This window comes from Palaemon carinicauda, chromosome 16 (genome assembly GCF_036898095.1).
Source record: "Palaemon carinicauda isolate YSFRI2023 chromosome 16, ASM3689809v2, whole genome shotgun sequence".
NCBI lineage: Eukaryota > Metazoa > Arthropoda > Malacostraca > Decapoda > Palaemonidae > Palaemon > Palaemon carinicauda.
This window is the reverse complement of record NC_090740.1, coordinates 65,602,885-65,674,973: the sequence shown is the minus strand read 5'-3', so window position 1 is coordinate 65,674,973 and position 72,089 is coordinate 65,602,885. Positions and strand designations below refer to the sequence as shown.

At 36.8% G+C, this 72,089-nt stretch overlaps 4 protein-coding genes across 4 annotated transcripts; 1 reads left to right on the top strand and 3 right to left on the bottom strand.

The window, feature by feature from the left end:
* The first annotated feature begins 12,189 nt into the window (after window positions 1-12,189).
* LOC137655344 (uncharacterized) lies at window positions 12,190-12,738 on the top strand. Its single transcript, XM_068389237.1, has one exon. It carries the CDS (start codon window positions 12,190-12,192, stop codon window positions 12,736-12,738), a length of 549 nt encoding a protein of 182 aa, XP_068245338.1.
* Window positions 12,739-40,623: 27,885 nt separating this feature from the next.
* On the bottom strand, window positions 40,624-45,981 carry LOC137655343 (uncharacterized). The gene has a single exon (XM_068389235.1). It carries the CDS (start codon window positions 45,979-45,981, stop codon window positions 40,624-40,626), a length of 5,358 nt encoding a protein of 1,785 aa, XP_068245336.1.
* Window positions 45,982-47,712: 1,731 nt separating this feature from the next.
* LOC137655342 (uncharacterized) lies at window positions 47,713-53,070 on the bottom strand. The gene has a single exon (XM_068389234.1). It carries the CDS (start codon window positions 53,068-53,070, stop codon window positions 47,713-47,715), a length of 5,358 nt encoding a protein of 1,785 aa, XP_068245335.1.
* Window positions 53,071-62,899: 9,829 nt separating this feature from the next.
* LOC137655341 (uncharacterized) lies at window positions 62,900-68,257 on the bottom strand. Its single transcript, XM_068389233.1, has one exon. It carries the CDS (start codon window positions 68,255-68,257, stop codon window positions 62,900-62,902), a length of 5,358 nt encoding a protein of 1,785 aa, XP_068245334.1.
* Between the last annotated feature and the right edge of the window lie 3,832 nt (window positions 68,258-72,089).

Here is a 72,089-nt window from a genome sequence, read left to right as displayed (position 1 = left end):
CCAAAGAAATGGATGACAACATGGTAAGAGCCGTCGAATTCAGCAATCGTATTGATGACGTCATATCTGTTTATAGGCGCATCTTCATCGACAAAAAAAGACAACGTTCACAACTCCCAATAACGATGTTTCTTACGCGCAAAAAACCAGAAGAAGATCCTCCTGCAGCCACTACACCGCCTCCTGCATCCCTTACGCCACCTCCTATAACCACTACGCCACCTCCTATAGCCACTACGCCTCCTCCTGCATCCATTACGACACCTCCTGCAGCCACTACGCCGCCTCCTGCAGCTTCTCCTGCATCGTCTGCGGCGTCATCCGAGGAGCAGTAAAACTCTTCATGCCCCTGTGCAGTCATTCATCGTTATCACCTCATCGTACTGCACAGGTCTTTTCATCAACTACGCTTAGAAGAACTTATTGTAAGAGGTAAGTTAAATGTTTTATTGTTTGATTGTTTGATTGTTTAACATGAATCTCTCTCTCTCTCTCTCTCTCTCTCTCTCTCTCTCTCTCTCTCTCTCTACACCCATTTTCTATATGGTATGGTACAATTTTATTTATGTATTACTGTAATCTTAAACCCCCAGAAATAGAAATTATGAATGTTAATTTGTTGCGCAAAACAACAGACTAATTATGTTAGCTAGTTGTAGTGTTTGCTTGTTTTTGAAAGCTGATAACGATAATTGGTTGTTCGCAAGTAAATTGTTCGGTAGAACAGTGTTCTAGACCCTCAATTGTTATTGTAAACAGACAACATATTTTACAGTTTTTTTTTTTTTGTTATAACATGAATTTCACTCTCTCTCTCTCTCTCTCTCTCTCTCTCTCTCTCTCTCTCTCTCTCTCTCTCTCTCTCTCTCTCTCTCTCTCTACACCCATTTTCTATATGTTATGGTACAATTTTATTCATGTATTACTGTAATCTTAAACCCCCAGAAATAGAAATTATAAATGTTAATTTGTTGTGCAAAACGACGGACTAATTATGTTAGCTAGTTGTAGTGTTTGCTTGTTTTTGAAAGCTGATAACGATAATTGGTTGTTTGCAAGTAAATTGTTCGGTAGAACAGTGTTCTAGACCCTCAATTGTTATTGTAAACAGACAACATATTTTACAGTTTTTTTTTTTTTGTTATAACATGAATTTCACTCTCTCTCTCTACCCGTATTCTATATGGTGTACTGTATACAGGGGGGGGGGGTATATATACGTTTTTTTAAGCATTTTTGAAGAGGCGCTGCTACTTCGCGGATTTTCAGTTTTCGCGGGTGGTCTCGGTCCCCATTAACCGCGATAACCGAGGGACCACTGTATATATATATATATATATATATATATATATATATATATATATATATATATATATATATATATATATATATATATATATATCTATCTATATATATATATATATATATATATATATATATATATATATATATATATATATATATATATATATATATAATAAATATATATATATATATATATATATATATATATATATATATATATATATATATATATATATATATATATATATATATATATACACAGTTGTTTATCCTCCTGGGAATAATGTCAAGCAATCTATTACAAATATTTTCCTCATGCACAGACTCCCAAGATGATAAGCATTCGCTAATGATTGTTTGTCTACTATTGCGAACGGGAAACGATTATGAAAATGAACGCTTGGTTATAAAAATGAGTTAACTCTGTTTCCTTCTTCGGTTGTGTAGCTGTATACTGTACATATAGGCAGTAAGACTATACTTAATTGCACATATTATTCATCTTGCTCCCTGAAATAGTACACTCTAAACCTCGTATCTGTAGCCGCATAGTGCTGTGTAGGTCAGACCAAAACAGTAGCATTCTCGTCGACTGCAGCATTCTGACTTGCACCTACAATTAGTCTGCTACCGGCAACTCTCTGCAATGGGTGGAAGCCTTGTCCAAATTATCTTTTCATAGTCTAGCACAAGTTTAATTGAATTTTTCCTTTCCTTGCCACCCTGAGTCTCACCCACATCCTCGCTTTGATCTAGTTTCAGCTTTCATACTAAATGGCCAGTGGAAATAAAAAACAATGTCTGCTCTCTTGTATTTGGTAGAGTGTGCTTGTAATGTAAGAAGTACATCGAGCATTGCTTACTCTTCAAAAGTTTTTGAACTTCATGAGGGCCAATCACCCACTAATGCTACACCAGGGTTGTAACTTGGCTCTCAAGAATAGTAATGAGGTGGGATTTTTGACATGTGTGGAGCTTTCTGCTATCATTGGAGGGAAGAAGTCTGTGATTGGTTCTCATGACGGAAGAACTCCTTCAAGTCATACTCTCTGCCCTGGCATGATATGAACAGCTTGGAGAACAGACGATTGTTTGCTTTGAAGAGTCAACAGATACTGATACCTGTAGTAAAAAGTCAACCATGTTCCTTTTGATTTGTTCATAGATGGTGGATTCTTCTTTTCTTCCCCGTCTCTTAATAAACTCCTGGAAATTGACATTTCCTTTCTCAAAGTGTGCACTAACCAGCTCTGAAAAAACTTCAGTGAGCAATGTTCTTTGCATCAAGTGAAAGGAGGTCTCAACTCTCAGCCTGGAGAAGATTGCTCACATCTTGCATGCCTTGTGAGAGCTTTTATATTCTCTCAAGGAACACTGTGCTCGTTCTGTTTTGTCATGCTGGATGGTGTGTTTAGAACCCCCTTGATCCCACTTCTTGCCCCATACTGTGTACCCAAGTGGCTGACTTCAGGACCAGCTACCATCCACCATCTCAGTACTGATAGGTCTTCAGTCATGCCCATTGCACTCCCGCCTGCCTTGATGACAGTGATGGACCCAGAACAAAAAGCATCTCATTTATTGCATGGAAGAGGGAAATATTAGTCACATAGTGTAGCCATTATGTTTTTGTGGTTGTTATGCACGTGGTGATTTGAGCTCTTCACTCTTCTTCTTCTGGCAAGAACAACAATTGCTTCAGTCAGTGTGGAATTTACAGCCCTGGGTCTGTTACTTGCCATCTTGGTGAATGGCATTCAAGGTATCATACTATGGTAATTATCTTTATTCCGTGAATCGAAGCCGAGGATTTATCCTTTTACCACCTTGATCTCAATCATTTAGAATAAGGTATGAGATACGACTAGGTTCGAGAATAAATATAAATGACTTACATCTAGCTTGATCGTTCATACAGTATCGTCGAAGTCCTTTGCAGTCTGTTCAGCAACCAAGACACTACATGCAAAGGGCTATAGACCTGTTAATCTTAGCTCGGCTCTCCTGCGCTGGTACAACCGGTAATATATGGTTGCTTATTGATCCAGGGCTTATTAGACAGCATCTGGGACGCTAAAATAATGATTTAGGCACACTAAATAATCATTCGGCTGATACTGAGCCCCATACTGAGGTTCACAACAGTGGTGCCATCCAGCGTGTCCTGATTGAGTGTTGACATTGCTCTACTACAATGAGGAAGTCAATGGGTAAGTACATATTTCTAAGTTCGGACTTTACGCAGTAAGAAAAAAAAAATGTATGATTTGGCATCAAGAGCATTCGGATAAGGGAAGTCTTTGCGATCCTATTGCGAAATGCAATATTTCTGTAAATTCAATAGCATCCTTTTTCTTAAAAGAGCAATCCCCGACGAGTCTGTGTGCTAATTTTGGTGTCTAGTTCCGGAAATGGAAGATTCTCCGGAAATTTTTCTGATATCTTCTCCACTATCCGTAGAAGCATCAAATAATGATTACCAAAGTATTTGAAAAAAAAGAGGATGAATAAAAATTATCATTGATTAAACATATCTGAAATCTATTGGTGAAAATTGATACCAAATACTTTGAAAAGATAAGTAATTGACAACAACTGCAATAATAATAATAATAATAATAATAATAATAATAATAATAATAATAATAGCTATAAATTCAACTGAATGATAAAGCAAGCAAAAAAGTAAAAATTATAATAAGCAAAACTTGAAGTACTTTTAAACTGTGCTTGAATATCGCTCAAAAGAAGAAAAAAATGAAAAGATATTTGTGCTTTGGCCGACTATGGCCAATCCTCAGCCTAAACAATACATTCCTCCCAAGAGCTTGACTCTGACATGTTTAGTTTATTAAATTATTCTCCAAAAATACATCATTTCACCATGCCCGCAAAGTCCTTCGCCATTACTATCAATATTACTTACAATGGGATTTCATTTCTGTGTACTGCTTGGCACACCCGGGTTCAAGTCCCATTGATTTCGATCGTGGCGTTAGATAATTGAATTTCAGGATATCAAAAATTATTTCTAGGGTAGGTGTAAGTAGTGTGGAATGACAATAAAGATCCTAGCATTTGGCATAATGGTCTAAATGACACAGACAACTGCGAACAATGTGAGCCTGTGCAAATCAAATTAGGCTTCCAATGGAATAGTTTAATGAACAATCCTTTTTCAGAGAGTCAAGCTTTATAACAGAAGACTAGGAGTGTCCATTTAATCCAATTTTGAAAAAGGGAAAAATCATACATCTTAGCATTTTTTTAAATGAGTCTTTGGAAAAAAAAAATTAAGATCCAGAGGGAGGTTTTTTATGGTATGCTACAAAATTCTCCATCCACTGTCATGAAATACTACTTGTTGCTAATTATTTCTTGACTGATCCACCATCCCATTTAATTCACTCTGACTACAAGTAGAAAGGCGAGAGAAAAACAACAGGGCAGAAGAGAAGGAAAGAATAGAACCTCTGTAATATATATCTACGTGGAAAAAAAAAAAAAACAGATCAATAACATACTCGTAAAAGTTAACAATTACTACAGCAGAGTTAGGTAGTTCAATATTCGACTGGCCTGTCGTCCAGAAAGGGGTGAAATGGAAATCTCTCTCAAACACCCGGACATCCATCAATTTATATGAGTGACTGTTCCTGTCAAAGGTAAAAAGTAAATTACCTCGGAGGTTATCACAGCCACGGCGAACAGTTCCAATAAAAGCTAATCAGCGGAAATCCGGCATCTTCATAGGAATTTAACTCTGAACAAAACTAAACGTTCAAACTCCAAGACAACGACAATTTTGGAACACGTCAACGTCTACCTTTGTGATAAGTGATCTATATTATTCTGTATCTTAGGACATGTCTAGGGAAAGGGGTAATGTAGGGCAATGTCACAAAGTTTTATTAGTGAATCTACTCTTTAATGTAAGTTGTTTTGGTTTTTGAATAATTGTTTTGTTCATTAAATATAGAATAAGGTTGAAATTAAAATAAATTCCAACATAATTCCAAAATTGTCGATGTATTCCATATAATATGTCGGGAGTTTCGAACTGATCATTCGAAAGTCCTGCCATTTAACTCCACAAACGTTAAGTTAAATTGAGGTAAGATTGGAAGATCTCCCGGGCGTTGCTGCTAATGACTATGGTCCAATAGGTGACGGTATTGGGGCATAAGATTTAACCACCTGTTGGGGAAGGAGCGGGTGTCAGAGAAACTAAGTAGGCTATTTGTTATTTACGAATCACAAAAATCATCTCGTATTATTGCACCACGATAAAAATATCGATGTATATGTTTAGAGCCAAGGACTCTCTAGTTTGGTGGATTACAGCAAATTATGGCCTTCAGCCGAAGCATTAAGCTCACCCTTCGATCTGAAATAAGACTAACAGTTTCTCCGTCTTGTGGTCGATAAAGAAGCATTATCGGACCCCTTATGAATAAATAACGTAAGAATTCCCTCCCCTCTCCCAAGGACACTTTAAGCCTGCCTGACACTTGCGCGCATTTTTGCCACGCACTGGCACGCATTGATGCGCGCCAGTGCGTGCCACTGGTGTTTTTCCCGCACTGTTCACGACCAGTTCACTCCAGTTCGCGCATCGTTCACGCGACGTTCACGCGATGGCACGAATTGGCACGCGTAGTTCACGAGAAGTTCACGACACGTTCACGCGAGTTCCCTCATCATTCCGCATCGTTTCCGCATCGTTCACGCCAGTTCACGAATTGGCCACTCCATATAAAAACGGGGCTTTTCCAACCCGAGGACATTCTTGGATTGCCTTCGGAAGAGACAACAATGCTTTCTGTCAGAGACACCATTGCATTGAGGAGAAGAAACGTATCTTTTTCGTTTGTATTTTTTGTTGCCCTTTATTTTTGTTTCAATAAGAAAGCATTTGATTTACATATAAATAGCAGACATAAAATATGTACAAGTATTAAGAAAGCATTTTATTTTAACATTAAAAGCAGCAAACATGAAAAGTTTTTAGGCTGTTGATTTTAAGGTAATAGAGAAAAAAGTGTGTTGAAATAAGAAATCATTTTATTTTTACATTAAAACAGCAAACAGAAAAAAATTGTTTTGCCCTTCATTTTAAGGTAATAAAGAAGAATAAGTATGTTGATGAAATAAAACATCATTTTATTTTTATATTCAAACAGCAAACTTAAAAATTTCTTGGGTTTATTTTTCAGTTCATTTTTATTTAAAACAAAAGTTTTGGGTCTTGATTGGTAATAGAGGAAAATAAGTGTGTGCATGAAATAAGACATCATTTTATTTTTACATTCAAACAGCAAATATAAACAATTATTAGGTTTATATTTTTCTTTCCTTTTCATTATTTTTTTTCGTTTCCTTTTTGTTTCTCTTCATTATAAAGTTATAGAAATTGTTTGAAATAAGACATCATTTTATTTTTACATTCAAACAGCAAATATAAAAATTTATTAGTTTTTATTTTTCTTTCCTTTTCATTAATTTTTTCGTTTCCTTTTTGTTTCTCTTCATTATAAAGTTATAAAAATAGTTTGAAATAAGATATAATTTGTTTTCACATTAAAACAGCTAATATGAAAATTTATTAGGTTTATTTTTCTTTCCTTTTCATTATTTTTTTTTCGTTTCCTTTTTGTTTCTCTTCATTATAAAGTTATAGAAATAGTTTGAAATAAGATATAATTTTGTTTCACATTAAAACAGCAAATATAAAAATTTATTAGGTTTATTTTTCTTTCCTTTTCATTAATTTTTTCGTTTCCTTTTTGTTTCTCTTCATTATAAAGTTATAGAAATAGTTTGAAATAAGATATCATTTTTTTTCACATTAAAACAGCAAATATAAAAATTTATTAGGTTTATTTTTCTTTCCTTTTCATTAATATTTTCGTTTCCTTTTTGTTTCTCTTCATTATAAAGTTCACGCCACTTCCTGCATCGTTCACTCCAGTTCACGCCAGTTCCCGCACTGTTCACTCCAGTTCACTCCAGTTGGCGCATCGTTCACGACTATTTCACGGCCATTTAGTGCGTGCCAATGCGTGTCACAAACTTTAAACATTTCGAAGTTTTATGCCCGCATGGCACGCATTGGTACGCTCTGGCACGCGAGTTCCCGCACTGTTCACGATATTTTCACGGCTCGTTCGCGCATCAATGCGTACCAGTGCGTGCCACGAATGCGTGCAAGTGTCAGGGGGGCTTTAGTTAGCGCGGGAGGTCGTAGTTTTCTTCGGAGCTGTCCAGAGGTACGGTCGTCCTCTCTGCCTATATCCCCCAAACAAGTAAGTTATTCTTATTGTTACTCTCTCTGTCTCCGATCCAAACCGCGTGAAACCAGGTCGGTTCCCTCTAGTCTTTTTCCGAGTGCGAAGTGTAATTTATATCTGTCTGTAACTTTGTGATCCCAGTGATTGGGGATTAAATTTATTTACTAAGATACGTCAGAGAACCTTGGTAGGTGTTCTACCAAGGTATTATATTGAAATTTAGTGTATTTAGTCCCTTTTTAGTCCGACGGGCACATTTTACAGACCCCTAAGGGAGATAGTTTCATTTATCAATTAGTTCAAATGTTTTAGTGTGTTATTTCCTTGTTAAATAGTTATTTTTGTAATAAATTTGTAAAGTGTATTCATATTTTATTGAATCCTGGACAGTTTTGGGAGGCTAACCTCTTCAAGGTCTTGTTATCGGCCCACACCATCGGGCCTAGAATCATAATTGTAATAAGTCGGAGAAAAAATCACGACATAATATTTCGGAGGTGAATTCGATGTGTTCATCTTTCGGTGAAATAAGTGATTTTATAGAAATGGCTAAATGGCTAACTGTCTCTCGGTATTTCGAATGGTAACCAATATGGAACTAAAGTGCGACTTAATTAGTAACATATATTATGTATTATAATCTATTTCATGTTCATATATAATGTACTCGGTAACCCGTAAACATCGATAACTTTAGGTGGGCTGTTATCTTTTAAATATTTGCAGGCTATTGGTAAGAAATCCATTAATTATAATTATATAAGTAATCGTGTCTGATAAAGAGGAAGAGTTTGTTGACGCTATGAATATTATATCATCCTTGAGGAGGATGCGGGGAATACACAAACGGAAAATAACTATTTACTTAAAGAAGCTAACAGAGTTTCATGGTGATAATAGATTAACCTCTTCCTTTTGTAAGACTCAAATAACTGTAATCGAAAAAGAGATCGCATGAAATAATGAACAGAACTGAACAATATTACAATGAGGAGTTAGATAGTCAGGCAGAATATAGCATTCAGGTTAGTATAGAGCTCGACCAATATGAACAATACATAAGTGAGTCAAGTGGGGCTTCTGACAACCTATCTGCCGATAAAGTTTTAGAAATGATGTCTAGAATGAATATGTCTGATGGGAAACCCCCTCCTTTAGAATGTGGAATCTTTAGTGGTGAGGAGAAAGATAAATTTGCTTTCAATTCATTTCTTAATCAATTTAATGTCATTGGGTCCAGAAAAAAATCTGTCCGATCCTGCCAAACAAATATATTTACATGGGTACCTTAGGGGCTATGCCTTGAAGGTAGTTAAGCATTTGTCTATTTCTGACCGTAACTACCACTTGGCAATTGAAATGTTAAAAGAAGAATTCCTTGACGTAAATTATATTATTGACGAGACTTTTAAGAACATTTTAAGTGCTTCTCCAAGCGCTGAATATGATCAAGAATTCTCTTCTGTGAAAGTTTACCTCAACGAAATCAAGTCCTATCTGCATGAATTGAAAGCACATAATATTGATGTATTGGAAGTGGGGTCCTCTGGGCATAAATTTGTGAGTCATATATTATTTAATAAACTTCCCATACCAGTAAAGAGAGAGTTGGTTCACAAATTAGATACCAATTATCCTAATATGTCTGACATTCTTTCTAACTATAATGAAATTATCAAAACTTTATCTAAAACTGTTTCCAATAGGAAAATGACCTTCACTAAAACCTCTAGTAAACCTAGTCCTAGCAGTTCATTTAAACCTAAAGAAAATAAGGTAGGTGTAAGTACGATTCAAAATTTAAAATTTGCAAATAAAGTAACTGAATTAATTTGTAAATTATGTGCAGCTGAAGGCCATACTTTGGGAAAATGTGTCAACTTTGATCATTATAATGATAAAGTGGCCAGACTAAGGGAACTTTCACTATGCACTAGATGCGCTGGCGCATGAAGACAATGAATGTTACGGGAAACAAAATAAGTTAAGGTTTGAATGTCTGTTGTGTAGAATCTGGGAACACATAACTCCTTTGTGCCCTTTTTGAATAAAGCCGAACTAACTAAAACTAACGTAAGCTTATGTTTTGCTCAAAGAAGTTTTGATGCGTCTCACATTTTACCTACTATGACTTTGTATTTAAGAAATGGCAAAAAGGCTACGAAAGTCAGATGTCTGTTTGACATTGGCAGTCAGCGGTCACATGTTTCCGAATCTGCCGCTAAAGATCTTTGTCAGGATGTAGAGGCGTTGTATGCTTTGGAATGTGATGTAAGCACATACAGTATATAGGGCAAGAAACTAAGGGCTTCAAGCAAATGTCCACTGGAATAAATATAAACCTTTATTAGTTGACAAATCGTTTAATATAAACTTTGAAGTGCCCGGCATGAATCAAATAATAAATAAGTTTAAAGAAAATTATATTGCTTTATTGGATGAGACTTTTTGTGACCACAAAACCATGAAAGTATGAAGGTTGACATGTTAATAGGAATAGATATCATTCAGTTTTTACCTTCGGTAACTTGGACTAAAATGTTGGGTGGGACTTGTTTAGTCGTAAATAATAGAATAGCTCCTGTTGGTAATGTGTTCAACTTTTTGGATAAGGCAGAAAGTAGAGCTGTTATGGACTCCATAGTTAATAAGAAAACACTGAATGTTAAAACAAAAAGCGTGGTAAATTTAGTAATGGATCCTCTAAAATCTTATTTCAATCCATTAGAACATATATCAGAAGACAGTGAGGTAGACAATGGACTTTAACACCTTTTTAGTCTTAAATCCTTGGGAATAAAAAAGTGTGAAAAAGAATTGGTCTCCTTTGATAAAGAACACATTGACAGATTTAGAGAAGAGATCTCTTTTGATAGTGGATTATATCACGTAGAATTGCCCCGGTATACTGATAAAATTGACAGCGTCCCATCTATTCATTTTGTTTCACTTAAGGTATTAGACCGAACAATAGAGTATCTTGGTAAAAGGGTCTCATTGACAAGTACCAGGAAGTTTTTGATAAACAACTCGAGGATGGTATAATCGAGGAAATTAAAGTAAGTCCTTCTGACTATCATAAGTACGTATGGATTCTACATAGACCAATTATAAAATTGGAAGAGCAAGTTACCACAAAAATCAGGCCAGTATTTAACTGTTCTTTAAAAACTTACAGGGAATTGCCTTCACATAATGAAGCAGCTTATCCTGGGATAGATTTAATGGGTTCAATACTGAAATTACTTTTTTTACTTTAGAACTAATAAATATGTAATGTTGAGCGACGTTAAACGAGCTTTTTTGATGATTAAATTAACAAATGAAGTGGATAAAAATAGATTTTGTTTCTTTTGAAAACGGGGAAATAAATTAGTATCTTATCGCTACAAAACAATAGTTTTTGGTTATACTTCTTCACCTTTTATATTAAATTTTGTTATGAAACATCATGCAGAAAGTTATCCTGATAAGTGTAAAGAAATATTAACTAATAACTTCTATGTAGACAATCTTCTTATAACTGGTAATAACATTGATGAAATTAAAAATTTGTATAAGCAAGCTAATGATAGGATGGGACAAGGGGCTTTATTTTAAGGTCTTGAAACTCCAATTGTGTAGAGTTGAGAGAAGAAATGGCATCTGATGATAGACTTGTTGAACATTCTTGCAAAGAGGATAAAGTATTGGGTTATAGATTCAATGTAAATAATTATTCTTTTAGTCTTGCGCCTTGTAAAAGAGACCCAGAAGCAGACACAAAAAGAAAAGTATTGTCACAAACTTCTAAAATATTTGATCCTTTGAATATAGTCTTTCCTGTAACAATGAGAGGCAAAATTTTAGTGAGAAAAATATGGAAATTAGATGTTGGTTGGGATCAAAATATACCTAAAGAAATTTGTTGGGAAATGAAAATTATTAGTAGAGATTTTGAAATGTTATCTGAACTTGAATTTCCCAGAGAGTCCCTTAATGAACTAGATTCGTTTGGTCTTAATACTTTTTTTGTGATAGCTCTGTGGAGGCCCATGGGTTTGTGGCCTATGCGGTTAATCAAAATTATAAAAGTTCTTATTTGTTCTCCAAATCTAAATTGGCTCCACTGAATAAGCGAAATGAGCATAGTGTCCCCACTTTGGAAGTAACGGGAGTAATTCTAGCTTTTAAATGTTTACTTTCCTTACTAGAAGCCTACAGTAAAATAAATTTTCAATTCATTAATATTTGTGTTGATGCTCAAGTGGTTTTAAATTGGCTATTGGCCAGAGAAACTAAAATAAAATCTAAATTTGTTAGACACAGAGTACTTGAGGCAGAAGGTCTTAAAGTTGAAATATCTAAGCTGTTTAAACTACCTGTCTTATATCACTATGTAAATGCTGACATGATCACCAGAGGTTTATCCTATACTAAATATTTAAGTAAATCAACTTATTGGCTAGAAGATCCAGAATGGTTGAGTAATGATTTTGACAAGTGGCCTCTTTACCCTTTATTGAGCATATCGCCTTACTATAAGCATCAATTAAGTACAGTATGCACTATGCAAATAAATAAAGTAAACGCTGGTATTCTCAATATAAACAAAATGTCAAATTATGAACAATTGTTAAGAATTACCAGTTACTTGTTCAAATTTTGTAGTAGATTAAAGGCTGGTAATCCTAAAAAGAAAGCCTTAAAGTATTGGGTGAAAATTGCACAGAAAGAATACTTTTCAGTAGAATTAGATTTTTTACAAAGCAGTGCCAATATTACTAATAATATACCTCCTCTAGTGTCCAGTTTAAATTTATTTTTAGATTTAATGGGTATAATTAGGTCTAGGAGAAGAATATCTAAGTGTTTGTACTTTGACTTTGATGTGCATAACCCAATATTGCTTCCTAAAGAGCATAGGTTCACCTCATTGTTAATAAAGCATTGTCATTTGAAGATACAGCATTTAGGAACAGGCACTACAGTGAACTACCTTAGGGAACAGGGATTTTGGATTCCCAGGGGTAGGTCAGCAGTAAAGACTGAGCTGAGTAGTTGTAATATATGTAGGAAATATACTGCCTTTAAGCTGAAAATTGAACATTCTACAATGGTAGTTAGGAAAACTCTTCAACACAATTCACCAAATTTATTATAAACATTTCAGAGAAGTAAAAATGCTATAAATTGGCTATTCCGATTGCTTGAAGGAAGTTATATCTAGGGGTAATTTCCAAACTACTTTCAGTTTTTCCAACCTCACTGTGGCGGAATGTTACAAAAACAACCCCCACACCCTTGAATCACTCTAGCTGACAAATGTCTCCACAAAACAAACTTTCCCCTTACGTTATCTAAAACCAGACTCTTAGACATAAGGACAAAACAAAACAAAACATAACCTTAAATCTATATTTCTTAAAACTTAAAATAAATCATAAACCATCCACATTCAAAATAAATACTTTAAACCAATCAAAACTTAACACTTTAAACTAATCAAAATTTAACACTTTAAACTAATCAAAACTTAACACTAAATATATAATAACCAAATCACCATTCATATAAAACCCTAACAAAACTTAAAACTAAACCCCACACCAACACCAAATACTAATTATATATATATATATATATATATATATATATATATATATATATATATATATATATATATATATATTTTATGGACACCAACAGTCGTCCACACTCTGCCAACTGTCTTTTGCAGCCCACTACCACAGCTTTGTGGTCAACAATCCACTCGGTGGCCATTTGCCATAACTGCCTCAGTGATTGGGGTGGTCGTTCTAATCATAATCATCATCATCATAAACATCATTATTATCAGCAATCTCAATTCACCGGCCTAGGTCATCAACAGTTCAGCAATCCAATAAAACAGTCCAAAAAAAAAAATCGTATACAGGCCAGGTCATCAACAGTTCAGCAATCCAATAAAAGTCCAAAAAAATCGTATACAAGCCAGGTCATCAACAGTTTAGCAATCCAATAAAACAGTCCAAAAAAATCGTATACAGGCCAGGTCATCAACAGTTCAGCAATCCAATAAAACAGTCCAAAAAAAAAATCGTATACAGGCCAGGTCATCAACAGTTCAACAATCCAATAAAACAGTCCAAAAAAATCGTATACAGGCCAGGTCATCAACAATAATCCACTTTCAAACTTGAGTCTCTCCAAAGGAGGAATCATGGCCTGCCAAAATAAAAAATAAAAACACTTACGAACACTCCTAACTAACTGAACTATCGCACTATAATCAAAGATAAATAATAAATTGTTCCTATCATTCACAATCACGATAAGCAAAGATAAACAAAACTGTACTTACTTTTGAAAACCAAGAATCACTTCCTCGCTGGTAAAAAAAAATAATAAATCCAGCGTTCACACAACTGACTCAGGACGCAGTCAATCAAAAAAAGCATTCGCTCCGAAACATTCACCACTGTCGTAATCTAACTAAAAAATGTAAACAAACAACCTCAAATATACCGACAGTCTTTTCCACTACAAACAATCATTCGCTAACTACCACTTGCTCTTCGGCGCGCACCGCGGACACACACACACACACACACACACACACACTCTCGAGCGATTTAGCAAAACTAAAGCAAATGATATTTTTTTTTTCTCTCTCTCTCTCTCTCTCTCTCTCTCTCTCTCTCTCTCTCTCTCTCTCTCTCTCTCTCTCTCTCTGGATTTGGCAAAAGAAAAAATTAAAATAAAACATAAATAAATCCTCCACATTCCTCCCCCCTTACTTTGCCAAATCCTTCTCATGCAACACTTACATTATTTTTTTCATAACCCAGTCGCAGTCGGGAACGGGACCTCTACTCCGAGTAACTGGGCCTCCATATACTCTCTCATTCACTTCTTCCTTATCACAATCATTCGCTACATTAACACTATTCCTATCTAAATCCCTATCATCTAATATATCATGTACAATCATATCTACCTCGTTCTCATCTGGCCCTATAATTACACTCATTCTGTAAACAGTTCATCCATTTCATCAAAAACATTCTCAACTTTAGTAAAAGATTCATTCATGCTACTAATCATTCTCCTATCTCTCACTCTCGCATTCGTCATCCTTTCTTTTACATCACCTAAGGAAAAGCCACACACACTATAGGTATCATTCATACTCAGCCATGATTCATCTGTATTAACACATTTATCTTCCATACACACTTGCACATTTACACCCTTGTCATACTTATTTCTATTCTCACTTTTACTTATAAAATTTCCCCTTCTTTCATCTTTACTTAAAGCTCTTGTATTCTTCCTTTTCTTATATTCTACTAACACCAACTGTTTACCTTCCAGACCTAAGTCCTCATACATACTAGGTTCGCCCTTGTTCCTTTTCAACCATTTACTCATCCCATTCTCTTGGATATACTCAGGTACCTCTTTCCATTTATGCAACTGGTTGTGGTGGGCCCTAATTTTTTCCACAATACCACCCACACACAACTTACCCAAAACGTAACTTAATCCACTCGAACCAACTTCTAACACCTCATAGGGACCTTCAAATTTATCACGCACCTTATTTACATTCATTCTACCCTTTTCAATTACTTCTTTCATCCCTCTCTCACCAACTTTAAAGCTTTCAAACCTCTTATTTGCTTTCCTCCACACATCTCTATCATCCTCCGACACACCCAACCTCGGTCTTATTATCTTTTCAAAATTTAACACAAACTTACATGGAGACATACCCGTACTCTTATGCACTGTTGCATTGTAAGCCCATAACGCTCTACCAACATACAAATCCCAATCATTATCACATGTACTCATCATTCGCAAAATTTCAGTTAATGTTCTTGCAGTCCTTTCAGCCAACCCATTCGCACTTGGCATATAAGGAGTCGAATACACATGTTCAATACCCCATTCTCTTAACATCTGCTCAAACTCCCATCCAACAAACTCAGGGCCATTATCGCTTAACATTCTCACAGGCTTACACACACACATCGGCAACATCACTTGACCAACCATTCTTGCAACAGTCTCACTCCGTTTATCCTTGATGGGTATTGCATAGGTAAATTTACTCATGTGATCAACCATAACAATCATTCCCACATGTCTTCTCGCAGTCACAGACAACGAAACACAATCAATCACAAACATCTCAAATGGTTCTTTCATACGTAATCTCAAAACAGGCGGATTAGCATGCACTCTCTGATACTTCCCTTTCTGGCAATCTTCACACGTAGTCGCTACATCCTTACATATCTGACTCAACCCAGGTGTAAACAATCTCTCACGCATGCATTCCCATAATTTATTCTTACCCATATGCCCATATCTGTCATGCACTAACATACACATACTTACTGCTGCATGCATTGGAAACACAGGAACATATATATCTTCATCCATTCCTTTATGTAGAAAATAAACAATATTCTTACACACAATAAGTCTCTTACTAACTTTCTTATACACCTCTAAATCAGACGGCCATTCTTCTACCTCAATGCTATTCAACATACATTCACGTAACATTTTAATTTCCTCACATTCATCGTGCATTTCTTCCACCTCCTCTTTAGTCAGTAGATCATCCTCACTCCTCGTAATATCAACCATGCCAACAAAATTCGCCATAAATACACTATTATCTTCTATCACAACTACTTCACAAACATTCTTCAGAAGCAAACCACTACCAATATCAACTGATAAATCATGCAATCTTAAAAAGTCAATTCCTATCAAAAAACAACTAGGCATCTCATTCTCTCCCATTACAATAAAATTATGTTCCACCTCCATACTTCCCAGTTTTACTTTCAAACGCACTTCTTCCCAAACTAGCAAACTTCCTTTACCTATCCCATGAATTCTCACACTCGTACATTGCCGTTTCACTTCCCAATTGTACCGCTCTATTTCCTTGATAACAGACATATTCACTGATGACACTTGCGCACCTGTATCAATTAAACTACAGTATTCATTCTCATTTATACCCACATACGTCATCATTCTTCCTTTTACACCATGCATACAAATGTTTACTCTCCTATCAATAGGGTCATCCTTATCACACCCATGGTCATCTTCGCTATTTTCTATGCTCATACCACTCTGATTCAAATCACTCGGACAATCCTCCTTCTTACTCAACAACTTGCAACATCTTTCATTACATTGTAACCTCAATATATACTCCCTTTCAGTCTCTTTATTTGCTCGGTACTTCATCGGACGATTCCACCCAAAATACGAATAAACAGTGACACCATATAACATACTTACTACCAACAATACTTTGGATAACAATTCACCCTCAAGCATACTATCCTCCTCCTTATATGCCATTTCTTTCGATACTTCATTCCTAACACTCATTCTAAGCTCATCTATACTAGCAGGTATATCCCTATTCAAACCCTTCAATTTAACCTCATTTAACCCACACAAAATACATTTATACACCATGTCATCCCCTTCAAAACTTTGTACCACCATTAAATCTTCCGGCAACCTTTCAAAATTACTATCATTCTCGCTACTCTCTTCTATCTTACCATGCATTCTTGACATCGCATCTGCTATCACGTTCTTACTCCCAGGTACATATTCTAGCTTAAAGTCAAATTCATTTAAATCCTCTATTGTCCTCGCAACTCTAGCATTCACAGACTCTTTCCTAATCATGTACACTAGGGGCTGATGGTCAGTACGCACAATAAATTTCACACCATACAAAAATACCTTCAACGCTTTCACGCAAAACCTTATCGCAGCCAACTCCCTTTCAATCGTGGAATACTTTCGCTCAGCCTTATTAAATGCTTTACTTACATACGCTATCACTCTCAACTGTTCATCTCCGTTTATTCTTTGCATTTGAACCAAGCAACCACCCATACTAATCCCACTAGCATCCGTATATAACTCTAGCATACTCGCATGTTCACTATAATCGGGAAAAGCCAAAGTGACGTCTCTCGCAGCCTCTTCTTTCAAGTTTTCAAATGCTTCAATCATACGCTCATCCCATTTCAGTCTCGTACTATTTCTCTTACCTGTCCACTCATTCAAAGGCTTCCCTATTCCCGAACAATCTCTGACAAACTTCCGACCAAATTCAATTAACCCAAGAAAACCTCTCAACTCACGCACCGTATGAGGACGTGGAAACTCTCTCACCTTACTCACAAACTTTTCACTCTTCCTTATACCCGATTCACTCACCACATGCCCAAGAAATTCCACCTCCCCAGCCAACCATGTACACTTTTCAAGCTTAACTTTCACACCAACTTCTATCAACCGTTCTAATACTGCTTCAAGTAACTGCATGTGTTCCTCAACAGTCTCACTAGCAATCAAAATATCATCAATAAAAACAGTCACCTTCTGTCTATCAAACCTAGCCAAAACTACATTCATCGCCCTCTGGAAGGCAGCAGGTGCATTAGCAAGGCCAAAACTTAATCTCTTAAACTGATAATGACAATTACTGCTCGAAAATGCTGTAATGGGCCTGCTCCCCTCTGCCAGAGGCATCTGGTAATAGCCCCTAACTAAATCTAACTTTGTAAAAACTTTCATACCATGCATCTTATACACACAGTCAGACACTACATTCATTGGGAAACGTTCTTTAACAGTTACTTCATTCACCTTCCTATAATCAATACACATACGTAAACTTCCATCCGGCTTTCTTACAGCTACAATAGGGCTATTCCAGGCACTCTCACTCCTTTCTATTACACCCATTTGCTCTAACTCCTGGCACTGCTCTTCTATTTCTCTGGCAATAGGCGGAGAAAAATGTCGGGGACGCTGATATATGGGGTATCATTACTAAGAACTATCTTAAATTCAGGCAGCTTTGATCCCCCACAATCCTCGTCACCGCGACTCAAAACTCTCCGTCTATCCCATAACATCCTATACAATTGTTCCCTTTCTCCCTCACTTATATTCTCATCTACATTGATTCTTTCTTTCAAACTTTCATAGTCCCAATCGTCATCCTGCTTTATCTTACCCGTCATAACACGTCTCAATTTAACATACCTTTCATCCTCTACATTGACCAACGTATACATACATCCCATGTAATCACCCTCACGTATACCCCGTATTCTCTTCTTCCTTACAGTCGGCAACAAGCTCACATACACCTTCGGCTCCTGCAAATTCAAAATACCATCATACACATGCACACTTGCTTTCACCAAATTACTTGCTTCCGAACCTTCCACTACATATTCACAATTGTCACTATTGGCAATTCCCAGACTATTCGGCCATGCAACTTTTACACTGACAACCTCACTCGCATCTTTTGACAATTTAACACCTTCTTTTGCTATTAACAGCACACCTTTCCATACCTTCGTACATACACTACCATCTTCATTCAAATAAAATTCCCCACAAAATTTACCCTTAACTTTCATCTCTATCATATTTACACTAGGATGTACAATCATACCGCATTTTTTCAAGAAGTTATAACCTAACAACACATCGTATTTGTCATTTACTCCCTCAACCACATAAAAATCATTATCTTCCATCATCAGCCCCCCCAATCATAACATTTTCACGTACCTTTCCTTGCACAGACATACTTAAATTACCGATACCTTTCACTTCACCTTTACACCCCCTAAATTCACACACATCCCTTACCTTATCGTATGCATTCCTAAACATTAAATTGACACCACAACCAGTATCAATCAGACCAAATAGCTCTATTCCATTAAAATTTACTTTTGCTCTCATGCAGTCATAAGCTCTTTCGCCCATCACTTCTTCATGTAGTAAACCTTCACGAACATGCATCACATTCACTCCGCACACACTCGAGGACTCACCCAGCTGAACCCTCTTACACTCTAGTTTCCCGAACATCCTGGCTGATTTACTCCCTTCTTCCTACATACCCTAGCTACATGCCCATCTGCACCACATTCAGTACACTTACCCCGTGGCTCCTTGCACATTCTAGCATAATGACCATCCTTACCACAATTACCGCAAATCACATTTGTACGATTACTCCGACATCCACTCGCTATGTGCCCTGTCATACCACACCGATAACATTTTACCCCTTTCTCTTTCTTGCACTCGCTAATTCTATGCCCTACCTCACCACATCCAAAACAAGCACCTAGAGCCCATCTACATTCATTCTTCTTATGACCTTCCTTTCCACATATATAACACTTCTCTTCACGGATACAACTACCTGACCTACCTTGCGGCGCACTAGCACTCCTATCCCTCCAAACCTGATTCCCTTGCCTAAACCCTTCATTTGTCCTTACAGGTATTCCCATATTACTCGCCCTAACACTCCTATATACTGCACTATCAGCTACCCTCATCGGTCCTCTCATAACAGCATCTCTAAAACTAACAAATTCTGGCAAACTTTCCTCCATTCCAGTTCTTACACTCACAGATTTACTTTCTTTCATACACCTATCCAACTCGTAATCCTCAACTATCTCTAAAATATCATCCCATGTCAATCTTCCTTTCGTCTACGTCATTTTCTCCTTCCGTTTCAAATTAACAAACTCCGCAACATTCTCGGGTACAGTAGCCAAAAACTTCTTCATTAACTCCTTGTTCTCATTTATACCTTCATCCCCATACTTCTTCCTAGCTAAAGTTTCCAACCTACATACATACATCGATATCGCTTCTCCTGCATTCATCCGTGCTTCATCAAAATCATTCTTACGCTTATACTTTACACTCCCTTTCATACGTTTTACCTGCTCAATTATTCTCTTTTTCACACTTTCATAATCAACGTCCCCTACACTCATTATCACTCCATACATCGTCAACAAATACCCAGTCAAATATTCTCCTAACTCCCTAGCCCAAACTCTTTTACCATCACCATACTTATCCTGACAATACCTCTCATACTCCTTGAAAAAAATCATATACATCCCTACTGCTATGCTCATTGAACCTTTCACACCGAGGTACCTCTCATAAACACAGTCTTACACACATCACGCTCATTCTCACTGCTATCATCACTGTCTACTCCCTTGTTACCTTCTTCCTTATTTGAATATAATGAATCCACTTCCACACTTAAATTCCTATCCTTAACCATTCCCTTCTTACCCTTTTTCTTACTTACCCCTTCCACCCATTCACGATCGTTCTTGCTATCAGCCTGACACTTTTTCTTCTCTTTCTTTACATCACTTTTACCTTTCTTATTCTTCCTATTACATTTTTGTTCATCCTTACTATGCCTAATTCCCTTATCTTCAATCTCACTATCACTATTACTATTACTATCACTACCACTTCCTTTCCCATTATCACTAACCTTAGCCTTCTCATCCACTATCAACCCATTACCCGAAACTGAGGACACTCCTCCGACTGCACCTTCACCCATTATAGTTTTCATCATCCCCATTACTTGCCCCATCATATTTTCCATTCGTTTCTCCGCCCGTTCTTCATTCTCTCGCATCCTCATCTCAACACCCTCTTCCACTCTCTCTACAGTTCCCTGAATTTCCCTCAGTTTCCTATGCATCTCCTCATTCTCACACCTTAACCACTTATTCTCTTGCAACAATTTCTCCTCACGCTCCTTACTCAGCCGCAATTCCTCCTTCAAAACCCTCAACTGCTCCTCCATTTTTCATCAACCTTATATCTAATATCTTATCCTATCAGTCCTTCGTCTAAGAGTCCAGCTTCAATCCCACCTCGGCTGTCCCTGTTCGGGCGCCAAAATAATGTGGCAGGATGTTACAAAAACAACCCCCACACCCTTGAATCACTCTAGCAGACAAATGTCTCCACAAAACAAACTTTCCCCTTACGTTATCTAAAACCAGACTCTTAGACATAAGGACAAAACAAAACAAAACATAACCTTAAATCTATATTTCTTAAAACTTAAAATAAATCATAAACCATCCACATTCAAAATAAATACTTTAAACCAATCAAAACTTAACACTTTAAACTAATCAAAATTTAACACTTTAAACTAATCAAAATTTAACACTTTAAACTAATCAAAACTTAACACTAAATATATAATAACCAAATCACCATTCATATAAAACCCTAACAAAACTTAAAACTAAACCCCACACCAACACCAAATACTATTCTTATATATATATATATATATATATATATATATATATATATATATATATATATATATATATATATATATATATATATATATATATATATATATATATATTTTATGGACACCAACAGTCGTCCACACTCTGCCAACTGTCTTTTGCAGCCCACTACCACAGCTTTGTGGTCAACAATCCACTCGGTGGCCATTTGCCATAACTGCCTCAGTGATTGGGGTGGTCGTTCTAATCATAATCATCATCATCATAAACATCATTATTATCAGCAATCTCAATTCACCGGCCTAGGTCATCAACAGTTCAGCAATCCAATAAAACAGTCCAAAAAAAAATTGTATACAGGCCAGGTCATCAACAGTTCAGCAATCCAATAAAAGTCCAAAAAAATCGTATACAGGCCAGGTCATCAACAGTTTAGCAATCCAATAAAACAGTCCAAAAAAATCGTATACAGGCCAGGTCATCAACAGTTCAGCAATCCAATAAAACAGTCCAAAAAAAAAAAATGTATACAGGCCAGGTCATCAACAGTTCAGCAATCCAATAAAACAGTCCAAAAAATCGTATACAGGCCAGGTCATCAACAGTTCAGCAATCCAATAAAACAGTCCAAAAAAATCGTATACAGGCCAGGTCATCAACAGTTCAGCAATCCAATAAAACAGTCCAAAAAAATCGTATACAGGCCAGGTCATCAACAATAATCCACTTTCAAACTTGAGTCTCTCCAAAGGAGGAATCATGGTCTGCCAAAATAAAAAAGAAAAACACTTACGAACACTCCTAACTAACTGAACTATCGCACTATAATCAAAGATAAATAATAAATTGTTCCTATCATTCACAATCACGATAAGCAAAGATAAACAAAACTGTACTTACTTTTGAAAACCAAGAATCACTTCCTCGCTGGTAAAAAAAAATAATAAATCCAGCGTTCACACAACTGACTCAGGACGCAGTCAATCAAAAAAAGCATTCGCTCCGAAACATTCACCACTGTCGTAATCTAACTAAAAAATGTAAACAAACAACCTCAAATATACCGACAGTCTTTTCCACTACAAACAATCATTCGCTAACTACCACTTGCTCTTCGGCGCGCACCGCGGACACACACACACACACACACACACAAACACACTCTCGAGCGATTTAGCAAAACTAAAGCAAATGAAATTCTCTCTCTCTCTCTCTCTCTCTCTCTCTCTCTCTCTCTCTCTCTCTCTCTCTCTCTCTCTCTCTCTCTCTCTGGATTTGGCAAAAGAAAAAATTAAAATAAAACAAAAATAAATCCTCCACATCACCAGTATAAACAACAAAAAGGAATATATCAAGATATAATATAAGAAAGGAAATTATATAAAATCAATTTGAACAAAGTATATATATGAATAAATCGTAAATTGCATATATAATCTATATAAAACTAATAAGCAATTACCGATAATGTTGGAAGTGCTCGCCAATGTAAGAAACCGTGAATTTATCCTCCGACTAAGCCACTTCAATTAATCATATGGATAAATGATATCCTGGAAAATGAAATACATTCCGACATCAAACAATATCCTGAAGCTATGAATATAAGCAATATAATTTTGTATAATGTATTCACTATAACATTCATCCTTCGAATTAAATCGAATATAAAGTCTTACCAATAATATAAATACGAAAGATGAACGCAGGCTGATAACCCAAGACGACTTAGCTTCACCAATTATACCTCTGCAAAAGTACTGTACAAATATAACAAATTAATATAGGAGCTAATATCAAAATTCGTTTAATAGTACACAATATATATATCTATCAGAGAGGAAGGAATTTATTTTTATATTGGTGCTTTGAAGGCTTAAGGCAACGGATAATGATTACCATTAAACATTTAGAAACCCCTAACAATGCTTGGTTCTCACCTTTATCCATGCAAGCTATGAGACGAGTCGAATGCCCTCGAAGTTTAAAGTTTCATGCCGAAGGAAGCTCAGAGTCCAAATCAAGGGAAGTTAGTTCATGTTGAATAACTTCGTAAATGTGGAAACACTTGAATCTCGTAACCCAAACATGGTTCGATAAAATAGCAGCACAGCAACAATTCAATAAGGTAAAAATCTTGTAGCACAAATCTAGCAGCTAAAATATTCGAGTCCAAAGACTGCCAGTGAAGCTATTGACGGTATGGTTTGCTAGGCCAGACTGACTTGGGTATATCCATGAACCTCCCAAGTAAAAAGAAAATGACGTGATTAGAAGGCCTGTTAGCTAATTACTTAGCTTGTGATAAGCAAGCAGGACTTAGATGGTACCAAGCATACAAACTTATTTAACTAATTATTCTAATAGTTTAAGAAAAAAGTCCTCCTTATTAAAATAAATACATATATACATATACTAATAAACAAATGTAAGAAATCTTAAGTTCCGTTTAGTCCACGGAAGAGGATGAGGATTTTTCAAAGGTAAAAAATCTTCATCGCTGTAAATGAACATATGAAATTAGAGCAAAATTTTTCTTGTTCTTTCCTCACTAATCGTAGCAGCTTTTCTTTTAGGCCGCGAGGAAATTTTCTTTCTAACAGCACCAGGAACATTCTTAGTATCAGTATTACAAACTATATCATCAGTAGTATTACTCTCAAGGAAAGGAATTATTTGACTTGCATGTAACTTACTAATCTTTTTAGTTTTCCCTTTCAGTACAGTTACTTGTGTCATCTCTCCCAAATCATTACTTACAACTTCGCGAACTAATCCTAGGGGATAATTACTCCTTTTAGTATGTTCCTCCTTCACAAGAACTACATCTCCTGGCTTTATCAATGCATGAGAAACTGGACGATACCTGTCCTTTCGGTCAATAGCTTGATTTAATAAATTACCTAAAAATTCATTATGATAAATATTATTAAGATTTTTTTTATCCTTGCACAACCCCTGGTAACTCCTCTCTATGTCTCTGGAATCAAAATTTGGATCCTGTGGAATGCTCTGCAATTCAGGAATCAAATTTAAGGAAGACAGCTCATACCCTCTGATCAAATGTTCAGGGGTAATTGGTTCAGGAAGAGAATCTTTACTATCATTTCTAACAACTTCCTTAAAAGCTATGGGACATCTATTAGCAAGATGGATCACATTACATACTAAAAATTCAAAATCCTAATAGGATAAAGTGTTATTCTTTATTGCTCCAAAAATTAACCTTTTTACCATTTTAACGCACACCTCAACCATAGATCCCAACTGACTAGCACCTTTGCAATATTGTTGAAAGGAAAGAGGGGCAACATTATTTTCTTCAAAATAAAGCAAAGTTTCTGGATCCCTGATAAATGAGGTAATAATATTAGCTCCGGCTACAAGCTGCGATCCCTGATCACTAATGCACAACTGAGGGATCCCATACTCCAAGCAATGCATCTGAAAAGCTCTTAAAAATTCACTTACATTTAAACTTTTAACTATCTTCATATTAATTGCTCTAGACCAAGTACAAGTCAAACATAATAACCATACTTTATGTGTCCCACCACTAATTTTAACTGAAAATGGACCAAGATAATCTATAAATATATTGGCAAAAGGTACATTAGGTGGATTACAACGGAAATCTCTATAGGAATTCTGATTAAGTTTTATGTTACGATTATTGAACCGACGATAAAGAATACACTGCTTCAAAGCTTTCTTAACAGTAGAAAAATGTTTGGGTATGAAATAATTTCTTCTTAATTCGGTCAATGCGGCATAACTACCAGAATGATGTAATTTATCATGAGCATTCATTATAATAAGTCTTGTGAGATAACTATCATTAGGCAGTAGAATGGGAAATTTGTTATCTTTGTTTAAATACCACTTCTTAAATTTACTTCTTACTCTAAGCAAACCTTGCTCATCAAAAAATATGTTAAACTTGACACAATAGAAGGAATGTCTTTAATAGGCACATTAACTTGACTGAAATATTCAAAAACTTCAGGAAAATATTTCTTCTGCTCAAAAGATATCAATAAATTAATGGCTTGAGCAAAGTAGGGAGTACTAGAATCATCATTATCACACTTCAACCCTGCTCTAACTTTCCATTTCTGGACACATCAAAACTCTCCGATATACTAGCACTAGTCTCCTAAAAGTGGAAAACTTGTTAATATCAATGAGAGGCTCCGCACTGGACAAAAGCACAGAAAGACCATGGGAACAATTGCTCTCTTCACCAATTTCAAATGCTGGTATTGTGACTGATAGCTCTGGAATATTGGCTTCATCCAAACTTGGTCCTGAAAAATAATTTGAATTCATAAGCTGATTATACGACACACATTTTGTCACCAAATCTGCAGGATTTGCCTTACCAGAAACAAATTTAAAAGTAACAGGAAACATTTCACACTTTCTCTGAATATTTTGAATCCTGTTGCGAACAATGTTGTGTGTTTATTCATTTTATCTAGTTTAGATGAATAGGCATTAAGCCAATGTAAAGCACAAATGGAATCTGTATATAAAGTCATATTCACAATCTATAGAGGCTTCATGCAATGTGACCCAGACAAGTCATTGAAAATTTCCATAGCACATTCTACTCCTAAACTTATTGCATTTAACTCAAGGGCTGGCATCGACTTGCCATATAGCTGTTTATCAACTAGTCTATTCTTAGCATGAACGAAGCTAAGCTTATTAGTTTCCTTATGAAGCAAATAAAGGACACATCCATATATATCACGACTGGCATCTGTAAACACTACAATACTATATTCACCATTACGAGGACCAACAGATCTAGAAATACGTAAAGGTGCTGCTCTGTTACACTTCCTTGAAATATTTTGCCATTCCTTCTGCAACTCCCGAGATAGTATTTGATCCCATCCAAGTTTCTTTCGACACTAATTTATGCATAAATAATCTACACCTGTTAAATAATGGCATATTAAATCCAAATATATCGAACTGGGAAGCAATAGTTTGCAATATGGACCTTTTAGTCTTAGCTTCAGCATTTAGATTAATGGGCTTTATAAATATCTCATCAGAGTACCTATCCTATGTTAGACCGAACAGTTTATTTATTTCAGGAGTGACTATTTTATTCTCTACATCAATTTCATCCTGTAAATCCCTATCATTTGTGACAATCTGTTGAACCTTGAAATTGTATGGCTCAAAAATCTGTTTATAAGCCCAATATAAACTCTCTGAATCATTGAAAGTGACAGCTCCATTATCCATATATATAAGTGAATATATTGAATGCTTCAATTCAGACAACATTGACTGGTCAGATGCTTGTGCAACTAATATGTAATACAGATATATCATAAGTAAAAATGGGCTGCATCTTAATCCAAACGGAAGCCTAACATTCTTAAATGCAACCAAGGAAAAATCTCCCTTACTAACATTCTTGTACCAGTAAAACAGTAATCTAGCTTGGTCAGCTTCACCTAAAGCAAGCATATTAAACGCCTTCTGCAAATCAAAAACTAACAAATTCTTATCAAACCGTAAATTAAGGAAAGATGATGACAATTTCTGATTCAAAATAGGTCCTGAAAACATACACTGGTTATGTGATAAAGATGTGCTTTTAGAAGATTCCTTGAGATTAGACAAAAACACTACCCTACATTTAGTTAAATCTCTGTCTGGTTTAAAAATAGGCATATGAGGCAAGAAAGAGAAGTAGGGATGTTCAGCCTTGTAAACCTCTAATTCATATATTGGCTCAATGATACCCAACTTAATCTGCTCTTTAAAAGTTTGATCAACTAATTGTAAATGACCTTTATTCTTCCTGAGCTTCTTAAGGTTTGACCTAAGTATGAGCTTAGATAAAACCTCATTTTTTGAAAGTAAATGAGACACTTTGGTATTCCATGACAAAGGAACTTCTATCCTTCCGTCAGATTTTCTACTAATCTGTTTTAAAGTAAATTCAGTTAACTTTTCGTCAAGGTCTGTATTAGTTTCACAATAATTGGTTTGATCATAATTCAAGAAATACTTGCACTCAGATTCGAGAATTTGATCAGTGGCACGCTGCAATTGTCCGTCCAAAATATCACCCTTATCATTAAGGACTGAAAAAAATGTATTAGTAGTAAACCCTGATAGGCAATTCTCTTCCAAAATATCAACACTATTGCTAAGAAAAAATGAATTGCTATAAACATGGAAATTAGAACCTTTAGCTTCCTTACTTACTGATAAACAAGCTCCCAATCCCCCATCTGTACCTCTGAAATTGGTAAGCAAAGCTTCAATATTACCAGTGAGCTTTATTCCTACCTTAGATTCAATGTACACAGAGGGACTCACATTACCAATCACTATCTCTTTTCCCGTTAAGCAACTGAAAGAATCTGTGCCCAGCAAAAGATGCACATTATCAATTTTCCTCAAATTACTATTCAACAACTTACCAGCAAGAACTAACCCTTTACTGTGCACAACTTTAACAAGTTCACCAAGAAAGGGTAACTCCAAATTAATGCTTATCTCCGGAACCACAATTGCCAAAATATGCTCCACTGAATCTCCAATCCTAAGAGGCATCTTAATAACTTTAGTACAGTACCTTTTACTCTCATTAAATCCCTTGACAGTGAGCTCAATGTTTGAGTGAACAATTTTGAAATTGTGTAAAATTGCTAATCTAGCAGACACAAATGTACTCTGAGAATCGCTGTCCTTTAAACCCCTATAGACACTATCATTGCCCTCAAGAGCAAAAGTAAATGTGGGCAATATGGAATTCGTTAAGTACTGTTGTGTTACTGCAACTCCACTGCTAGCCTCCTGTTTGGCATTAGAATTATGTTTATTAGTCCAAGATGATCCATCCCTTGCAGATTCTGACACACAAAGGTAACTCATGTGATAACCATTACAATTTATGCAACGCTTTTTAAACCTAAACCTACAATCGCTAGACATATGGTTTAACATTCCACATTTTACACAACCTCCGAAAGATTCAATTATGTGAACTTTTTCTGCAGGAGTAGAGAATTTCTGACATTTATTAACATAATGATTAGTTTCCTTACTATCACTTCTACTACAAAGGAGACAGTTTGGTACAGAAGATTTACTTTCCATTACTTTAGTTTTAACGGCCAAACTATCAGTACTGTCTTTAACAGGAGTATTTCTGAACTTATTTCTAAACTTAATCTCTTGAGGAGTTTTACCTTTAGTACTTTCATACCTCTCACTAGCATTAAAAAATGATCAAGACTATCATCCAAAGAGGGGTGAGTTTTCGTGGTGATTTGAACTAAGTGGCTCTTGAAATTATCATTAATACCACGCCAAGCAAAAAACCTTGTAAACTCATTAGCATAATTTTTTTACGTCCTAACAGCCTCACAAATAGTTCTCAGATTTGAGATAAATATGAAAGGATCATCCTAATCTCCAAGCTTAAGATTCAACAATTTCTGGATGGTAGAATTTATTCTAGCTTCTTTAGAAGCAAAAGCTGAAACCAACAACTCCTTGGCATCTTTATAAGATTGCTTGTCAGCTTCCAAGCTATACAACAAATACTTAGCCCTACCATCTATTTGCTGTTTTAGTAAAAACAACAAATCCCTATCTGGATAACTAAATGCACTGGTTGTGTTTTCAAACTCAGTTATGAACCTTAAAAATCTTCCCCTTCTCTACTACTAAATTTTGGAAGAGGAGCTGTGGGCTGCTTAAGCAAGCTTCTAGCAGTATCAGTTACATTAGAACGAGGATTTGCAGAAACATCAAGCAAGGGCAATAACCTTTCAATTTTATCCAAATAATCTTGACATGAATTTAATTCCGTTTCCAAATCAGCATCAACTACAGTTTCTCTATTAAAGAATTTCTCAGCTAGAATCTTACTATCGAGATCAGACAACTTTTCCTTATAGTGTAAGAGAATAGCTCTCTCAGACAAACGCTCAGAAGGATTAAAGGAATCATAATTATTAACATTATTAAAACATTCAGTGACCTTTTTCCTAATAGTCTTCCGCTGACCTACAAATACCTGTAACTTATTCATATTTAATAAAATATAACGAGCTAGAAAAGAAAATTAATTATTGGACTCTAAGCAACCCCTAAACACAAGAATTTTACTCCGGCAAATTCAGCAGTCTCCATCAAAGCCCCACGTTGGGCGCCATAAGCTGAAAATTGAACATTCTACAATGGTAGTTACTTGGCTCGTAGTAAGCAAGCAATGGTAGTTACTTAGCTCGTAGTAAGCAAGCAGGACTTAGATGGCACCAAGCATATAAATGTAATTTAAATAGTTATTTTAATAGTTTAAGAGAAAATTCCTCCTTACTTCAATAAATACATATATACTGTACATATACTAATAAACAAATGTAAGAAATCTTAAGTTCCGTTTAGCCTTGGCTTACAGATACCCGAAGTTTACAGATATGCCTAAACACGACATGCATTTAGTCAAGCCTTTTCAGCATGTAGGTATTGATTTCACCGGACACCTTTGGGTTAGGGATGAGCTGAGTGGTAAGACCACAAAAATGTTCACATTATTTTTTACTTGTTTTAGCATGCGCGGTGTGCACTTTGAATTGTTACCAGACATGTCCACTAAATTTTTTTTCTCGCTTTCCAAAGGTTCAGTAATATGTACACAATACCACAATACATGTACAGTGACAACGCTAAGTCTTTTCTCAAGGGCGGAAGTATCCTTGAAAGTTCTTTGGAGTCGCAGGAATTACAATCTGAACATATAAATGTAATATCAAACATTAAAATACCTTTATATTCAGCATGGGTTGGTTCTGCTTGGGAGAGATTGATTAGAGTATTAAAGAATTGTCTTTATAAAGTAATAGGAAGGTCTAAATTAACTTACTTTGAATTATTAACTACCCTTTCTAATATTCAATTAGCGATAAATTCCAGGCCTTTAACAAACAGATCAAGCTCAGAAAATTTGAGAGTTTATAACTCCAAATTCCTTTATCAAATTGCATGGTAATTCATCCCTCATTTTGAGAAAAGATGATAGTGATGTTTGGTTGGACGATTCTAGTCAACCTACTTTAGAGAGAACTGTAGAAATACAGGAAGAAATTATTTAACATTTTAAGAAATTGTGGTATAAAAATTATCTCTTAAGCCTGAGAGAACATAGTAGAAATTTGTACCAAAGTGGGAAAATAGAATTAAAGTTGGTGACATTGTCTTAATTAAAGCAATGAATAAGCCCAGGCCATATTGGATGATGGGTAAGGTATTAGAATTAATATTAGGATTTGACAATAATATTAGGTCAGTGAAACTAAAGCAAAGTAACGGGGCTATAGAATATCATTCTATTTGTAATCTTTATCCTATGAAACTGTCAGTGACACATGCTATAAGAGATAGGCCAACCAGAGACAATTCAATGGAAATTGAGGTAGAAACAAGCAGTATAAATAAACCTGGACCTATTCACGTTGAACAAGGCGAAAGGTCTGTAAGACCCAAGAGAAAGGCTACCGAAAGATTTGAAAGAATGCCAAGGGAAAATTTAGATAATTTGTAAATACTGCTTTTCAGTATATTATCTATTGTAATTACGATTAATTAAGTTTTTATTTTGACTAAACTGCCACACACTAAAATTTTTCAGTGTGAGGATATACTTTATTAAATGCTTTGTTCTTTAACTTTAAACAAAGATTAAGGGCATTGCAAATAATTACTTCTTAGGTAATAAGTAAATAAAACTAGATATGTAAATAAAAAGTAAAATTAGGAGATAGCCTATAGTAAACTAAGCTAAGTTAAAATTGGTGTAAATATATGAATAAAATGCTACACTTAAAATAAAGTGAAGACTGAAGTTAAAATGCTACACTTAAAATAAAGTGAAGACTAAAGTTGAAATGCTACACTTTTAGTAACGTAATGATGGTACCAAAGTAACTTAGCCATACTTTTTATTTAGCGTTGTTGGAAATAATTGTTTAACACAGTAGCCAGATTTAAGGTGATCTTAATAAATAATATATGGTTAATGAAGATATTCATTGCAATTCTATAATCGCAATCCTTTGTGAGGAGTGTGTTAGAAACCAAAAGATTGTCAACAATTGTTTCCTCATAAGGAATAAAGTTAACATTAAATTAGTTAATTCAATCAGAATGATTGATATTTGTGTCCGACTGTGGGGAATAGCCGTTCGGTAGTTAGCTTGACTCGAAGCTTTCTATTTTTCTTACTAAATTAAAATTAAATAACTTAATGCTACTTAGTATAGTAAATATTAGCGTTAATGATAAGTAAAATGAATAATAGAATTAAACTTATGAATTAAATTAGTAATTGCTTAATATGCCTTAAGTTCGCGCGTGCGTAATATGTACCTGTCAAAGGTAAGGGCTCGGCCAGAGCAAGCGCGGCTAGCGGCGAGGTTAGCTGCAAGAGGTTCCCGCGGCAAATTGGAACCTTAGGTATCTTATGTAGGTGGCCAGATAGGAGGCGCGAGGCTTACTATCTGGCCACCTACATAAGATACCTAAGTTTTCAATTTTCCGCCATAACCTCTTGCCGCTAACCTCGCCGCTAGCCGCGCTTGCTCTGGCCGGGCCCTAAGAAGTAAATTACCTTGGAGGTTACCACAGCCACGGCGAATAGTTCCAGTTAGAGTTACTCAGGGAAAAGGCCGGCATCTTCATTGGAAATTATCTCTGAACAAAACTAAACGTTCAAACTCTAAGATAACAACAATTTTGGAACACGCCAACATTTGTGATAAGTGTCTTCATTATTATGTATCTTTGGACATGTCGAGGGAAAAGGGTAATGTAGGGCAATATCACAAAGTTTTATTAGTGGATCTACTCTTTAATGTAAGTTGTTTTGGTTGTTGAATAATTGTTTTGTTCATTATATATAAGTAAGGTTGAAATTATTTTTCGAAAATTATTGAAACTGCTGTACACGAACAAACCTGGAACATTTTGAACAATCTAATGCCATACCCGATGATCAATCTGCATACAGAGAAAATTACTCCACAGAAACAACAGTGTTAGCGATTAAATATGACATAACAGAAATGATAACAAATGGCAAGTGTTGCATTCTTGTGATGCTTGATCTAAGTGCAGCATTTGATACTGTAGAACATACATATCTGATTGAAGACCTTAAAGCTGTGGGCATCGTAGAACGAGCATATGACTGGTTTGTGAGTTATCTTGAAAACCACAAAGTTAAAGTTGTAATATCAAAAGTTGAATCTGAGACAAGAAAACTAACCAAATAGGTGCCTCAAGGCAGTATACTAGGTCCTCTCATGTTTGAAATTTACACGATTGAACTGGCAAATATACTTGAAACTCAGAGTTAAATTTAAAATATACGCTGATGATACACAATTCTATTTCCCAATGGCATCAGTTGATGAAACTAAATGAAAGATACATGAAATAATGAATGACATTAAGGCTTGGATGTTAACAAAAAAAGCTCAAGCTCAATGAAGATAAAAATAAATGTATTATCTTTGGAAATGAAAAAAATATAAAAAGAATCGAATGCTTCCAAAGAATTGAAATAGGTCAATCAATCATTGACCTAAAGAAATCTATCAGAAATCTTGGAGTTATAATGGATGATAGACTGGCAATGAATGAACATATAAATAATATGGTAAGAAATTGTAACTATCATATTAGAAACAAAGCATTTATTAGTAAATACTTAAATGAAAAATCTATGGCCATACTCATTAATCACCACATATTTTCAAGAATTGATTACTGTAACTCACTGTTCTATGGCTTTCCAAATTATCAGCTGAAGAAAATTCAGAGTACAAAACAGAGCTGCTAGATTAATATAAGGACTACACAATAGGGATAGAATTACCCCTGCACTAATCAAATTACACTGGCTGCCGGTAAAGGCGAGAATCGAATACAAGCTACTCTTACTAACGTTTAAGATACTGAACCAAAATATCTAAAAGAATGCCGGAAAAAACTAGAACTAGAAACAAATGTTACCATAACACACGAGTGACAAACATAGAACCAAGAACAAATAGTAGTCCTCACTTCACTCCGCATTCTCTACAGGTATAAACATAATAAAACATTAAATTGCATTATAGCGCACCGTGCCGGTTGACCCTAGAAAGCATTATAGCGCACCGTGCCGGTTGACCCTAGAAAGCATTATAGCGCACCGTGCCGGTTGACCCTAGAAAGCATTATAGCGCACCGTGCCGGTTGACCCTAGAAAGCATTATAGCGCACCGTGCCGGTTGACGCCAGGTTTATTTTTCTAATGAATCATACTTTAAAAAAAAAAAATTATATATAACATCACATTCTAATAACTTCTACAAACTTCTGTACTCATATAGCAGTGCATATTTAAAACAAAATGAACAAACTTTCAAATTAACATATAAGCCTCCTCTGCCGCCCAGGAAAATCCATAGATAAAAAACAAAATCTCAAGTTTTGAAAAAACTATGGAAACCTGTGTATCCACGGCAATAATTCAGAGTAACTCAAATTTGAGTGGTGGAACCTCACTCTTGTACTACTAATAAATAATAATGATAATAATATTAATAATAAATTCGACTTGCTCGGGCTAGCGTGCGCTAGAAAGTGACCACTTACTAAATACCTCTTCAAACATTGAATACGTTTCACCCAACACTAAATTCTCATTGGCCACTGCCTACATAACAACTGAACTTAAGTAACAAGACACTTAAGATCTGCTTACATGTCGTTAGGACAATTATTTTTCGCTATACTTCGTAACGCGAAAAAATTCTAGTCCTCACTTCACTCCGCATTCTCTACAGGTATAAACATAATAAAACATTAAATTGCATTATAGCGCACCGTGCCGGTTGACCCTAGATAATACCAAAGAAAGGGAGAGAAGGAAAAAATGGAGAGAAAGAAATAAATGTTCCGATTGGAATGATTTACACATTTAACCTCTTTTTGAAGCCTTTGACAAACATGTTTACTTGAAACAGACAACCAACACTCATGTCTATGAAGACACCTATCATTGACGTTATCGTTTGCGATGTATGAACTTGTAGCCACAGTTTTAACAAAAAAATTCTGTTTGGTTACATTACAGGAGCTTTTAAAAAACTTCTTAAAGAGAAATCGATCAAAGGACAAAATAATTCCAGCTTCCTCTGTATCAAGCAAAATACATCAAATATGGAAAAGCATTTGTGACAATTTCCGATATCAAAAACTTCACAGTATTGGTGATTTTTCATTTTTTTTTCTGTTCAACTAAGAAATCTTCAAATTACAATAAACTTAATTCCCCAAATCTCAGATAAGAAAACTTTAATGATCTATCAAAATGATAAAGAAGTTTTTCAATATAGGAAAATATAATCCGCACAGATTCTGCAACACCATATTATCAAAAAGATCCTTTGTATGCACCGATCTACCAGCTTAATGTTTCACAGGTGCTTGCAAAGATTTAACAGGTGAATTTTCCGTTGGATCTATGTAACCCCTCATTTCATGCATGCACGTTATGGCATAAATAGCCTAATCACTGGAGATTACTAAAGCGCCGGAATCTAATAAAAGCGTCATAAATAAAGCAACATACAATGGCATTTCGCTTTGCTCGTGACCATTATTGTAAGCTTCTCTTTGTTGAAAGACAAGTTGGTAGGCCTTGTCGGTGCTGTCATTCATCGATGATAGAATATGCTCATGACAACTGAGGTCCCCCAATTTCCTGTCCAAATTAGATGCCACCATTAAAGACGACTGCTGGCATTTCATTGTATTCACGATCCTGGAAAGCAGATTCCAAAAATAAAACATTGTACATATATACTTATAATTTCAAAAACCTTTACCTTCTACATCAAAGTTAAATTTCAGCGAAAAATTTCCCTCTTTGCCGTGTGTAATAACCTTTTGTTACGTAAACACTCAAAGTTTAACAATAAAGCTTCCCTCGTTAATATCAACAGTCAAGATGGAGAAGACTTTCACTCTGGAATATTCTACTTAAGATTTTTTTTACCTCCATTTTATTAATAACTTTTGGTATAAAGCACCAAACCTCAAGTTAAAGCATCAATTCCCTCTGTACCGGGACACCAATATTGGAGATTAAAAACCTCAACATGTTTTCAAAAGTAGCAAAACAGTCTAAAGAATGAATAACTCTCACAAGTCCATAACTCTGAAAAATGTAAGCAAGAATTGACCATTCATCCATGTTAGTTGACAACACTTCAAAATATCCACTCTTTTGTACTCTTTCTGGGCTTATATACATTGATGACCTGAACAGTGTATTCAGTACAAGTTTAAATTCTTTGGTTTTCTATGATTTCCAAATCTGGCTTTTTGCTACCTACTTGCATTAAAATCGAATTTTTTTTTTTTTTATCTGGAACAACGTTCAAACATTGCCAAAGTACTTTACATAATTCTGTCGACTGCCTCCTGCTCCTTCATGTTTAATTTTAAAGATTCATTTGCTGTCCAGTTTCCAACCACACTTTTCTTGATAAAAATAAAATCGCTGTATTCATCGCTAAAAACTTCAGAATTACTCCAAACCTACTACTGAGGTGTCATAACATATAAATTTCCCAACACCAGAGGCGTCACAATATAACTATTAAATCTGAGGAGTCACAATATAGCGGTAAATTTCCTATGTCTGAAGCGTCACAATATAGCGGTAAATTTCCTATGAGGCGTTGCAATATATTGATAAGATTGCCTACATCCGAGGCTTCGCAATGTGATAAATTGCCTACATCTGATGCGTCACAATATAGTAATTAACTGCCTACATCTTAGGCGTCACAATAGTGATAAACTGACTACATCTGAGGCGTCACAATATAGTGCTAAACTGCCTACATCTGAGGCGTCACAATATAGTGCTAAACTGCCTACATCTGAGGCGTCACAATATAGTGCTAAGCTGCTACAGTACATCTGAGGCGTCACAATATAGTGCTAAGCTGCTACAGTACATCTGAGGCGTCACAATATAGTGATAAACTGCCTACATCTTAGGCGTCACAATATAGTGATAAACTGCCTACACCTTAGGCGTCACAATATAGTGATAAACTGCCTACACCTTAGGCGTCACAATATAGTGATAAACTGCCTACATCTTAGGCGTCACAATGAAGTAATAAGTTAAATATTTAAGTCTGATGCAAGTATATAGTTAAAGTAACGACCAAAATAAAAAGAATGAATTTCTGCGTCAAAACGTGATCTCAATCAGAGCATCTGATATTTCTTCATCAAGTTCTCAACTAGCTTTGCTCAATATGTAAAAATACAGAAATACTTTATCGTTTACATTTTAACAATACCTCTCACGACAAATTTCGTGGAAATTATGTAACAGACAATTCTGTCTAGATATTCGTTAAAATAACGTTTTTGTTAATTCAGAAGGTTTGGCATCTAAACAAGATCTTTAACGGCATAGTTTATCCTAATACTGTAGTTACAAAATTTGCCTTCAGTATTCGTCCTCTGTAAACCTTTCCAAATACAATTTAGAGTCTGAAAACCAATTATACTTTCTTGTAAATAAATGCAAATCTTGAAGCTTTAAAAGTAAATAGCTAGCATCCAATGCCCCTTCAAAACAACCATCCGCAGCTATGCCATCATCTAAAAATATTTCAATCTTCACTTCCTTAGATCTCCAATATCTAACAGACTTAAGAACTTTAGTAAAGATGTACCGCCGCTTTCAAAAATATCTAAAGATAATCCATTATAAAAACTTTTTACATTTTTCCCCAATGAGAAAGATATTGGCAACGTTTTAATAGATTTCTATGCGATAAGCAGACTGTAGACTGATTAAATCCTTAAAAAGTTTGTAATAAAAAAAACAGCCTTTGCTTACCATTTCCATTATTGGTCACCATCAAAGGAATTATTTCTTAGTTTTCTGATACCAGTGTTACCCATTCTCTTTTAATAAACTCTGATTCGTCCCTTTCTGACCTATTGTTACCCAATCCAACAACCACAGTAACGGTTTTGAAATGGAATTTTATGATCGACCTTTTAGACGTCAATGACTATCCCAATCTAATTCTGTTCAATGTATTGTGAATAACAACAACCAACAGGCGATTAAAAACAATAAAATAAAATAAACACAATGTTCCAATTTCCTTGTACCAACTTCTAAGTATACAAAATAAAAACATCTATATTTTCACTTATCTTTTCGACGTCTTTCTTGGTACGTTCCCGGCTCCAATGTCAACTCTCGGCCTTTATTGAGCTCTAGACCTCTTCCATCAAAGTTGATATGAATCCACACTTTCCCTCGATATTTAACTAGCTTGACACTTTCGACGATGCTGCTCTTTGCGTACTAACTCGTTTCTGCAGCAGTTTTAGATGTTCCTTGTCCTCCAAGTTGATAAACAGTCGCATCTAATGCTAACATTTTCGTATCAGTTTCCTGAAAATAACGCGATGCTCATTCAAATGGTTTTCCATCATACTTTAACGAGGTGCAGATACTTGTTGAATATTCTGCTGGAAATCGGATAATAGATTATCCATCACTTCTTGAAACAGTTTCAGCATTCTGATTGCTAACGTGAAAACACTATTCACATCTGAAGCTGTATTTGACCCTGCCTGGCGTCCTGGCTAATAAATTCGACTTGCTCGGGCTAGCGTGCGCTAGAAAGTGACCACTTACAAAATACATCTTCAAACATTGAATACGTTTCACCCAACACTAAATTCTCATTGGCCACTGCCTACATAACAACTGAACTTAAGTAACAAGACACTTAAGATCTGCTTACATGTCGTTAGGACAATTATTTTTCGCTATACTTCGTAACGCGAAAAAATTCTAAATTTGGTGAAAGGGCTTTCAGCCACTGTGCGCCTAGACATTATAATAAACTGCCAACTGAAATGAAGGACCTAAAGGGAGCAATTGAATTTAAGAAGAAACTAATGACATTACTTTTCACAAGATCATATGATTTGGAAGATGCTACAATCAAAGAATTGTATAAGTTATAATGAAAATGTTTCGTTAGATGATTGATATGGACCCGCCCGAGAAGTAGTTCACTCGACTTCAGTGGAGGGTTGGATTTAAACCCAAAATAAGTAAACAAGTAAAATAAATTCCAACAATATATGTATATATATATATATATATATATATATATATATATATATATATATATATATATATATATATATATATATATATATATATATATATATATATATGTGGAGGAAAGTTGGATAATTCAACTACACAATAAAATAAAAAGAATTAATGTTACTCGGATAAGATGGAGTATAACATTTCCATTAGGCAACTAGTAAATGGGGGTGAGGCAAATCAACAAGTGTCTCTTTCACATACCTCACAATGCTGAGAAGATCAATCGAATAATTTTCACATGTCATAATGGGAGTAAATATATCCGCAATTATCCTTCAGGAAAAAACCCAGTTAAGTAATCGCTCCTGAAACAACAAAACATACCACAAAGCATCATGCAAATCAAACTTATATAAATTTGGCATATATTACATATTGACAAAATAGAAAGAAATCCCACCCATTACAGTCCTCAAAGGGAAAATCAAAGCAATACATAACAGTGTAATGAAATGGAGAATTAATTGTAGGTTACTTTGAAAATGAAAGGTTGATTAGCTTGATACTATAAATATATACTTAATTCACATATTAGTCTTATATAAGAACTGCAATGGGTCAGCAAATGAAAATATTGATGGTAACCTACCGTGGCCCCCCTTAGGGCCGATAATAGTCGCACGGGTATTAGTCTAACAACCACACTCCTAGGCCTAACCTATTAGACTACTAACATGAACTATGCATTACTAAGACATAGAATGTGGGTTAGTTTAACCTAACACAAGATCAAACGATCATACATGATATTGAATGCTCGGCAACAATACCGCACCATATAGCGTAAAACACACTGTGAAATAAATAAATGGCCTCTAGAGCATGTAAGCCATCACAACTAGAGGTATGGAACTATCCTCAGATGAGGACACTATGCTTGCTATCAACTGGAATAGATGACTATATCAACAGGCCCCTCACATATACTCATCTATCCCCTAACGATAATATAATAAACTCGGAGTGTATTCACTGCTAAAAACCCGGCGACAACAGGTGCCAAATAAGTCGAGATGTTCTCTCGGGCACGTTTGTAATAAGACGAAAAAATTGTCGGGATTTCTCCCATACCTTAACCCTTAAGCTAATGTTCGTATTTTCTGCCATACCTTAACCCTTAAGCCAATGTTCGTATGTTCTATACAATTATGAAATAAATACTTGGACGTAAGGTAGTTAACAGGGGGGACATTTCTAGATGGAAAAGATAATTAATAACAATAGAATGATACAATAACTGGATTATTAATATCTAAAATAACCAGTTATTCTCTATACAATTAATGTTGAAGTCGAATCAGAACTCCGATGTCCGAACACAACTTCCAACAAAGAACATGTTTTCAAGGAAACCTTGATAATTTTAATGAAATAAGAACATCCTTATATTGTTACAATAATAACAAACTCCAATAATGAAATAAATCTATATTTCAAATATTAAATATACTGGAAATCAAGAACAAGAAATAAAATAATGGAGACCTTTCATGTGACGTCATCAGACGACTACTAACAGCAGAACTGATTCTGTTGAGTCGAACATTCGACACACACTCCCAACAAGCAAAATAAATTCAAAACTTTAAATTTGATCATTATCAATAAGATATTGACGGAGCTTGGCAGCTTTTAAAGCTGCTTTCCTTAAAGGACGCACTTCACTCACACTATCTCCATGAATCTGTTTGGTTTCACCACTAACGTTAGGTTGTGATTCTTCACCCTGCACTATTGTGGAGTTTATAAGTGGCGAGTGGATTTCCAAAGGAACCAATTTGTCTATGGTACGCTTACTTATAGATCCATTGTACAGAACATCCACTACTCTTATGATGTTTTCTTTATCTGGATACAATTTAACAATACGACCTAAAGGCCACTCATGTTGCGGACCTGGCCGTTCAACAATAACTACGTCCCCTACAAGTGGAGCTTTATCCTGACATGCTTGTGAGCCACCGTAATGTTTCTCACGTAATGCAGTTAAGTATTCATTTCTCCACATATTTTCAAAGTGGTTAAGAATAACAGACACTTGGCTGTAACGTTTATTGAATTCGTTATGATCCAAAAAGTTTGGATCTTCTTGACTATCTAGCTCTACTGATGGCATAGGATTTATGATCCTACCACACCATAAATGAATTGGGGCAAGAGGTTCGATGGGAGTTTCTGCATCTATGTAAGTTAAGGGACGATTATTCAATTTACACTGAATTTCCTTCAACACAGTTTCTAATTCATCTGCATTAACTCTTTTCTTGAACAGCACCTTTTTTAGACAGGACTTGGTTAGTCCAATGAGGCGTTCATAGAATCCCCCCTGCCAAGGAGCACGGGGTGCAATGAACCTCCATTGTATATGATTAACAGCCATATATTCCTTTACTTCTCTTTGCATCAACAATTGATCAAAAAATTTGGCACTGGCCAAGAAATTACTACCATTGTCAGAAATCACAGTGACAGTGGCAGAATAGATAGCACAAAATCGTCTAAAAATATTAATGAACGTTAATGCACTCATGTTACATGCTAACTCTAAATGAACTAGTCTTGATGCAGTACATGTAAAAAGTACTATATAATATTTATGAGGTTTACCATCTTCAGTTTTGGTTATGGTAATGGGACCTGAAAAATCAATGCCAGTATGAAAAAATGGCCGCGTAAATTGAACTCTTACAGCTGGAAGTGGAGGAGGACCAGGGTAATCAAATCTCCTACCTTCAACTCTTTTACAATTTACACAATGTCTTAAGAACTTCTTAATGGTTGATATCACCTTTGGTATCCAATATTGCCTGCGAAGATAGGACAAAGTTTCTTTAACTCCACCATGCAGACATTTTTCATGAGCAAAATCAATTAAGAGATTAGCTAAATGACTCTTGGAAGGTATTAAGATAGGAAATTTGGTACTCTGGTCTAAATTAGAATGGTGTAGTCTACCACGACTATGAACAAGACCAGTAGACTCATCATAGTAAAGACCTATGTCTTTAATAAATTGCAGTTTATCCTGCTCAAGACCGTTCAATTCCTTCCTAAGGAAGGCACAAATTCTGGGATAATGTGTATCTTGAACATATCTGATCCAATACACAAGAGGATCGACTAATCTAATACCAGATTTAACACACATAATGAAATTATAAACAATTCTAGTAACATTCAACAACTTCCTAAGCGATGAGTAGTTATTATAATCAAAAATAGGTTCTGGAATAGGCACTTCAGGAACAATCTCTGAAACAATTTCACAAATCATTACTAAAAATCTCTGTTCAGGCCATTTTTCAGGACAGGATAACCATGAAGGTCCATGGGTCCATAGACGAGACTTACGAAACTGAGTAATACTAATACCCCTGGTTAGGAGATCTGCAGGGTTCTCTTTGGTGGATACATATAAAAACTTGAAAGAGGATCCTATTTCCTTTATTTGAGCTACTCTATTTTGAACGTAGGTAATTTTACATTTATTATTTTTAAGCCATTGGAGAGCAACTTCTGAGTCTGACCAAATTATGACTTCTTCAATAAAGAAATGATGAAAAAGGTCTCTGATACAGCATGCAAATTGAGTACCTAGCTGTAATGCCGTTATTTCTAACTGAGGTATAGTACGAGTTTTCAGTGGGGTTACTCTGGCCTTGCTAGCTACAAAATTAGATTGATTGTTATTACTGAGATAACAAACTGCACCATAGGCAGTAGTACTGGCATCTACAAAAACATGAAGTCTATAAGAGTCTCCCATCCAACAGATACATCTAGGAAATTTGAAGGTTGGGAGCTCTGATAATTCACAAGCCAAAGTATTCCATCTGTCAAGAAATGAGGGTGGTAATTTTACATCCCAACCAATATTTTCTTTCCATGCTTCTTGAATTAATATCTTCCCTTTAATCAAAATAGGCACACACATACCCAAAGGGTCAAAACAAGAAGATACAACAGACAGTAATTGTCTCTTCGTAACATACTGTAATGTTTCAAATTTACACAGATTTACAAATAATGAATCACTTGAAAGTTCCCAACTCAAACCTAATATTTTGTCCACAAGTGGAAATTCCAATGACTCCTCTGTATTCTGGCTTATATGATCCTTAAGTAATTTTGAATTACTGTTCCATTGTCTCAGATTCATTCCAGCCTTACTCATTTCAGCATTGGCCACATCATATAATTCCACCAACTGCTGTTCATTATCAGCATTGTGCTGAAAATTATCCACATAAAAACTAGATAATAGAACACCTGAATAGGGTGAATGTGATCTTTGAAAATGATACTGTAAGGTCATCTGCAATAAAAAAGGGCTGCAAGTAGCACCAAAGAGAACCGATTTAAACCTATATGTTTTTACTCTACTATTTTCGTCAAATGGATCTTCTAACCACAAAAATCTAGTAAAATCTCTGTGATGCTGTTGCAATCCAATCTGCAGAAAGGCCTTCTCAATATCAGCTATGCAGGCAAATTTATTCATTCTAAACCTGACTAACAAATCAAATAATTTCTCCGTTAATGACGGACCGGTCATGAGACAATCATTCAATGATGCAGAGGATTTACTTGGCTTTGCACTACAATTATACACCACTCTAAGGGGTGTAGTGGAGGAGTTCTTTCTGACTGCATGATGTGGAAGATAGTGGGTGTTGGGACTTATTACAGGATTTTCAACCTCCTCAATAAAACACAACTTTAATTGTTCCTTGATTATGTTATCATAACATTTCAAATGATCTGGTTGATGCTGGAACCTTTTTAGTTGATTATACATTTGACCTAATGCTACATTATAATTAGTTGGGAGAAATGGATGATTATGCTTGAATGGCAATTCCACCCAGTATCTTCCATTTCTATGCAAAACAGTAGTTTCATATTTTGAAATAGTTTCTACATCACTTGGCGAAACTTGTGAAGGAATGATTCCAACTACATCAAGATCCCACAATTTATGCACAGGAAGAGTATCATCAACCACGGCAGAGCTTATTGTGCGAGGATCAACCAACAATGGAGCATTTTCTCCTAACTCGACACTCACTCTAGCAACAAGGGCACTATTACAATGAATATGATCCGTACCTCTATGTGGAATGAGGCCATAAACTAAATAGCCACCTGGAGATTCAAGTAAATCTACATTATTCACTTGTCTCAAACCTGATAAATAATTTCCCAGGAAATCTGCACCTATAAGCATTTTTATATTGTCAATCCTATCTGATTTTATATCTCTATCTGCAAGATGATAACCTATCTTATCAAGATCTTTCATCGTGTCACAAAGGCCAGGAGTTATTATTGGTTCAGGCATATCCTTCACAACAATCAACGTTACTCTCTTTTTCCTATTTCCCAAAGAAACTACAGGGTTAACAATCTCATAATCCCTGGAATCACCCATACCATCAAAACTATTCAAAATCATATTTACAGTAGAAACTGTTCTGAGGCTTAACTTATGGACCAAATCTTTATGAATGAAGGAACGTTGACTTCCACTATCAAAGAGGCACCTGACTGAGATTAATTGACCATCTTCTGATCTAACAGTTACCATTGCAGTAGGAAGAGCTACACTATAGTTTTGATGAGAAGACTGTTTATTAATTATAGACATCACTTGATTCGTTGTTACAGGGTCACCATTCAATTTATCACTGTTAATATCCTTACTAGTTACTGTGGACTTACCAATATTTGGAGTACCAACTGAACCTGGAGAACTAATACAAAGGAACGAATGATGTTTTCCTCTTTTACAATGAGGACACATATTAAGAATGGTGGCACACTCAGTTGACTGATGTACCTTAGTACATTTAATACATCGATTCAATACCTTCAACCTTTCCCTCCTAGCATTTAGAGAGCTATAAATCGTACAGTCAAAGGGTCTATGTTTTCCCTTACAATATATGCAAGAATAATTACTAAGTGTAGTGTAAGTACCTACAGTACTTGAACCTTTAAATGGAGATGAAGGTTTTGCTGGTGACTGGAAACGAATTTTATTGACTTCTGGTGTTCCCTTATTAGCATTCCCTTTACTTTCATGTTCCATAAAATTCAATAAGTGTTGAAGACCTTCCTTTATCTGACTTACACTAAAGTACATGGTTTTATAAAGACCAAACATAAAATCTTCTACCTCTTTTGGTAGTTTTAACACAATAAGTTCCCTCAATATCATCTCATTTGACGACACATCAATCTCAGAATCATGACCTATTCGCATGAGCAAGTTCTCCAAATCAACCTTAAAATCAAATATTTCACTTCTAACATATTTAGGCTTCCCTAAATTAATCAAAGACCTAAGTAAAGTTCGCCTTATCTTCTTTGGATCCCCATACATTTCAGTTAGCGCCTTAATGGCATCACCATAATCAGAAGCTTCACCCTTAAAACCTGCAAGTAGCTTTTGAGCATTGCCCTTAATACATTGGGTTAGATATACATATTTAGTAACATCATCTATGTCTTTCTTTAAATGAATAGATGTACTAAATTGATTCCAAAATCTAGTCCAGTCTAGAGGGTCTCCTGAAAACTCTTTCAATTTTATTTCAGGCAACTTTACCCTAATCATAGAATTAGTACTACCATGCGGATTACTTTGAGAGATTGGGGAAAATTGTTTCATATACAATGACAGCTTAAGTTGAATTTCATGATATTTATCTTGGAGGTCAATATGTCTAGCCTCCCTCTCATCATGACCACTTTCATCAATATATTTATCAACAAATATGTCCCATCGAGATTCGTAACTGTTCCACCTTTTCTCTAAAGAAGCACTTTGAAGTTCTAAATAGCGAACTCCTGCATCACTGGTTAGGGCATCGGTCATATAATTTAGACCTCGCGTGATATGACCACGCAAACTGGTCAGTGACCTGTATTCAGCCTCCATTGTTATATCTATAGCAACCTTTGCACAATAAACATATAATAAATATCTAACCAGAATTAGGTTAGGTTAATCACAAATTCAAAGAAAATATATATATAATATTGAAGTATGTGAAAGTGACATGATGATTGCCAATAATAGAAGGGGTTGCAAAACGTTAAGGAACCAACTATAGTATCCGGTTCGAAGGACCATTTTTAATCTTACTGTGGAGGAAAGTTGGATAATTCAACTACACAATAAAATAAAAAGAATTAATGTTACTCGGATAAGATGGAGTATAACATTTCCATTAGGCAACTAGTAAATGGGGGTGAGGCAAATCAACAAGTGTCTCTTTCACATACCTCACAATGCTGAGAAGATCAATCGAATAATTTTCACATGTCATAATGGGAGTAAATATATCCGCAATTATCCTTCAGGAAAAAACCCAGTTAAGTAATCGCTCCTGAAACAACAAAACATACCACAAAGCATCATGCAAATCAAACTTATATAAATTTGGCATATATTACATATTGACAAAATAGAAAGAAATCCCACCCATTACAGTCCTCAAAGGGAAAATCAAAGCAATACATAACAGTGTAATGAAATGGAGAATTAATTGTAGGTTACTTTGAAAATGAAAGGTTGATTAGCTTGATACTATAAATATATACTTAATTCACATATTAGTCTTATATAAGAACTGCAATGGGTCAGCAAATGAAAATATTGATGGTAACCTACCGTGGCCCCCCTTAGGGCCGATAATAGTCGCACGGGTATTAGTCTAACAACCACACTCCTAGGCCTAACCTATTAGACTACTAACATGAACTATGCATTACTAAGACATAGAATGTGGGTTAGTTTAACCTAACACAAGATCAAACGATCATACATGATATTGAATGCTCGGCAACAATACCGCACCATATAGCGTAAAACACACTGTGAAATAAATAAATGGCCTCTAGAGCATGTAAGCCATCACAACTAGAGGTATGGAACTATCCTCAGATGAGGACACTATGCTTGCTATCAACTGGAATAGATGACTATATCAACAGGCCCCTCACATATACTCATCTATCCCCTAACGATAATATAATAAACTCGGAGTGTATTCACTGCTAAAAACCCGGCGACAACAGGTGCCAAATAAGTCGAGATGTTCTCTCGGGCACGTTTGTAATAAGACGAAAAAATTGTCGGGATTTCTCCCATACCTTAACCCTTAAGCTAATGTTCGTATTTTCTGCCATACCTTAACCCTTAAGCCAATGTTCGTATGTTCTATACAATTATGAAATAAATACTTGGACGTAAGGTAGTTAACAGGGGGGACATTTCTAGATGGAAAAGATAATTAATAACAATAGAATGATACAATAACTGGATTATTAATATCTAAAATAACCAGTTATTCTCTATACAATTAATGTTGAAGTCGAATCAGAACTCCGATGTCCGAACACAACTTCCAACAAAGAACATGTTTTCAAGGAAACCTTGATAATTTTAATGAAATAAGAACATCCTTATATTGTTACAATAATAACAAACTCCAATAATGAAATAAATCTATATTTCAAATATTAAATATACTGGAAATCAAGAACAAGAAATAAAATAATGGAGACCTTTCATGTGACGTCATCAGACGACTACTAACAGCAGAACTGATTCTGTTGAGTCGAACATTCGACACACACTCCCAACAAGCAAAATAAATTCAAAACTTTAAATTTGATCATTATCAATAAGATATTGACGGAGCTTGGCAGCTTTTAAAGCTGCTTTCCTTAAAGGACGCACTTCACTCACACTATCTCCATGAATCTGTTTGGTTTCACCACTAACGTTAGGTTGTGATTCTTCACCCTGCACTATTGTGGAGTTTATAAGTGGCGAGTGGATTTCCAAAGGAACCAATTTGTCTATGGTACGCTTACTTATAGATCCATTGTACAGAACATCCACTACTCTTATGATGTTTTCTTTATCTGGATACAATTTAACAATACGACCTAAAGGCCACTCATGTTGCGGACCTGGCCGTTCAACAATAACTACGTCCCCTACAAGTGGAGCTTTATCCTGACATGCTTGTGAGCCACCGTAATGTTTCTCACGTAATGCAGTTAAGTATTCATTTCTCCACATATTTTCAAAGTGGTTAAGAATAACAGACACTTGGCTGTAACGTTTATTGAATTCGTTATGATCCAAAAAGTTTGGATCTTCTTGACTATCTAGCTCTACTGATGGCATAGGATTTATGATCCTACCACACCATAAATGAATTGGGGCAAGAGGTTCGATGGGAGTTTCTGCATCTATGTAAGTTAAGGGACGATTATTCAATTTACACTGAATTTCCTTCAACACAGTTTCTAATTCATCTGCATTAACTCTTTTCTTGAACAGCACCTTTTTTAGACAGGACTTGGTTAGTCCAATGAGGCGTTCATAGAATCCCCCCTGCCAAGGAGCACGGGGTGCAATGAACCTCCATTGTATATGATTAACAGCCATATATTCCTTTACTTCTCTTTGCATCAACAATTGATCAAAAAATTTGGCACTGGCCAAGAAATTACTACCATTGTCAGAAATCACAGTGACAGTGGCAGAATAGATAGCACAAAATCGTCTAAAAATATTAATGAACGTTAATGCACTCATGTTACATGCTAACTCTAAATGAACTAGTCTTGATGCAGTACATGTAAAAAGTACTATATAATATTTATGAGGTTTACCATCTTCAGTTTTGGTTATGGTAATGGGACCTGAAAAATCAATGCCAGTATGAAAAAATGGCCGCGTAAATTGAACTCTTACAGCTGGAAGTGGAGGAGGACCAGGGTAATCAAATCTCCTACCTTCAACTCTTTTACAATTTACACAATGTCTTAAGAACTTCTTAATGGTTGATATCACCTTTGGTATCCAATATTGTCTGCGAAGATAGGACAAAGTTTCTTTAACTCCACCATGCAGACATTTTTCATGAGCAAAATCAATTAAGAGATTAGCTAAATGACTCTTGGAAGGTATTAAGATAGGAAATTTGGTACTCTGGTCTAAATTAGAATGGTGTAGTCTACCACGACTATGAACAAGACCAGTAGACTCATCATAGTAAAGACCTATGTCTTTAATAAATTGCAGTTTATCCTGCTCAAGACCGTTCAATTCCTTCCTAAGGAAGGCACAAATTCTGGGATAATGTGTATCTTGAACATATCTGATCCAATACACAAGAGGATCGACTAATCTAATACCAGATTTAACACACATAATGAAATTATAAACAATTCTAGTAACATTCAACAACTTCCTAAGCGATGAGTAGTTATTATAATCAAAAATAGGTTCTGGAATAGGCACTTCAGGAACAATCTCTGAAACAATTTCACAAATCATTACTAAAAATCTCTGTTCAGGCCATTTTTCAGGACAGGATAACCATGAAGGTCCATGGGTCCATAGACGAGACTTACGAAACTGAGTAATACTAATACCCCTGGTTAGGAGATCTGCAGGGTTCTCTTTGGTGGATACATATAAAAACTTGAAAGAGGATCCTATTTCCTTTATTTGAGCTACTCTATTTTGAACGTAGGTAATTTTACATTTATTATTTTTAAGCCATTGGAGAGCAACTTCTGAGTCTGACCAAATTATGACTTCTTCAATAAAGAAATGATGAAAAAGGTCTCTGATACAGCATGCAAATTGAGTACCTAGCTGTAATGCCGTTATTTCTAACTGAGGTATAGTACGAGTTTTCAGTGGGGTTACTCTGGCCTTGCTAGCTACAAAATTAGATTGATTGTTATTACTGAGATAACAAACTGCACCATAGGCAGTAGTACTGGCATCTACAAAAACATGAAGTCTATAAGAGTCTCCCATCCAACAGATACATCTAGGAAATTTGAAGGTTGGGAGCTCTGATAATTCACAAGCCAAAGTATTCCATCTGTCAAGAAATGAGGGTGGTAATTTTACATCCCAACCAATATTTTCTTTCCATGCTTCTTGAATTAATATCTTCCCTTTAATCAAAATAGGCACACACATACCCAAAGGGTCAAAACAAGAAGATACAACAGACAGTAATTGTCTCTTCGTAACATACTGTAATGTTTCAAATTTACACAGATTTACAAATAATGAATCACTTGAAAGTTCCCAACTCAAACCTAATATTTTGTCCACAAGTGGAAATTCCAATGACTCCTCTGTATTCTGGCTTATATGATCCTTAAGTAATTTTGAATTACTGTTCCATTGTCTCAGATTCATTCCAGCCTTACTCATTTCAGCATTGGCCACATCATATAATTCCACCAACTGCTGTTCATTATCAGCATTGTGCTGAAAATTATCCACATAAAAACTAGATAATAGAACACCTGAATAGGGTGAATGTGATCTTTGAAAATGATACTGTAAGGTCATCTGCAATAAAAAAGGGCTGCAAGTAGCACCAAAGAGAACCGATTTAAACCTATATGTTTTTACTCTACTATTTTCGTCAAATGGATCTTCTAACCACAAAAATCTAGTAAAATCTCTGTGATGCTGTTGCAATCCAATCTGCAGAAAGGCCTTCTCAATATCAGCTATGCAGGCAAATTTATTCATTCTAAACCTGACTAACAAATCAAATAATTTCTCCGTTAATGACGGACCGGTCATGAGACAATCATTCAATGATGCAGAGGATTTACTTGGCTTTGCACTACAATTATACACCACTCTAAGGGGTGTAGTGGAGGAGTTCTTTCTGACTGCATGATGTGGAAGATAGTGGGTGTTGGGACTTATTACAGGATTTTCAACCTCCTCAATAAAACACAACTTTAATTGTTCCTTGATTATGTTATCATAACATTTCAAATGATCTGGTTGATGCTGGAACCTTTTTAGTTGATTATACATTTGACCTAATGCTACATTATAATTAGTTGGGAGAAATGGATGATTATGCTTGAATGGCAATTCCACCCAGTATCTTCCATTTCTATGCAAAACAGTAGTTTCATATTTTGAAATAGTTTCTACATCACTTGGCGAAACTTGTGAAGGAATGATTCCAACTACATCAAGATCCCACAATTTATGCACAGGAAGAGTATCATCAACCACGGCAGAGCTTATTGTGCGAGGATCAACCAACAATGGAGCATTTTCTCCTAACTCGACACTCACTCTAGCAACAAGGGCACTATTACAATGAATATGATCCGTACCTCTATGTGGAATGAGGCCATAAACTAAATAGCCACCTGGAGATTCAAGTAAATCTACATTATTCACTTGTCTCAAACCTGATAAATAATTTCCCAGGAAATCTGCACCTATAAGCATTTTTATATTGTCAATCCTATCTGATTTTATATCTCTATCTGCAAGATGATAACCTATCTTATCAAGATCTTTCATCGTGTCACAAAGGCCAGGAGTTATTATTGGTTCAGGCATATCCTTCACAACAATCAACGTTACTCTCTTTTTCCTATTTCCCAAAGAAACTACAGGGTTAACAATCTCATAATCCCTGGAATCACCCATACCATCAAAACTATTCAAAATCATATTTACAGTAGAAACTGTTCTGAGGCTTAACTTATGGACCAAATCTTTATGAATGAAGGAACGTTGACTTCCACTATCAAAGAGGCACCTGACTGAGATTAATTGACCATCTTCTGATCTAACAGTTACCATTGCAGTAGGAAGAGCTACACTATAGTTTTGATGAGAAGACTGTTTATTAATTATAGACATCACTTGATTCGTTGTTACAGGGTCACCATTCAATTTATCACTGTTAATATCCTTACTAGTTACTGTGGACTTACCAATATTTGGAGTACCAACTGAACCTGGAGAACTAATACAAAGGAACGAATGATGTTTTCCTCTTTTACAATGAGGACACATATTAAGAATGGTGGCACACTCAGTTGACTGATGTACCTTAGTACATTTAATACATCGATTCAATACCTTCAACCTTTCCCTCCTAGCATTTAGAGAGCTATAAATCGTACAGTCAAAGGGTCTATGTTTTCCCTTACAATATATGCAAGAATAATTACTAAGTGTAGTGTAAGTACCTACAGTACTTGAACCTTTAAATGGAGATGAAGGTTTTGCTGGTGACTGGAAACGAATTTTATTGACTTCTGGTGTTCCCTTATTAGCATTCCCTTTACTTTCATGTTCCATAAAATTCAATAAGTGTTGAAGACCTTCCTTTATCTGACTTACACTAAAGTACATGGTTTTATAAAGACCAAACATAAAATCTTCTACCTCTTTTGGTAGTTTTAACACAATAAGTTCCCTCAATATCATCTCATTTGACGACACATCAATCTCAGAATCATGACCTATTCGCATGAGCAAGTTCTCCAAATCAACCTTAAAATCAAATATTTCACTTCTAACATATTTAGGCTTCCCTAAATTAATCAAAGACCTAAGTAAAGTTCGCCTTATCTTCTTTGGATCCCCATACATTTCAGTTAGCGCCTTAATGGCATCACCATAATCAGAAGCTTCACCCTTAAAACCTGCAAGTAGCTTTTGAGCATTGCCCTTAATACATTGGGTTAGATATACATATTTAGTAACATCATCTATGTCTTTCTTTAAATGAATAGATGTACTAAATTGATTCCAAAATCTAGTCCAGTCTAGAGGGTCTCCTGAAAACTCTTTCAATTTTATTTCAGGCAACTTTACCCTAATCATAGAATTAGTACTACCATGCGGATTACTTTGAGAGATTGGGGAAAATTGTTTCATATACAATGACAGCTTAAGTTGAATTTCATGATATTTATCTTGGAGGTCAATATGTCTAGCCTCCCTCTCATCATGACCACTTTCATCAATATATTTATCAACAAATATGTCCCATCGAGATTCGTAACTGTTCCACCTTTTCTCTAAAGAAGCACTTTGAAGTTCTAAATAGCGAACTCCTGCATCACTGGTTAGGGCATCGGTCATATAATTTAGACCTCGCGTGATATGACCACGCAAACTGGTCAGTGACCTGTATTCAGCCTCCATTGTTATATCTATAGCAACCTTTGCACAATAAACATATAATAAATATCTAACCAGAATTAGGTTAGGTTAATCACAAATTCAAAGAAAATATATATATAATATTGAAGTATGTGAAAGTGACATGATGATTGCCAATAATAGAAGGGGTTGCAAAACGTTAAGGAACCAACTATAGTATCCGGTTCGAAGGACCATTTTTAATCTTACTGTGGAGGAAAGTTGGATAATTCAACTACACAATAAAATGAAAAGAATTAATGTTACTCGGATAAGATGGAGTATAACATTTCCATTAGGCAACTAGTAAATGGGGGTGAGGCAAATCAACAAGTGTCTCTTTCACATACCTCACAATGCTGAGAAGATCAATCGAATAATTTTCACATGTCATAATGGGAGTAAATATATCCGCAATTATCCTTCAGGAAAAAACCCAGTTAAGTAATCGCTCCTGAAACAACAAAACATACCACAAAGCATCATGCAAATCAAACTTATATAAATTTGGCATATATTACATATTGACAAAATAGAAAGAAATCCCACCCATTACAGTCCTCAAAGGGAAAATCAAAGCAATACATAACAGTGTAATGAAATGGAGAATTAATTGTAGGTTACTTTGAAAATGAAAGGTTGATTAGCTTGATACTATAAATATATACTTAATTCACATATTAGTCTTATATAAGAACTGCAATGGGTCAGCAAATGAAAATATTGATGGTAACCTACCGTGGCCCCCCTTAGGGCCGATAATAGTCGCACGGGTATTAGTCTAACAACCACACTCCTAGGCCTAACCTATTAGACTACTAACATGAACTATGCATTACTAAGACATAGAATGTGGGTTAGTTTAACCTAACACAAGATCAAACGATCATACATGATATTGAATGCTCGGCAACAATACCGCACCATATAGCGTAAAACACACTGTGAAATAAATAAATGGCCTCTAGAGCATGTAAGCCATCACAACTAGAGGTATGTAACTATCCTCAGATGAGGACACTATGCTTGCTATCAACTGGAATAGATGACTATATAAACAGGCCCCTCACATATACTCATCTATCCCCTAACGATAATATAATAAACTCGGAGTGTATTCACTGCTAAAAACCCGGCGACAACAGGTGCCAAATAAGTCGAGATGTTCTCTCGGGCACGTTTGTAATAAGACGAAAAAATTGTCGGGATTTCTCCCATACCTTAACCCTTAAGCTAAGTGTTGTGATTTTCACCAGTTAATTAAATCTGCCCGATGTACTGGGCGGATTGCAAGGCCTTGAAGAGGCAAGATTCCCAAAACCCTCCAGGAGTTAACTAAAATACGGCGATAAAATTTACAATTTTATTACAAAAATAAACTCTGATATAGAGAAACAACATTCTTAAGCATTCACAAGACTCACTGAAAAACAAGACTGACCCTAGGTAATGTAGCATGTGCTCTTCAAGCACAAAGTCCACACCGGACTCATTAACAAACTGAAAATAGTGCCAATTCGAATTCAATACACAACGAATCACACACCAAATATCCCTATTCTTATTTAACTCAGGATTCAGATCCCCAATCACAAGGATCTCTACACTAAACTGCGATATAAAAACTAAACGTCTTGCACTCAAACATCTACTACAACCAACCTGGTAGACAAGGTAGAGAGGAGAGATAACAATTAGAGGGGACTTACTTCGGTTGGGGACGTTGGATCAAAGAGGACGAGCTATCCTTGCAACCTCCGAAGTAACCTTTTTGGCGCAATTTATCATGAACCTAAATTTCTAGATTGGATTTTTTTATCATGTTACAATAGAATGACTTTATTTTTCCTAATCTTAAATTACTAGCAATTGATTTTATTAGTCTCAGCGCCTTCTTACCAGGTGGTTTCCCTTTTTGGCTCTAAACGTTCACGTCTGGAACTACATTCATTCGCCCGCGAGTTTCTCCTCTCCCTCCAATTTGACGTAGTCGTAGGTGTAGTCAAATGGCGGGAATTTCGATTGATCGGGTCGAAATTCCCGACATCCTCCACGCCCCAAAATAAGGAGCGATGAAACGTCGGTCAATTGGATGGAGCTAGACTCGGGGTGAGGGGAGTGGCTTACTCCGAGACTCTGTTAGGCTCGCTGCGTAGCGCTCCGCAACGACTCGAACAGAGTACGCACAACATACAACAGCAATGTTACCCCGGGGTAATAAACACAATCTATAATATAGTCATATAACAGATCAAAATAGGCAATGGGCCTAGCAATTCTAAAGCACTCGTGTAATACACATAAGGAACAGCAGAAATAAGTGATAATGTACACATTTTGCAGAATTCAATTGGCAAGCAATTAGGCAATGGGCCTAAGACTATTCAAGAAATGGCAGAAATGCAATCATAATAATTCAAGTGCAAAGACAATTAGGCAATGGGCCTAAGACTATTCAAGAAATGGCAGAAATGCAATCATAATTCAAGTGCAAAGACAATTAGGCAATGGGCCTAAGACAATTCAAGAAATGGCAGAAATACAATCATAATAATTCAAGTGCAAAGACAATTAGGCAATGGGCCTAAGACAATTCAAGAAATGGCATAAATGCAATCATAATAATTCAAGTGCAAAGACAATTAGGCAATGGGTCTAAGACAATTCAAGAAATGGCAGAAATACATAAATGACAATTCAAATTCAGTCTGTCTCAACTCACAATAATCGAGACTTCTATAGCGCTGCTACATGCAGGCTGTTACTTAATGGAGTACAAGAGGGAGGGGCTGGTTCTGTGCAACGCTCGGTCTGTACGCACGAGAGACCATCCCGTCCCCGTTCTCCAGCCCTAAGCACTTCCAACCTCCGACGATTCACGCACACCTCACAAACTCCACCCTCCCTACCTTCCAGATAGAACACGCCCCCTTTTCACTTACAGTTTACAGCTACTTTTTATATATCGTCACCTTTCAGTAGACAGTCCATTAGTTCTCGCTGTTTCGCGGCAGCCCTTCTCAATGGGCGTGCAGAACGTCCTTGTGCGTTCGTCTGCTCTGTTTCATTTTCATTTTCACTTCTTTCACTAACTGCATAGTTCTCACCTTCCTCGTCGTTGTCGTCCGTTCCTGTGGCTGGTTGTTGAGTTGTCGTAGCTGTTGCCATACCCTGGTCGTTCCCAGACGTCTCCGCTATCCCTGGCATTCCGGCTGTCGAACTGTACGCACCCTCTTCTCCGTCATCGCCGTCGTCTCCTTCATGGTCATCCTCAGAGGGGGCTATTTCTAGGGGAACCAGGTGGCTGACAGCTCGCAGCGATTCGACACCCTCAAACAACACTTTCGCCGAGCGTACGACTCCGTTGTCGTCAGGATACGTCTCCACGACACGTCCCAGAGGCCAAGTCGCTCTCTTCTTATTGTCCTGCTTCACTAGCACGATGTCTCCGGGGTGCAGCTTGGAGGGTTCCCCGGGCCGACTGTCGTGCCGGGCCCTCAAGGCACTCAAGTATTCCTTTCTCCAGCGTTCCCTAAAGGCTTTGAGCGAATCTGTCAATCTTACGTAACGATCACGTAGCTTCAGAGAGGTGAAGGTTGCGTTGAGATGGTCGTCCGGTAAGATCGGGGCCATGAGGTGGACTTGGTGTCCTCTTATCAAATGGGAGGGGGTGAGGACTTCATCCTCGCGCTCGTCACCGCTGTACATGAGCGGTCGATTATTCACCACTGCTTCTGCTTCTTTCACGAGGGTTAGCACGTGGGCGTCCGGCAGGTACTTCTTCCCGAGGGCTATCTGGAGGGTCCGTTTCGTTACTCCTATCAAACGCTCGAAGAACCCACCCTTCCAAGGTGCACGGGGCGTCTGAAACCGCCACTTTATGCCAGTTTTCCTCAGGAACTGCTGGACTTCATCCTCTTCATAAAGTCCCTGCAGGAGGTGGCTGGCAGCCTTGAAGGTTTGATGGTTATCGGACATGATGAGCTGTGGGGCACCGTGGGTGGCACTAAACCGTCTAAGTGCCAACACGAATTCTTCTGCTTCCAAAGAGGGACAGAAGTCAAGGTACACGGCTCTGCTGGCCATGCAAGTTACGATAAGTATATACCCTGGCCGTGTTTCCGTGTGTATAGCTGCTGTGTGGTCCACTCCGACCGCCGTGAACGGTTTCGTGAGGGTGATCCTTTCCTTTGGCAGGGGGGGTGGTGGTGGCTGTCTCGTTAGAGGCTGGAAGGCCAGCTTGCATTCAGGGCATTGCCGCACGGCTCGCTTCGCAATGGAACGTAGACCCGCCACCCAACATTTCTGTCGAAAGATACCTATTAGAGTATTCACCCCACAATGCAAATGTAACTGATGTAAATAATTTAGATACATCCTAACCAAATGCCCTTTGGCTGGCAAGAGAATTAAATGATCAGTTTCTCCTACATGGGACACTCGTCCCCTGGTGCAGATGAGATTATCTACCAAAACTAAATTCAATTGTCTAGCAAAATTAGCAACTTCACGAGGGGGTCTGACTCCGCCCTCTAAGTAGGCATAAACAGTAGGCAAATAATGTTTTTGCTCTAATTTTACAACAATACTGAACGGATGCCGTTCTATCTTAGCAAACTTTAAAACTAGTCTGGCTACTCGTAACAAGAATTGGAACCCTACTTCCCTCTTCAGGACGTCCCAAATCTCGCCTGGGGGGGTAGGACACATCTCCTCCCTCAACTCCTGCACCGCCGCTACTACGCGAGTTTGATGTAGTAAATCTTCCTCCTCGCAAGGAACAGGCCTTCCCGTGGTCCTGAGAAATTCTGGACCGTTCCTCCACAGGGGGTTAGCTTGCAATTGTTGAGCCGTTGCGCCTCGGGATAGGATATCGGCAGGGTTCTGCTGACTAGGGACATGGTTCAGACTGAAACTACAAACCTGCTGAATAAAATTAATTTCCGCCACTCTGTTAGAAACAAACACATTTTTATTAGACCTAGCATCGGGCGATGCTACCCACACCAACGTTACCTTACTGTCGGTCCACATTACTATTTCCCGTGGCTCGATCAGATCCTTGAGCGTTCTTGCTAGTCTGCTGCCTAACAATAAGGCCAGCAACTCTAGCTTAGGGATCGTCAGCTTGCTCATCCCTTTCGGAGTGATCCGGGTTTTACTCGTTACCAGACTTACCCGATTGCATTCGTCCCTAGTATATGCTACTGCTCCATATGCCTTACTGCTGGCATCGGTGAACACATGAAGTTGTAAGCCTCTTTTTCCTATTGATCTTTGAAAGGTGATGTCGCTCACCGCTTTCAAATCATTCAACAATTCACTTGCCTCTTTAGCCCTCTCTTTTCCTAAAACATCATCCCAACCTACATTATCCTCCCATAGTTGTTGAAGGTAAAGCTTTCCCCTTACAAATAATGGGCTTATCAAACCTATCGGATCATATATGGAGACTAATAGGGAAAGTACCCTACGCTTCGTGGGCACCCATCCCTCCCCCAACTCACAGATCCTTTTACTTTCTTTCACACACAATCTGTCCACGTCCCGGGCCCATCGCAGCCCGAGCACGTTCACACTCACAGGCTCACTCCACTGTTTCTCGCTATCGAAGGCCAAGTGATTGCTGGCCCACCCTTCTAAGGGCATACCCGCCCTTTTTAAGATGTTATGAACAGACTCATGCTCTTGCCTCATATGTTCTATATCTTCAAACGTGGCCAGATAATTATCGACATAAAAAGATTTTACTAAATCTGGGCGCCCTTCCTCTTTAAAATGACAATTTAATATTTGCTGTAGCAAAAATGGACTAGCTGTGATGCCGAACACCACGACTCTAAAGGCGAAGGTAAGCGCTCGACCAGCTGCCTTGCGCCACAGAAATCGTGTGTATTTGGCATCACTAGGATCTAACAAAACACGATGGAATGCTTTACTTATGTCGGCTAACATGGCATATCGATTCAACCTAAACCTTATAATTAGACTATATGCTACTTCTACCAAATTGGGCCCAGGTAAAAGACATTCATTCAAGGACTTGCAACCTTGTGACTTGGCAGAGGCATTGAACACGATTCTAAGGGGGGTGGTACGGCTGTCTTTCTTAACACCAAAGTGTGGCATGTAATAACCTTCCACTACGGGATTTTTCACTTCTGATATAAAACCTGCTTCGAGATACTTATCTATCACTCCCTGATATTGTTCAAGATATTCCCTATCCTTTCTGAATTTTGTCTGCAACGACTCCAATTGCGCCATAGCGTTACGATAATTTGTTTCTGGCCTAGCATCCGATCCGAATGGTAGGCTAACCTGATATCCCTCAGGTTTTCTTACAACGCTTTGCAATACCTTTCGCACGGCCTCGGCCTCGCGAACAGTGTATTGCTCAGATGGGGCGATACCAACACGGTCTAATCGCCACCACTCATCTACATCATACAGATATGGCTCGTCCGTGATTCTGCACACTCTCAACGTTCTTACTTGTTCGACCTTTTCCCCTTGGAACAGCCACTGTGGCACCTTCCCGTACGGGGACATACCATTATGCGTTAAGAAAAGATTTATCCCATCTACTTTTTCTACACCTATGACAAAATAGCTAAAATAATCAGCCCCAACTAATATGTGAACGTTCTTCATGGTATCTGATTGGCTTGCTGGATCAGCTAACGTGACTCCCTTGGTCAACAGATGCTGTCTGACTTTGACATAACCCACGTTATGTATCGGGACGTCCACGTGTTCGTGTGCCACCAATTTCATACGCACGATTCTTTTCCCCATTTCAACCCTGCAACTTACTACATCGTATTGGCCGCTTATTTCCTCGGAACCAAACGGAGCTATATTCAAGGATACTCTTCCTACCACCGGTAGGCCTAATTGACGGGCAATTTTTGCAGAGATGAAGCTCCTCTGGCTTCCTGAGTCGAGAAATAGGCGGACTCGCTTACTACCTTGCCTTTGTTGAATACCTGCCATGGCTGTTGGCAAGATAGTGCATGGGAGGTCCACATCAGACCTCTGCGCGATCTTTGCGCTCGTGCACGGCTTAGATTCTACTTTAACCTTAGACGGACGGGGGGCATTTTGGTTCTGTGCAGGCGTCGCATTTACTACGGGGCGGGACGTTGTTGATTGACTATTACTATGACTAGGGATTGATTGCGGTCTACCCGCGTCGCAAATCGCAGTGTGGTGCTTAGCATTACAGTTTCTACAGGAATTTGATACGGGACATTTATCGCTACGATGGCCTGATTTCGTGCAATTGAAACAAAGACCCCTTTTTAGTAAAATGCGACGTCTAGCAGCTACGTCTGTCACTTGGCGACATCCGTGAGGCGGATGCCGTTCGCTACAAAATGGGCAGGAATTATGGTGGATGGGATGGGTTTTCGGTCTTACACTACTGTCTGGTCTTTTGTCACTCTCAAGACTGTCGCCTCTCTGCAATGCATCGTCTTCTAACATTCTTACTATGAAATCTATTGCCTCAAAAAACTCGTCCAACGTATAGTCGCATTTCCTCAAATGCTCTACCACCTTGCGGTATAGTTTTCCCTCTGACAATTTTTGATTAATGAGGCTCATGACCATGGCCTGGCCTAAGTCATTGGTACTAAGTCTTTTGATTTGCTCAATAATGATGGTTAACTCAAAACGGAACCTTTTTAATTCTACTGGGTTTAGTGACGGCACAAAGATGTTTGCTAACTTGCGGTGCAGAATCACGAGTGTTTGGTGCACGTTGCCATACTGCTTATCTAATAAATCTAATGCTACACTATAGTTCGTGGCGGTTACACTCAGAGATTTGATAATCCGGAGCGGCTCTTTGCCCAACGTCCCCAATAAATACGTGAATTTAGACACTTCGTCTAAATCAGCTCTTCGATCCACGTGGATCGTGAATAGTTCACGGTACGATGCGTACTCTTGCACTTCCCCTTCAAACGTGGGGAGAGGCAGCGGCTTCAACCTGGGGAGGGCAACATTCCCCGTTGAAGGGCCTTTCACTTTATCTATTCTATTGTACAATAGTGTGGAAGCGCGTGTCGCTTCACCTAACATATGCCTAATTCGGGCTTCGAAACTAGTTTCTAGCTTAACGCGCTGGCTCTTGTATAGCTCTTTAAGCTGTCGGACCTCTGCCTGCAACTCCGTTACCAAATTCTGGTAAACGGACTCGGAGTAAGTCTCTATCAGCGCCCTTTGCGTTTCGCTTAGCAAATCCTCCAGTAGGCCCATCGACGCCTCGATATGCACGATCGTGGACACAGCCATCTTAATTACTTTACTTTACGTTTGGGGGGGTTGAACAAGGCAAGGAAAAAAAGATAATTTAACGTTAAGGGACTCAAAGAACTGACCCACGTGGGCGATCGCACATCGGGACGTAGAGGACCTTAATTGTTCGTCTCTCTCTCTCTCTCTCAAAAGCTCATATTTTAAATTAGTCCTGTCCGGCTCTGGGAAGCGCTTGCGATCCGGTTCGAAGGACCAAGTGTTGTGATTTTCACCAGTTAATTAAATCTGCCCGATGTACTGGGCGGATCGCAAGGCCTTGAAGAGGCAAGATTCCCAAAACCCTCCAGGAGTTAACTAAAATACGGCGATAAAATTTACAATTTTATTACAAAAATAAACTCTGATATAGAGAAACAACATTCTTAAGCATTCACAAGACTCACTGAAAAACAAGACTGACCCTAGGTAATGTAGCATGTGCTCTTCAAGCACAAAGTCCACACCGGACTCATTAACAAACTGAAAATAGTGCCAATTCGAATTCAATACACAACGAATCACACACCAAATATCCCTATTCTTATTTAACTCAGGATTCAGATCCCCAATCACAAGGATCTCTACACTAAACTGCGATATAAAAACTAAACGTCTTGCACTCAAACATCTACTACAACCAACCTGGTAGACAAGGTAGAGAGGAGAGATAACAATTAGAGGGGACTTACTTCGGTTGGGGACGTTGGATCAAAGAGGACGAGCTATCCTTGCAACCTCCGAAGTAACCTTTTTGGCGCAATTTATCATGAACCTAAATTTCTAGATTGGATTTTTTTATCATGTTACAATAGAATGACTTTATTTTTCCTAATCTTAAATTACTAGCAATTGATTTTATTAGTCTCAGCGCCTTCTTACCAGGTGGTTTCCCTTTTTGGCTCTAAACGTTCACGTCTGGAACTACATTCATTCGCCCGCGAGTTTCTCCTCTCCCTCCAATTTGACGTAGTCGTAGGTGTAGTCAAATGGCGGGAATTTCGATTGATCGGATCGAAATTCCCGACCCTAATGTTCGTATTTTCTGCCATACCTTAACCCTTAAGCCAATGTTCGTATGTTCTATACAATTATGAAATAAATACTTGGACGTAAGGTAGTTAACAGGGGGGACATTTCTAGATGGAAAAGATAATTAATAACAATAGAATGATACAATAACTGGATTATTAATATCTAAAAATAACCAGTTATTCTCTATACAATTAATGTTGAAGTCGAATCAGAACTCCGATGTCCGAACACAACTTCCAACAAAGAACATGTTTTCAAGGAAACCTTGATAATTTTAATGAAATAAGAACATCCTTATATTGTTACAATAATAACAAACTCCAATAATGAAATAAATCTATATTTCAAATATTAAATATACTGGAAATCAAGAACAAGAAATAAAATAATGGAGACCTTTCATGTGACGTCATCAGACGACTACTAACAGCAGAACTGATTCTGTTGAGTCGAACATTCGACACACACTCCCAACAAGCAAAATAAATTCAAAACTTTAAATTTGATCATTATCAATAAGATATTGACGGAGCTTGGCAGCTTTTAAAGCTGCTTTCCTTAAAGGACGCACTTCACTCACACTATCTCCATGAATCTGTTTGGTTTCACCACTAACGTTAGGTTGTGATTCTTCACCCTGCACTATTGTGGAGTTTATAAGTGGCGAGTGGATTTCCAAAGGAACCAATTTGTCTATGGTACGCTTACTTATAGATCCATTGTACAGAACATCCACTACTCTTATGATGTTTTCTTTATCTGGATACAATTTAACAATACGACCTAAAGGCCACTCATGTTGCGGACCTGGCCGTTCAACAATAACTACGTCCCCTACAAGTGGAGCTTTATCCTGACATGCTTGTGAGCCACCGTAATGTTTCTCACGTAATGCAGTTAAGTATTCATTTCTCCACATATTTTCAAAGTGGTTAAGAATAACAGACACTTGGCTGTAACGTTTATTGAATTCGTTATGATCCAAAAAGTTTGGATCTTCTTGACTATCTAGCTCTACTGATGGCATAGGATTTATGATCCTACCACACCATAAATGAATTGGGGCAAGAGGTTCGATGGGAGTTTCTGCATCTATGTAAGTTAAGGGACGATTATTCAATTTACACTGAATTTCCTTCAACACAGTTTCTAATTCATCTGCATTAACTCTTTTCTTGAACAGCACCTTTTTTAGACAGGACTTGGTTAGTCCAATGAGGCGTTCATAGAATCCCCCCTGCCAAGGAGCACGGGGTGCAATGAACCTCCATTGTATATGATTAACAGCCATATATTCCTTTACTTCTCTTTGCATCAACAATTGATCAAAAAATTTGGCACTGGCCAAGAAATTACTACCATTGTCAGAAATCACAGTGACAGTGGCAGAATAGATAGCACAAAATCGTCTAAAAATATTAATGAACGTTAATGCACTCATGTTACATGCTAACTCTAAATGAACTAGTCTTGATGCAGTACATGTAAAAAGTACTATATAATATTTATGAGGTTTACCATCTTCAGTTTTGGTTATGGTAATGGGACCTGAAAAATCAATGCCAGTATGAAAAAATGGCCGCGTAAATTGAACTCTTACAGCTGGAAGTGGAGGAGGACCAGGGTAATCAAATCTCCTACCTTCAACTCTTTTACAATTTACACAATGTCTTAAGAACTTCTTAATGGTTGATATCACCTTTGGTATCCAATATTGTCTGCGAAGATAGGACAAAGTTTCTTTAACTCCACCATGCAGACATTTTTCATGAGCAAAATCAATTAAGAGATTAGCTAAATGACTCTTGGAAGGTATTAAGATAGGAAATTTGGTACTCTGGTCTAAATTAGAATGGTGTAGTCTACCACGACTATGAACAAGACCAGTAGACTCATCATAGTAAAGACCTATGTCTTTAATAAATTGCAGTTTATCCTGCTCAAGACCGTTCAATTCCTTCCTAAGGAAGGCACAAATTCTGGGATAATGTGTATCTTGAACATATCTGATCCAATACACAAGAGGATCGACTAATCTAATACCAGATTTAACACACATAATGAAATTATAAACAATTCTAGTAACATTCAACAACTTCCTAAGCGATGAGTAGTTATTATAATCAAAAATAGGTTCTGGAATAGGCACTTCAGGAACAATCTCTGAAACAATTTCACAAATCATTACTAAAAATCTCTGTTCAGGCCATTTTTCAGGACAGGATAACCATGAAGGTCCATGGGTCCATAGACGAGACTTACGAAACTGAGTAATACTAATACCCCTGGTTAGGAGATCTGCAGGGTTCTCTTTGGTGGATACATATAAAAACTTGAAAGAGGATCCTATTTCCTTTATTTGAGCTACTCTATTTTGAACGTAGGTAATTTTACATTTATTATTTTTAAGCCATTGGAGAGCAACTTCTGAGTCTGACCAAATTATGACTTCTTCAATAAAGAAATGATGAAAAAGGTCTCTGATACAGCATGCAAATTGAGTACCTAGCTGTAATGCCGTTATTTCTAACTGAGGTATAGTACGAGTTTTCAGTGGGGTTACTCTGGCCTTGCTAGCTACAAAATTAGATTGATTGTTATTACTGAGATAACAAACTGCACCATAGGCAGTAGTACTGGCATCTACAAAAACATGAAGTCTATAAGAGTCTCCCATCCAACAGATACATCTAGGAAATTTGAAGGTTGGGAGCTCTGATAATTCACAAGCCAAAGTATTCCATCTGTCAAGAAATGAGGGTGGTAATTTTACATCCCAACCAATATTTTCTTTCCATGCTTCTTGAATTAATATCTTCCCTTTAATCAAAATAGGCACACACATACCCAAAGGGTCAAAACAAGAAGATACAACAGACAGTAATTGTCTCTTCGTAACATACTGTAATGTTTCAAATTTACACAGATTTACAAATAATGAATCACTTGAAAGTTCCCAACTCAAACCTAATATTTTGTCCACAAGTGGAAATTCCAATGACTCCTCTGTATTCTGGCTTATATGATCCTTAAGTAATTTTGAATTACTGTTCCATTGTCTCAGATTCATTCCAGCCTTACTCATTTCAGCATTGGCCACATCATATAATTCCACCAACTGCTGTTCATTATCAGCATTGTGCTGAAAATTATCCACATAAAAACTAGATAATAGAACACCTGAATAGGGTGAATGTGATCTTTGAAAATGATACTGTAAGGTCATCTGCAATAAAAAAGGGCTGCAAGTAGCACCAAAGAGAACCGATTTAAACCTATATGTTTTTACTCTACTATTTTCGTCAAATGGATCTTCTAACCACAAAAATCTAGTAAAATCTCTGTGATGCTGTTGCAATCCAATCTGCAGAAAGGCCTTCTCAATATCAGCTATGCAGGCAAATTTATTCATTCTAAACCTGACTAACAAATCAAATAATTTCTCCGTTAATGACGGACCGGTCATGAGACAATCATTCAATGATGCAGAGGATTTACTTGGCTTTGCACTACAATTATACACCACTCTAAGGGGTGTAGTGGAGGAGTTCTTTCTGACTGCATGATGTGGAAGATAGTGGGTGTTGGGACTTATTACAGGATTTTCAACCTCCTCAATAAAACACAACTTTAATTGTTCCTTGATTATGTTATCATAACATTTCAAATGATCTGGTTGATGCTGGAACCTTTTTAGTTGATTATACATTTGACCTAATGCTACATTATAATTAGTTGGGAGAAATGGATGATTATGCTTGAATGGCAATTCCACCCAGTATCTTCCATTTCTATGCAAAACAGTAGTTTCATATTTTGAAATAGTTTCTACATCACTTGGCGAAACTTGTGAAGGAATGATTCCAACTACATCAAGATCCCACAATTTATGCACAGGAAGAGTATCATCAACCACGGCAGAGCTTATTGTGCGAGGATCAACCAACAATGGAGCATTTTCTCCTAACTCGACACTCACTCTAGCAACAAGGGCACTATTACAATGAATATGATCCGTACCTCTATGTGGAATGAGGCCATAAACTAAATAGCCACCTGGAGATTCAAGTAAATCTACATTATTCACTTGTCTCAAACCTGATAAATAATTTCCCAGGAAATCTGCACCTATAAGCATTTTTATATTGTCAATCCTATCTGATTTTATATCTCTATCTGCAAGATGATAACCTATCTTATCAAGATCTTTCATCGTGTCACAAAGGCCAGGAGTTATTATTGGTTCAGGCATATCCTTCACAACAATCAACGTTACTCTCTTTTTCCTATTTCCCAAAGAAACTACAGGGTTAACAATCTCATAATCCCTGGAATCACCCATACCATCAAAACTATTCAAAATCATATTTACAGTAGAAACTGTTCTGAGGCTTAACTTATGGACCAAATCTTTATGAATGAAGGAACGTTGACTTCCACTATCAAAGAGGCACCTGACTGAGATTAATTGACCATCTTCTGATCTAACAGTTACCATTGCAGTAGGAAGAGCTACACTATAGTTTTGATGAGAAGACTGTTTATTAATTATAGACATCACTTGATTCGTTGTTACAGGGTCACCATTCAATTTATCACTGTTAATATCCTTACTAGTTACTGTGGACTTACCAATATTTGGAGTACCAACTGAACCTGGAGAACTAATACAAAGGAACGAATGATGTTTTCCTCTTTTACAATGAGGACACATATTAAGAATGGTGGCACACTCAGTTGACTGATGTACCTTAGTACATTTAATACATCGATTCAATACCTTCAACCTTTCCCTCCTAGCATTTAGAGAGCTATAAATCGTACAGTCAAAGGGTCTATGTTTTCCCTTACAATATATGCAAGAATAATTACTAAGTGTAGTGTAAGTACCTACAGTACTTGAACCTTTAAATGGAGATGAAGGTTTTGCTGGTGACTGGAAACGAATTTTATTGACTTCTGGTGTTCCCTTATTAGCATTCCCTTTACTTTCATGTTCCATAAAATTCAATAAGTGTTGAAGACCTTCCTTTATCTGACTTACACTAAAGTACATGGTTTTATAAAGACCAAACATAAAATCTTCTACCTCTTTTGGTAGTTTTAACACAATAAGTTCCCTCAATATCATCTCATTTGACGACACATCAATCTCAGAATCATGACCTATTCGCATGAGCAAGTTCTCCAAATCAACCTTAAAATCAAATATTTCACTTCTAACATATTTAGGCTTCCCTAAATTAATCAAAGACCTAAGTAAAGTTCGCCTTATCTTCTTTGGATCCCCATACATTTCAGTTAGCGCCTTAATGGCATCACCATAATCAGAAGCTTCACCCTTAAAACCTGCAAGTAGCTTTTGAGCATTGCCCTTAATACATTGGGTTAGATATACATATTTAGTAACATCATCTATGTCTTTCTTTAAATGAATAGATGTACTAAATTGATTCCAAAATCTAGTCCAGTCTAGAGGGTCTCCTGAAAACTCTTTCAATTTTATTTCAGGCAACTTTACCCTAATCATAGAATTAGTACTACCATGCGGATTACTTTGAGAGATTGGGGAAAATTGTTTCATATACAATGACAGCTTAAGTTGAATTTCATGATATTTATCTTGGAGGTCAATATGTCTAGCCTCCCTCTCATCATGACCACTTTCATCAATATATTTATCAACAAATATGTCCCATCGAGATTCGTAACTGTTCCACCTTTTCTCTAAAGAAGCACTTTGAAGTTCTAAATAGCGAACTCCTGCATCACTGGTTAGGGCATCGGTCATATAATTTAGACCTCGCGTGATATGACCACGCAAACTGGTCAGTGACCTGTATTCAGCCTCCATTGTTATATCTATAGCAACCTTTGCACAATAAACATATAATAAATATCTAACCAGAATTAGGTTAGGTTAATCACAAATTCAAAGAAAATATATATATAATATTGAAGTATGTGAAAGTGACATGATGATTGCCAATAATAGAAGGGGTTGCAAAACGTTAAGGAACCAACTATAGTATCCGGTTCGAAGGACCATTTTTAATCTTACTGTGGAGGAAAGTTGGATAATTCAACTACACAATAAAATGAAAAGAATTAATGTTACTCGGATAAGATGGAGTATAACATTTCCATTAGGCAACTAGTAAATGGGGGTGAGGCAAATCAACAAGTGTCTCTTTCACATACCTCACAATGCTGAGAAGATCAATCGAATAATTTTCACATGTCATAATGGGAGTAAATATATCCGCAATTATCCTTCAGGAAAAAACCCAGTTAAGTAATCGCTCCTGAAACAACAAAACATACCACAAAGCATCATGCAAATCAAACTTATATAAATTTGGCATATATTACATATTGACAAAATAGAAAGAAATCCCACCCATTACAGTCCTCAAAGGGAAAATCAAAGCAATACATAACAGTGTAATGAAATGGAGAATTAATTGTAGGTTACTTTGAAAATGAAAGGTTGATTAGCTTGATACTATAAATATATACTTAATTCACATATTAGTCTTATATAAGAACTGCAATGGGTCAGCAAATGAAAATATTGATGGTAACCTACCGTGGCCCCCCTTAGGGCCGATAATAGTCGCACGGGTATTAGTCTAACAACCACACTCCTAGGCCTAACCTATTAGACTACTAACATGAACTATGCATTACTAAGACATAGAATGTGGGTTAGTTTAACCTAACACAAGATCAAACGATCATACATGATATTGAATGCTCGGCAACAATACCGCACCATATAGCGTAAAACACACTGTGAAATAAATAAATGGCCTCTAGAGCATGTAAGCCATCACAACTAGAGGTATGGAACTATCCTCAGATGAGGACACTATGCTTGCTATCAACTGGAATAGATGACTATATCAACAGGCCCCTCACATATACTCATCTATCCCCTAACGATAATATAATAAACTCGGAGTGTATTCACTGCTAAAAACCCGGCGACAACAGGTGCCAAATAAGTCGAGATGTTCTCTCGGGCACGTTTGTAATAAGACGAAAAAATTGTCGGGATTTCTCCCATACCTTAACCCTTAAGCTAATGTTCGTATTTTCTGCCATACCTTAACCCTTAAGCCAATGTTCGTATGTTCTATACAATTATGAAATAAATACTTGGACGTAAGGTAGTTAACAGGGGGGACATTTCTAGATGGAAAAGATAATTAATAACAATAGAATGATACAATAACTGGATTATTAATATCTAAAATAACCAGTTATTCTCTATACAATTAATGTTGAAGTCGAATCAGAACTCCGATGTCCGAACACAACTTCCAACAAAGAACATGTTTTCAAGGAAACCTTGATAATTTTAATGAAATAAGAACATCCTTATATTGTTACAATAATAACAAACTCCAATAATGAAATAAATCTGTATTTCAAATATTAAATATACTGGAAATCAAGAACAAGAAATAAAATAATGGAGACCTTTCATGTGACGTCATCAGACGACTACTAACAGCAGAACTGATTCTGTTGAGTCGAACATTCGACACAATATATACATATATATATATATATATATATATATATATATATATATATATATATATATATATATATATATATATATATATATATATATATATATATATATATATATATATATATATATATGGTGGAGTGGAAGCATATATACATCAGACAGTGAATGAAGGATGCAAAGTGTTGGTGGCAGTGGAGGGAGTGGTAAAGAATAGAGGGTTAGGCATGAATGTAAAGAGAGTTCTGTATGAGAAAGTGATTGTACCAACTGTGATGTGTGGAATGAAAGTGACGGAGATAAAGAAATTGAATGTGTTTGAGATGAAGAATCTGAGAAGCATGGCTGGTCTATCTCGAGTAGATAGGATTAGTAACGAAGTAGTGAGGGTGAGAACGGGTGTGAGAAATTATTTAGCAGCTAGAGTGGATATGAATGTGTTGAGGTGGTTTGGCCATGGTGATTTAATGGTAATGGCTCCGCTAAAGAAGGTGATGAATGCAAAAGCTGATGGAAGAAGTACAAGAGGAAGGCCAATGCACATCATGTGTCCACAAATTAAAGTCCTTACCCTTGTGGTTGCAGAACAAGGCTACACACTTCACCATCAGCTCCTCCTGTAAAGGAAATGGATTCAATGAGTATTGTGGTTTTTATATCATTGATATAAAGGCATACATGTTATTAACAATAGTAATCACTATTGTATATAATAGCTTAGGATAGTAAGCTGGAAAGGAAGTAGAAAAGACACTTATCTGTGTTTCTTCTCCCAGGCCATTGCTGAGACCTCCGTCAGTAATAATATTTGGATTCCCTGGTAGGGAGAATACAAGGTAGAAGAAACTATAGGAACTAGAGTTATGGTTAGTAAGTGTTTATACTAACATTATCCACCTGTAGTATATATTAATACTGATCGGTGATTTTTTAGGATCCCGATGATCGAAGAAACCATCTGGATGTTGAGGGATTACTCAACCTCAACATAATATCGTGGTCCCAACAACAGACTGTGATAGGAAACACAGAGTATGTTAGAAAATGTGTACTACTGTATATTTGTATACTGTAGTTCAACCGGCGCACTGCCGGGGTTAGGTTAGTACCTGGCGGCACTAATTGATAGAGAGAGAGAAAGTATTAAGGAAGGAGAGTTTCCCATTATTATGGTTTAGCACAACAATTGGAAGTGTAGGAGGACTAACAGGCTGCCTACTGTCTCCTTGCCAGAATGAGAGTTCCAATGGAAGGGGTAAGAATCCATCTGATTCTGGCTTCCACCTATCCACAAAAGGCCTGCCGCTGGCTATACCGCCGGCGGCAATAATTGTGGATAGCAGACCAAGAGAGGGCTGAGGACTTCTCAAAAGCTTGTTAGGTTTCCCACCGGCAGCCGTCAGTGCTGGCTCAATCTTCCCCCATGATATTCACTTCCGGTGAAGGAAGGACAAAAGGGGGAAGGTGGCTGAGGCGGCTGAACTAACTGCCACCGGCAGGGTACCAGCCAGTAACGCAGTCAACCTGGCAAGCCAGGATGACTGTCAGAAAACCAGTGAAAGAATGTTGCGACGGCTATGCCGTCACTAAAGGACAGAAGGGGGAAGGGAAAGAGTCTTGTAGTTCACTGGGAAGAGAGGTGGCGGCAGGTATGCCGCCTACCTTCAATAGTGGAGGAAACATGGTTCCTTTGCTGGTGACATCGTCGGCGGCAAGACAAGGGCACCCTGAGTTAATTACTATCTAACCCATAGCCGCAGGTGGAAAGAACTCTGTTCTACTCGACGGCAATGAAGAAAGACAGTCGTTGCCGCCTGTAGCGGCAGCGGCACTCAGGAAGGGAGAAAGGGTTTAGCCTCTTTTCTCTGAAAGAGAATGTATATTGAACCTTATCCATAAATTCTAGAGGATGTAAGTCCTCATCTGAATTAATAAGGAATGATAGGGTGAGGCTAAACATGGGTAATTACTTTACTAACGTATATATCAGCGAGGCTAGCCTAGCTCTGATAGGAACCACGGCCAAGGTTAGTACCGCCGGGGCTCCCGCTGCATATGAAAAATAAAGTTATATAATAGGAAGAGGAATAATGATATATCTATATGCACAATCTTCACTTGTATAATTTGCCTAACTAGATAATAT

Coding starts and splice junctions, on each gene's coding strand:
- LOC137655343 (XM_068389235.1), bottom strand. CDS start 45,981: ATGGAGGCTGAATACAGGTCACTGACCAGTTTGCGTGGTCATATCACG.
- LOC137655344 (XM_068389237.1), top strand. CDS start 12,190: ATGTCAAATTATGAACAATTGTTAAGAATTACCAGTTACTTGTTCAAA.
- LOC137655342 (XM_068389234.1), bottom strand. CDS start 53,070: ATGGAGGCTGAATACAGGTCACTGACCAGTTTGCGTGGTCATATCACG.
- LOC137655341 (XM_068389233.1), bottom strand. CDS start 68,257: ATGGAGGCTGAATACAGGTCACTGACCAGTTTGCGTGGTCATATCACG.